At 40.0% G+C, this 72,089-nt stretch overlaps 2 protein-coding genes and 1 long non-coding RNA gene across 3 annotated transcripts; 1 reads left to right on the top strand and 2 right to left on the bottom strand.

The window, feature by feature from the left end:
• Positions 1 to 37,523: 37,523 nt before the first annotated feature.
• On the bottom strand, positions 37,524 to 38,505 carry LOC122028369. Its single transcript, XM_042587335.1, has 4 exons — positions 38,407 to 38,505; positions 38,261 to 38,328; positions 37,835 to 37,922; positions 37,524 to 37,751 (listed from the first exon to the last, which is right to left on the bottom strand). Exons 1-4 carry the CDS (start codon positions 38,503 to 38,505, stop codon positions 37,668 to 37,670), a joined length of 339 nt encoding a protein of 112 aa, XP_042443269.1. The 3' UTR covers positions 37,524 to 37,667.
• A 72-nt stretch (positions 38,506 to 38,577) lies between these two features.
• On the bottom strand, positions 38,578 to 38,969 carry LOC122041016. The gene is made up of 3 exons (XR_006128786.1): positions 38,893 to 38,969; positions 38,740 to 38,795; positions 38,578 to 38,667 (listed from the first exon to the last, which is right to left on the bottom strand). It is a non-coding gene; the product is annotated as an uncharacterized LOC122041016 (long non-coding RNA).
• Positions 38,970 to 62,986: 24,017 nt separating this feature from the next.
• Positions 62,987 to 63,577, top strand: LOC122028248 (RING-H2 finger protein ATL74-like). Its single transcript, XM_042587313.1, has one exon. The coding sequence runs from the start codon at positions 62,987 to 62,989 to the stop codon at positions 63,575 to 63,577; it is 591 nt and encodes a 196-aa protein (XP_042443247.1).
• The last annotated feature ends 8,512 nt before the right edge of the window (positions 63,578 to 72,089 follow it).

Raw genomic sequence — 72,089 nt, 5'->3', positions numbered from 1 at the left:
AGAAGGACGAAGACTGGGGATGAGTATGTTGGCGGACGAGAAGGAAACGGCAACGAGCAGCCGGAGGGAAGCCTGCTCGAGAAGGACAGGAGTTGGGTTCGGGTGAGCCCTATTCGGAATGGCCGAGATCACCCAAGCGGATGAAGCCGGAACGGAGGAGAATCCAGACAGTCAACCTGTTGTTGACTGTCCGAGCACCTGGACCAAGTCCAGGCGCCCGAACCCTCGGGCAACCCAAGGGCACCTCCTCGACGCGAATTGTTCGAAGCCGCGTCATCATGGTCCGGATGCCCGGAACCTTCCGGGCACCTGGACCAAATAAGATTTATCCTGTGCGGAAGCTTTACATCAGTTCAGAAATTGTAACAACACTTGTGTGCTTTCATTGCTTTGATTAGCTTCTTTCTTTTTGTGCCTACACTGCTGTAAACGAGGCTTCTCCGCCTGAAGGAGTTTTTAGTGCAACAATCTTCCTTGGATTAACAACCTCCCCGGTTGTAACCAAGTCAAATCCGGTGCCTCGTTTTTATGCTTTATTTTCTGCTTAATCTATTTTTTCAAGTGTTAGCTTAATTGTCCGAGAAAGGGTTGTGTTTTACTCAGGGCTATTCAACCCCCCTTCTAGCCGGCCGCATCGGTCTTACAGGTTGCACCCACAATCTCCCATCAAAATACAACTCTTTTGTTCTTGTCAAACATCAAAATACAACTCGAGTCAGGTCAACTCGAGTCGGGTCAACCAGGTCAACCTTGACCTAAGGTTGCACCAACAGCCATCTGTTATAGAGGTTCTTCAAAATTTGATTGATGATGGTGATCGTTCTTCTAAGGGTTTAAGTAGAACTTTGGTTGAAAGAATGGAGAGGTATGAATTTGTGTTTATTCTACTATTGATGAAACGTATATTGGCAATCACAAATCATTTGTCAACCGTTCTACAAGAGAAAGATCAAAATATTGTGAATGCGATGCATTTGATCAATAATGTGAAATGCAAATTGCAAAAGTTGAGAGATTCTGGATGGGATATTTTACTTGAAGATGTGAAGAAGTTTTGTAACACTCATTCCATTGAAATAATTAATATGACAGATAACATCAACAGCCGTAGTCGTTTGAAGAGAGATGGAAAAAATATTAATTTTTATCACTACTACCATGTTGAAATCTTTTGTGAGGTAATTTCATAATTCTTTTTTTTGTTTACCGTCAATTAAATTCTTTAAACAGTAGCATATTTATTAATTTTTACTTTTGTTGTTTGATTTTTAAATTGTAGGTTATCGATATTATTCTACAGGAGATGGATAGCCGTTTCTCTGAAACAACTACAGATTTGTTGATTAATATATCATGCCTTGATCCTAGGAACTCATTCTCTAGATTTTATGCACAAAAGTTAGTGTGTCTGGCTCATTTTTATGAGGATGATTTTTCTTGGAATGAGCGTATATTGGTTGAACAAGAGCTTGAAACATATATTGATGACGTCAGATCAGATGAACGGTTTGAAGGCATTTCAGATTTGGGAGCTCTTGCAAAGAAAATGATTGAAACAATGAAGAACCGTGTGTTTCCTTTGGTTTATCGGATGATTGAGCTAGCCTTACTTCTTCCAGTTGCTACTGCAACCGTTGAAAGAGTGTTTTCGGCAATGAATATTGTCAGTAGTCTATATCGAGAAAGATGTTTTTAATACTGTCGACAATGAGCTAATTTTACAGCGTTTTCAGAACATGGAGTCTCGAAAAATGTAATTATCACGTATTCGTTAGTAGACTGCTTTAATATTTTAATATTATTGTATGAATTTTTTTCATAATATTATACCTTTTTCTCCTGTATGCCAAGTTATTTAAATTGTTTTTTTTAATTACATAGAAGTTATTAATTGTTAAAAAAAATTTGCCATGCTCAGATCGCGGCCACCCCTCCATGATTAAATTTCTAGATCCGCCACTGGTTGACCCTGGGACGAATTGACGGGGACGTTGGGATGAATGTATTCACCTTTTGTCACAATAATAAACTGAAATTAGGCAGTATAGTTTCTTACATGTTCTGATCCAACATTATTGTCATAAAAACTCTCATCCATCTGGCATAAATATTTATTAATTGTTTCTGAGGCCTAATTAAGACAGCAATTTCTATAGCAATATCATTTAGTCGCTTTATACTGTTTCAGGTGCACTATTGTGTCATATTTATCAATTACTCAGACTGGATTTTTTGTTCGTATAAATTCTAAATCATGTGATCTAAAAGCTAAGTCCTTTCTGCAGATATTGCGAGACCTTGGTGTTCGATCAATGAAGTTAATGACAAATAACCCTTCCAAGTACGGTGGACTTAAAGGCTATGGACTGAGCATCACCGGCAGGATTCCGTTGCTAACTCCTATTACTACAGAGAAGATACTTGGAGACAAAAAGAGTTAAAATGGGCCATGTTTATGGATCGAAATTCAATGGTGGTCTCATCGAAAACGATGGAGCTAACAATCAGCAACAGGCATGATGTGGACTCGTTGTCAGAGTTCTATATATAAATTTCATCTCCGTATACTGATTTATGAATTTCGAGCTGCATGTCTTTCATTCAATTTTTTCTTTTGTAACTGCATTCAACGTCTATTCATTGAATTGAGGCTATTCATCTTCCACTATTCTGCTAGACAACATGAGAAATTTTTGTTGTATAATTTAATATTGTATTTGATAATCGATTGAACTAGGAAAGGTTCAAATGTCAGTTCATTTTTTGTAGTTACTGCTTGAATGGCATTTAACCATTTTTCTCTCTGGACTTGGTGACATACGTTTCGCCTTTATTTTTTGTACCATGAAATTCAATAGATAGACTAAACGAGAGTAATAAAGTTAAATTTCTTTCAAAAATGTTTTTTTTATTATCAAGTATTTATATTTTACAATCCAACTAATCTGAGAATAAACGGTTAGGTTTTATATTCCATTTACCAGGTAAATTCAGAAAGTATAGTGACTCCTAACGTGACGTTCAATCGTCAGAGCTATGTCTGAATTTGAATCCTGATTGTTAGGAAAATGCACTACGTCTCTTACTATTACATCAGCAGTGTGGTACTTAGGATTTTGATGATATAAGTTGAGCTTCAATAAAAACGGCTCACTTACAATTTCTTATTGCTATTTTAATTTAAAAAGTTATTCACACTTCTATTCTCCTTTTAATGTACTAAAAGCTTTTAGTGAGCTTACAAAATATATAGTACATAAAGTTTGAATAATATGAATATTTCAAAATATAATAAAAAATTAAATATTGTCAGTAATCATTTAATACAATATGTGTTGTTTCCGTGTTAACTATAAAAAAATATAGAGTTTTATAACATTTAATATTGCAAAATATAATCAAATAAAAAGATAAATATTACCAATAATCATTTGAATATAACATGTCTTGCTATTTTGGCTAAAAATATCAATTAAGCTTGTATAATCAAATGTTTAACTATTTTCTTTTCAATAGATAACATCGCCATTCCATTTAATTTTTCTTGTGATATTGCTGATCGAATATATGTTTTAATCAACTTAAACTTGGAAAAGCTCCTTTTTGTAGATGCCACTGTAATTGCTATGATCAATAAAATTTTATAGGCAACATGAGTATTTGGATAATAGTTATTCATATCTTCAGATAATTCAAAACATTTACAACTCTTTTTTATTCCACCGATAAAGATCATTTCAAGATTGATAGCTCTATATATAGATCATCTTCATCGATGCCTGACTTGTCATTATATCTCAATATTTTTCGAGATTTTTACAAGATTTTATTATGTTATCATCATTAGCAAAATTCAATCTCTTGAGATTGAAAAAAAACCCAAATATTTCTTCGTATATCTAAAATTGTTCAAATCAAATTTTTAGTGAAGAAATATCATGATCCATTAAGAAGATAAAATAATTAACTTAAAAAATTCTTCAATTGATTGCAATCACATCTTCACTACTACTTTAATCAAATTATTTCTTTTTTTGGATAATGTGTTTTTCTTTGGATGTAACTTCAATCTCCATGTCTTATGCCGTTTGCTTTTGGATGTAACTTCAATCTCCATGTCTTATGCCGTTTGCTTTACTTCCATCATGACCTCTTCAAATTCAAACTCTCAATACTCTTTAAAAGTAAGAATAAGTTTTTTTTTAATTATTTAATTGCATCATTAATGTCCATATTTTCACCTTGAAAAATTTTACTCATGATATTGATCGCATGAAACAACTTGTATCAAATTACCATGCCAAGCAAAAATTCAAAATTTTTAAGTTCATATGTTGCCAATGATTCAACTTCACTCTTTATTTTTAGATCTTTACTCATTTGTGCCAAATCAAGTAATGCATATCTAATTTTTTATGTTTGTTCTTTTATAGCTTTCAACCTTTCAACATGATTTTGTCAATGAGTTTGTGACAATGGCTTTACTATCATGCCTTCTATGTGATCATTAAAAACTTTCCAACGCTTGGTAAAAGAGGAAAACAATGTATAAATACGTTATATCACTCCAAATATAGACGTACCTTTAGAACAACAATTAATTATATCACATAATACCAAATTCAGACTATGACATTCACAAGGTGTATAAAAGGCTCTTTGATTTATTTCAAGTAATTTTTTGCACCCTATTATATTTTCTTTAAGTCCAAACCCAGAAGTGTCATCCACTTTCAAAAAAACTACCCAGTATTCTTCAACTATAATAGAGTTTGTTGAATTATTCACACAACATATTACAAGAGACATTTGTTCCTCATGACTTATGTCTGGAGTGCAATCTAGTATAACTGAATAAGATTTTGTTTCTTTGATTTTTCTAATAATTGTAGTTTTTACTCCATTTGCCAACATCTAAATCAATTCATTTTGAATTTTTGAACTAAGATATGTGTAATGTGTTTCATGTGCTTGAATAGGTTGTATGTGTTCTTGCATTATTGGATCAAACTCAACAATAATTTCAATCATTTGCAAAAAATTACCATTATTCTCAACATAAAAGCTTTTCATAATTTCCTTGATATGCTAGATTATTTTTTGCAAGTCTGTTAAACCTGTGTGGGTCGGCTAGAGGGGAGATGAATTATCTTGAAATAATGTTAACACTTATCTTTTTATAGAACTTAGTAAGGAACACACGTCAGTTTAACAAAATAAAAACATAAATACAATAAAGAAGAGGCACAAAGAATTTACTTGGTTACAACCGCAGAGGTTGTTAATCCAAGGTGATGAAAGTTCACTAAAATCTCCTTCGTTGATAGCAGAGTAGCCTTTTACAACAATTAAGTGCAAACAAGACAAAAACCGAATTACAAAGTGAAAGTATAGTGTGTGTTATCCTAAACTTTTAGAACCAGATCTCTATTCATAGTCCATTGGTTGCAACTAGCTGTTTGCTAACGTGGCTCATTCCAAACGCCTGCACCTTATCTGGGCTCTTGGAGATGGTCGACTTGATCCACTCTGTAATGGCTCTTTTTCAACGATTTATCAGTTCTCAAGTGCCTGGACCCGGTCCGATCGCCTAGATCCAGTCAACTCAGAAGTTGACTTTGGGTGATTCTCTGGCCATCCAGAGTTGAGCTCACCCAAATCTATCTTCGACCTTCTCCACGAGCAGTCTTCCTCCTCAGCTTCTCGTCCCTTGGAAGCGTCACACACGTCCTTCTTGTCCGCCAGTTTACTCTTCTGTAGCTCCTCGTCCCTTAGATGCATTGAACCTATCAACTACTTCTTTTTATCATCTTTCTCGCTCACTGTGTCTTCTGCTCGACTTCTTGTGCTACTAAGTCCTTGCACACTTAGACACAAGACATCAAAACCACAGAGCTTAACTTAACTTGGTTGATCACATTAATGTTAGGGTCGAAATGTAGCTAGAGGGGGGGTGTGAATAGCTCGTCGCGCGCTTGTGCTTGTCGTTGCTTGTTTCTTGGTGATGATGTGCAGCGGAAAATACAAGAAACAACACTACAACGCTAACACTAGGGATTTATTTGGTATCCACCTCAAGAAGAGGTGACTAATCTAATGATCCACACACACACACTCTCCACTATGAAAACACTCTTCTACGGTAACTACCGAAGGCGGAGAAGCCTGTACAGGACTCACACACAACAAGAGGAAAGGAAGAAGCAAATACAAGTAAATCTTACAAGATTTTACAGCATGAAACCGTAGCTTTCTTTTCCCTTATTGTTTGGAACGCCTCTTGACCTTGGAAATGCAAGAACACCTTGCTCCAAGAAGCTTCAAGAACTGGCGGTGAGCTCTAGAGAAATCACTATGTTTCTTTCGTGGAAGAATGGAAGCTCTGCCGAAGAAGAACGCACGCCAATGGCTAAATCTGTGCCAACGGTCAAATCCCAATCGATTGGATTGCTCCCAATCGATTGGGGAGGCTTTGGATCGATCGATTGATCGATCCAGAGTGCCTTTGTTCTTTCTAGAAATCGTCTAGATTGATTGCCCAATCGATCTAGGGCTTATCGCGCAAATTCCAGCCTCTCAATCGATCAGTCGATCGATTGGAGGCTCCCAATCGATCGACCGATCGATTGGAGGCTCCCAATCGATCGACCGATCGATTGGAGGCTCCCAATCGATCGACCGATCGATTGGAGGCTCCCAATCGATCGATCGATCGATTGGGAGGCCTTCTGTGTGATCGGCGATTCTCCCCAATCGATCGGGTGATCGATTGGGGAGGCTTTTTGCCGCGGGAGTCACCCAATCGATCAACCGATCAATTGGGCATGAGCCAATCAATTGGTTGATCGATTCATCCCACATTTACTTGCCCAAACAAGTCTAAAGCCCATTAAACCAACATTCCGTCAACCATGACCTGTTGGTACATCATGTCTAGCGTCTGGTCACCCTCGACCCGCTAGGACTTCCTCACCAAGTGTTCGGTCACTCCCTTTGACCCATTTGGACTTTTCTCCTCGTGCCAAGTGTCCGGTCAACCTTGACCCACCTGGACTTACCGATACCAGGTGTCCGTTCAGCCTTGACCCACCTGGATTTTCCCGTGCCTGATTTCACTCACCAGGACTTTAACTTCTGCCTAGCTTCACTCACTAGAACTTCGCATCTGCCTGGCTTCTCTCGCCAGGACTTTCACCTAGCTTCACTCACTAGGATTTTCCATCTGCTTGGCTTCACTCGCTAGGACTTTCCTTTGCCTAGCTTCACTCACTAGGTCTTTCACCTGGCTTCACCCTCCAGGATTTCTCCTCTGCCTAGCTTCACTCACTAGGTCTTTCACCTGGCTTCACTCACCAGGATTTTCCAACTGACTGGCTTCGCTCACCAGGACTTTCTATCTGCCTGACTTCACTTACCAGGACTTTCCATCTGCCTAGCTTTACTTACCAATACTTTTCAGTCAAGTATCCAGTCAGTCTTGACCTACTTGACTCTTCTTCACATCATAACTGACCAACCTTGACCAAAGGAGAATTGTACCAACAATCTCCCCAAATGAACTATTGCACTTGTAATCTTCACGTATTGTCAATGTATTGTCAAAAATCGAAACCCAACATCAAGACTCAAACTTGAACCATGTCAAGCTTAGTCAACCAGGTCAACCTTGACCTAGGGAATATTGCACCAACAATTAAAACTCACTCGGATTACTTATAATCTCCTCATTTTTGATATGCATTAACGTAAATTAAGTTAGGGTTAAATCAAAATAATAAACCAATTTAACTAAGTTAATTTGCAATTATTACAATTAAAAAGTTGCAATCAATTCAAAGAATATTAAATTATATATCTCTCCGTTAAGTTAATCCCTAATTTTCTCCTCCTTTGATCATATAAAAAAAAATATTAGGAAAAATACGAGAAAAGTTAGAAAAATATTGGAGCTTTTTTTAGGGGGTTTAGACAGAATTATCAGTGAATAATTTTTAATCAATTAATCCAAAGTTTTGGCACAAATAATTTAATAATTATTTTAAAGTGTTGAAAAATCTTAAAATTTTTTGTTACTGATAGTCATAATCATTTGAAAACATAATAAAAATTTCAAACACATAAAATTTTTATTTTAATTGTAATAAATATCTTTGAACAGATTTTTATTTTAATTGTAATAAATATCTTTGAACAGATAGAGTTATTTTCAAAACTAAATTTTTAAAAATAATTTTTGAATCATAAAAATTTGGCTGATTTTTCTACACATTCAAAAGATTACATTCTTTAGCCAAAAAACTAGATTTTTCAAAATTAAACTGACATTCAAATTTAAATTTTAAAATTTAGTTTTTTGATCAAAAATTTATAAAAACTTAATTATTGGTCAAAAATTCTAAAAGATTTTATACTAACAGATAAGTCATCTGTGTATAATAGGAAAATTTAATTAGAAAATATGGACAACAGATTTACAAAATAAATAACTTTATAAAACATGTTAATAATTGAAGTAAATTAAATCTAAGCATATGAAATTAATTTAACATACTAAACATGATTTAGGAATCCAAAATAAATTCCTATCTACTTATTTATTAGAATTTTTTTTGGAATACTATTTTTTTGGTATTTTTATAACTTGGCCCTTATGATTTCGTAAATACCAACTAAGCCTCCATAATTTCTTAACTTGGAACTTTGTGAAAATTTTGAATTTGAGCATTCAGTGTCATTTTTCAATTTTTCTAGTTAATCTTTTAATTTTTCATTTTCACTATCAAGTTTCTCAAATTTTTCTATTAGACATTCATATTGTTTCTTTGAATCTAAATACTTTGTCCTAGGTTTACAAAGTAATCTACTCAACATCTTAATACATTCATATAATTATGTACCTCACTTACCTTGTCGGACTTGTAGGTAGACACTCCCTGTTCATTGATGCTATCTTTCGAAACACTTTCATCATATTTAAATAAATATTCGGGCATTAGTGATGTTCCGGCAATCTTCTTGGTCTCAGACTCTTCTGAAGATGAATTAATATCCATCGAAGAGTTGGATTCATCTTCTTTTGGTTCTTCATGGAGTTTCAGAATCTTATCCCAGAGAGCTTTGGTGGATTTGTATGTGTCGATTCTACTGAGTTCCTCAACTCGTAGTATGATCACAAGGTGAAACTCACCCTTGCCGTTTGTTATAAACTCGTCGCGTTGCTTTTTGGTCTAGAGGTGTTCATCAAGTTCTTCTCCGTTCTTGTCCTTTGGTGTTTCAAAAATCATATTTTATTGTTAACATTATATCAAACTTAATTCAAAAGAATACCTTCATTTTTGGTTTCCAAAACATGAACTCCCCCTCAAATGTTGGTGGGTAGATGGTCGCTCTGACCATCTCCGTGTTGCTTCAGTGGGCGGTTAGTCCTTCTAAAGCGCACCTCGCTCTGATACCACTTGTTGGATTCGTGTGGACCGGCTAGAGGGGAGATAAATTACCCTAAAATAAGGTTAGCACTTCTATTTCTATAGAACTTAGCAAGGAACACGCGTTAATTAAACAAAATAAAAACATAAACACAATGAAGAAAAGGCACAAGGAATTTACTTGGTTACAACCGCGGAGGTTGTTAATCCAAGGTGATGAAAACTCACTTAAATCTCCTTCATTGAAGGCTAAGTAGCCTCTTATAGTAGTTAAACATAAACAAGATGAAAATTGAATTACAAAGTAAAAGTACAGAGTGTGTTATACTAAACTTTAAGAACCAGAGCTCTATTTATAGTCTACTGATCTCAACTAGTTGTTTACTAATGTGGCATATTCTGGGTGTCTGGATGTGGTCTATTGGTGCAAATTTCAACAACGGTCTAACTTAAATTTCGATGAATGATAAGTAAGTTAAGTTAGGTCTATTGGTACAAATTTCAACAACAGTCTAACTCAAATTTCGATGAATGACAAGTGTGTTAAGTTAGGTATTATTGTGATCTAATGTATTTATCGAGCATGCAGGGATTTTCGGGTCTAGAGGACCTAACACCAAGATGAAACCCAACTAGCTTTGAGGACCCGATAGTTGGTGCGAAGCCCAAATAGTGTCAAAGGGTTGATATGATATCTGGCAAGAAATCCAGCTAGATCCACGGGGCCTGACAGCTGGCCGAAGTCTAGTTGGGTCTATGGACATGATAATTAGCCATAAGACTTGGTGGGTCGAGAGGCTAATTGATAGACTGCAAGTTGGTAAGTGAAGGCAAGTCACTAGAGGAGAGTGACTCAATGAGGACGCATCCCAATTGAGGGGATAGTAGATGTCGATCTAATTTAGGTCTATTTTAAAAATCTAAATTGAGATCCTGACTAGATCCTAATCTGAAGGATAGGGTCAAAGTTATAAATTAATCATATTATAAATTGTACTAACTTTATTTTATAGGTTAAATATTTTTGTTGGACTAACATATTTTACAGGACAAATGAAGCACAAAAGGTCTCAAGTGAATATTACCCGAGGCGCCTTCTAGGAGACTGAAGGCGCTTTGAGTACTGTTTATGGAAAGCGCTTGTGAAGGCTTGGAAGACGCCTTTGAAGGCTTGGAATACTTGGAAAGCGCCTTCGAAGGCTTGGAAGGCGCTTTTGAAGGCTTGGAAGGCGCCTTTGATGGCTTGGAAGGCACCTTCCATCTGATAAAATTAGACTTCATTGATGATAAGGAGCGAGCTGTTCAGGATCAGATTTTACACATTGAAGGTGTCTTCAATGCTATGGAAGGCACCTTCCATGCTCAATAAAAGAGCATCTCGACCAAGGCTTCTCACACATCACTTCTACGATCTACTACACATCCGTTTGAAGTTCTGATTGCTCTGACTTTCTGCTACTGCTTCAAAGAAGTCGTTCTGCCACCAAGCTGCATTTCTGAGTCATCCAATCATCTCTGGTAGACCGACAGCAACACACTGAGTGCTCTAAATTGTTGGTAACATTTTATAGTGTTGCAATTTTTATATTACTGTTTTAAAAGGGAAGTGTAAGCTGTTACACTATCCCTATCCTTGTATTTGATTACCTCTTTCGGTGGTTTCAAAAGAGGCATTTAGTGGATTATCCATCAATAAATCTGCGGGACCTGAGTCTTGGAGTAGGAGTTATCGAAGGCTCCGAACCAAGTAAAATTCTGATTTAGTTTTTCTTGTATGTACTTCTAAGTTTAATATTTTTGCTGTAATTTTATTTTAAAGTTTAAAACTACTCTATTTAAAAAAAAAAAACACATGTTTCACCCCTCTTATGTGCTCACAATCCAACATGGTCGACTCAATCCACTCTGCAATGGCTCTTCGTCAACGATTTATCGGTTCCTAGGTGCTTGGACCTAGTCTGGGCACCTGGAGTCTATTGACGTGGACTCTCGTGTTGATCCTCTTCGACCAATGACTTGCTGACATGGTAGAATGTTCCAGGTGCTTGGACTCAGTTCGGGCGCTTGAAGTCCGGGCGCCATGTCTAGATGCCTAAATCTAGTCAACTCAGAAATTAACTTTGGGTGATTTTCCAGTCATCTAGAGTTGAGCTCACCCAAATCCAACTCTGGCCGTCTCCTCGAGTAATCTTCCTCCATAGCTTCTCGTATCTCGAAAGTGTCACATGTGCCCTTCTCATCCGCCGATCTCCTCTTTCGCAACTCCTCGTCCCTTGGGTGCACCGAGCCCGTCGACTTGCTTCCTATGTCATCCTTTCTGCATACTTAGACACAAGACATCAAAACTATAGAGCCTAACTTAATTCTGTTAATCACATCAAAACTCACCCGGGGTACTTACATACCTAATAACAATTAACCTCTTTAACACTAATCTCCAATGCTCTTTTTTTAAAAATTTTTATCTACATGCTTTCATCAATTGCCCTCTTTTTTTTCAATCATTTTTTCAATTCATTCCATGTTGTCTTACAACTAATATGTTCCTTATTTGTTGGTGTTGAAAGCACTAGACGATCGAACCTGGGTTTTAATTATGTCAAAGGGTCCAAAGTTAAGTTGTCTTGTGATCTGATAAGGTTGATTGAGTTTGCAGGAAGGTCTTAAGTGTTGGTGCGGTTAGCACTAACGGTCTAACTCAGGTTTTAATGAATGACAAAATAGGTTAAGTTAGTTTTGTTGTTGATCTAACACTCTGACTGAGTATGCAGGAAAAGTCCAGACAGGTCGACGGGCTAACTTGATGTCTAGCACGAAGCCCAGCTAGGTCAACGGGCTGACAGGATAGCTAGCACGAAATCCAAACGGGTCGATAGGTTGACCGGACGTTTGACACTAAGTCCAGCTAGGTCAACGGGCTGACCGAATAGATGGCACGAAGTCCAGACGGGTCGAAGGGCTGACTTGACGTCTGGCAGATAAGTAAAGGTAAGTCACTGGAGGGGAGTGACTGTGAGGACGCGTTCCCGGGAAGGGAACTTAGGCGCCGATCCGACTTAGAACCATTTCGGAACTCTAAGTCGAGATCTTGACTAGATTTCGATCTCGGAGAGACGGAATCTAATTAACACTATTTCTGTTCATTATAACTGTGTTATTAATATGTTTTGCAGGAGATATAAGTGCGCCTCGGACTAACATTTTCTTGTAGGAAGGAAGCTGCTGGAAATCAAGGTACGGGCGCTCGAAGGCGAAAACTTATCCCCAACGTCGGTGTGCCACGTGGAGTTCACTGGTTGGCTCGGCTACATCATGGTCGAAGCACCCTGAAGGTTCTAGGCGCCCTGAACCTCCTATATAAGGAGGGTCAAGGCTGAAGTTCCATCATCAACTCAGAATCTACTCTTTTGTGCTCTTGCGACGCTGCGAAAGTTCTCCGACAAAGTTCTTTCTTTTCATATCTTATTTTCATAATTGTCGGTATTTCCTTTCTAGCATTTTTGTACTTAATCTTTGTAATCAATATTCGAATTGCTAGTGGATTGCCCAACGAAAGCACCCTTGTGTACGGACCTCTTAGAGTAGGAGTCGAGAAAGCCTCCGAACCAAGTAAATCGACTTTGTTAGCCGTGCTCTCTCTTTTTTGTTTTTCACAGCGTACTCGTACTCAAAATTTTTTATCGATATTCACCTCCCTCCCCCCCCCTATCGAAATTCACGATCCAACATTAAGTTGTCTTAGGCAAAAGTCCTAGTGGATTCTAGGCAGGTGGAAAACCCTAGGAAGAGGTAACTTTAGATCTTAGGGGACGGTAACCCTAGGTGATGGAAAGTCCTAACTGCGATTAGGTAGGTGGAAAATCCTAGGGGGTGATAACCCTAGGTTATGAAAAACCTTAGGGGGAGGTAACCCTAGGTCCTATGGGGTAGTAACCCTAGGTTATGGGAAATCCTAGGAGGTGGTAACCCTAGTCCTAAAGGGTGGTACCCCTAGGCGGAAAGTCCAATCGGTCTGGAGGACAGGTCTGACAACAGGTAACTTCTCTTGAGAGGAATAGGTAGGACGCGTTCCCCGATAGGAGAACAGTAGACGTTGGTTCGACCTAGGATTTCTGGAGGAAATTCGAAGTCAAAACTAGATAGTCCGAAGGCTGTCGAGTTATTGATTTATATATTATTTGCTATTTTGTCTAACTCTGTTTTGCAGAAAATTAACAGTTTTGCAAGATCGGACTTAGCCTTGATCGCTCGACCGAACCTCAAAAGCAAACAGATAGATTTCCAGCCAGATGAACAGGTTCGACTGAAGGATTGGTCGATCGAACAGTGGATATACGGTGACTGAAATCAAGTCGGATTGATCTTATTAGACTAGATAAGCCAGCGAGAATAGTGGGATCGGTCGATCGAATGACGGGGTCGGTCGACAGAATGATGGGATCGGTTGACCGAATGACGGGATCGGTAGACCGAACAAGGACTCATCCGAAGTTGAATTTGGACATGAAGACGGACCAATTCAGGCAGGATCAGTCGACCGAATCAGGGGATTGGTCGACCAATCAGCGACGAGTCAAACCTGATTCCGAGATTAGTGGATCTGGATCAGACCTAGATTGGCTATTTAAGGAGGGCTCGACCAGTTGATTCAACAACACAATTTCTAAGATCAAGAATGAACAGCTGTTGCTTTCTTCAACGCTGCTCAGACAACCGACGAAAGACTTCTAATTCTATTATTGTCGGTAACTTTGTTATATTGTCCTTCAAGTTTTATAATATTTATTCGAACTATTAGTGATTGCCCACCGAAAGCGATCAACGATCGTAGACCTTGGAGTAGGAGTCGTCATAGACTTCAAACCAAGTAAAAGAAATTGTGTTAGCATTACTTTTGTCTTGTTCTTTATTCCGCTATATTACTTTGAGTTTTCTAAAATAAACGAATTAGCCACGAATGCTATTTACTCCCTCCCCCCAGCACATCATCGATCCTACATTATTTCCTTCATGTTTTGTAAGATATTAAGTCAAATTATATCAATTTTTATAGCCTTCAGTAGTTAATTGACTAATTATGTTTATGTTGTGATTTATGAACCACTTACAATAAAAGTAAAATATTTTATCTAAGGAAGATGAATAAATTAGTCATTTTCTATTTTTTTTCTCCATTTTACAGTATCCGTTCATAATACAATACATCAAAACATCTGCTAACTTTATTTTTAAGAAACAAGATGCCATCAATTCTAGTTGGACCCTTTTTCACTAAAAATTCTCTTAAATTTTGATCAAATTTTCTCCATTATCTAGGATTATCAATATTTAAATGTGAAGGAATCTCTTGATCTATAGTTTAAGGTCGATCATAAAAAATATTATCATTATCTTCTTCATCCAAGTCATTCACAATTTCTCTTTCAATAGCCATTAGGTTTTCAATCTTCTTTTCTATAACCATTTTGTTATTGATATTAAAGTATTTATTAATATTTTCTGTTTGACTTTGAATAAGTGTCTCTTTCCTTTATTTTGATAAATATTTTGGAAGAATGATTATATATATTATACCCAAAAAATATTTAAAAATAATGGGTAAGAACTAAGAAACAAGAATATATTATATGAAATAAATAAATAATAAGAAGGAAAAAGAGAAAAAGTTCAAAGGATAAAAAGCAAAACAAAAGAGAACTAAAGAAAGGCGAGAAAGAAAAAAATACGTTCAGGATAGAAAAAAAGGGAATTTTACTTGCGAGCTTTCTTCATCATGTGCAGTTTGAGAAGAACTCTGCATCTTTAGTTATGCCGGATTGATCCAATTCACTTCCTCGATAGGTTCTAGACAATATAAGGACAATAAACATTTGTAAAAGAATGCTTCTAAATCTAAAAAGATCAATTCGTAGTGAGGTAGATACAACTTTGCAAGGGATATGATCTATCATAGGCATATCTAATTAGAAGGAAAGAAACACTCATGAGTTGCAATTCAATCTATCAAAGAGGGAACAAAAGGAAGCCCTAGTTTCCGGATGAATTCGGAAGGAAGCGATATTAATGCAAAAGATCAAACAGGAATTTATCAAAATAGAAGATAAATAACAAAACTGGTAACATTGTCCGTGTAGGAGACAGACACCCTTGAAAAGGAGGAGCTCACGACCATAGGCAAAATTAGAGTGATGAGGATCAGCACTTCACCAACTGTGTTTATTAAAATTTTACTATTAAATATCATAATAAACTATTAATTTTGAGTCCCTCTAAAAATGGACCTGAGGTGAGCGCCCTGGGGCCTCACCTCAAGTCCAGGTCTGCACATCAGTCTATGACCACCCCACTAAGCTTGAGGGCAATTGCATGAGTTAATTTGAACCTTTTGGTGGAGAGCCTTCCGCATTAAATTTTGCTCACCACTAATCAACTTCTGGTTATCAAATGTTCTGATGTTTGACCAGAACAAATCTAGAGGACACAAGAATACATAAGGAATGGGGTTTCATTAATTAAATTCTAGTTTAGTGGTAACAGAGCAATAAAACATATACAAGTATTTAATTTTTAGTAAGTAGTAAAACACGAATAGATAATTAGTCTAATAGAAACCATGTTAAATTTAAAGGTTGTTTTTAGTAATATGGATTTATAGTATTGTTGGGGAAAAAAATAATTTTATCATTTTGGATTAACCAGACCTAATAGGCTCAAAAGTCAAGAGACCTCCACCTCAGCCAACTATTCAGCGATCTTAAAAATATTATAAATTAATTATATATTCAAAGATAATAACTGGAGATCTGTTTTCTTTTTCCTTTTATTTCAATTTTGATAGTTATAGTTTTTGTTGTTTAATTTTGGTAACGTGCATTTAAAAAGATAGATTCGTTCTTAACGATTCTTAATATCGGCCTCACGAATACGAAAGGAGGTATATATAAATACATAGGTCATAAATACATGGTGGAATAAATTTCAGATCATCAGTTCCTGAGAATCGACTTTACACTACATCCGAAAAGATAAATCCTTTATCTTAGTGACCCCCTAGTACCGATTCCACGAATAAGGAAGGAGGTACATAGGTCATAAACGTATAGTAGGATAAATCCTAAGTCATTAATTTCTGAGAATCAATTCCTGACTATTATGTAAAAAATATCATATGTCCATTGTTTGTGCTACGCTCGGGGCAACGTGCATTTGTTAAGTTTTGTCAAAAAAATATTTGTTGGAATATATAATAACTTTTATACCATATTTTTTAAAAAATATTTTTTATTTTAGAAATACAATTCAGTTTTATTAGGAAAGTTAATTAGTTAGGATTCGAGCGAGAATTATATTTGATTGGAGAGTTAATATAATTTTGCTTCAAGTCCCTCCGTTTCGTAATCCACGAGTACGGTTGAATCAGCCTCTTCTCCCAATCGTTAAAAGTCAAGAACTCCAGCGGCCAACCACGTACCATCTCCTGTTGAAATACATAAAACAAAAGCACGTGGGAAAGAAAAAATTTATTATTGATAATTACTATAGGTTAACTAACCTATTTATAAGTGATCCGATAATAAAAAGACTGGACACGTGGGAGGTCAAAGTCAGCGGTTAATGATCAACGATCAACGTCGTGAATATCCGGTCAAGTGGATGAAGGAGGGCCGAGTGGACCCCCGCTCAGCCGAATGGGGAATGCAACCCCGGCCCGATAGGCACGGTTTCTTCGCTTAGCGAGACGGAGCCAGGACAGTTGGATAGCAGTTGGTAGTTGACTTGCCGAGCGGCTACCCCGCTCGACCCGATAACAGACAAAAGGAGCAGATGGAAATATCTTTCTAGGGATTAGTGCCACTGACAGGCTGCGTGGCGGGCGACATAGTCAGACAGAGAATCGTACGGTGGACGTTTTCACTGTCACGTCAGGGATATGCCCGGGCTATTGAGGTATGGCGTCAGACACGCTTTTCTGACAAAGCCATTATAGGTATGCGTTGAGGAGCGTGCACACCTCGAGGAGCGTGCACACACATCTGGGGAGCCTATTTAAGGACCCCTGAACTTCGACGAAGGTATGCTCACTTCTTTACTGTAGCTATAGTTCTCGTTTCCTCGTCTTTGCTCTACTTCTTTCCACCGGAGATCTTACTTGAGCGTCGGAGGGCCATCGCCGGGGAACCCCTCCCCGGCTCGGCGTTGTGCTTGAACGTCCACGTTAGCGGTAGATCTACGCCTTCAGAGTCTTCGACCAACCAACAGGAGCGTCATATCCCCAGCATCCATCGACTCAGCTTTTGGATAGGATCAAATTTGGTGCCGTCTGTGGGAACACATCTGAATCCGAGCTAAGGAGATGGAAGGAGCTGGACGTCAGTACACTATGACGCTCTCTCAAGAGGAGCTCGATGCGCTCATACAAGCGCGAGCGGCCAAGATGATAGAGCAGCAATAGAAGACGCTAGCCGATTGGCTGGAGCAACAAACAACCGACACTCAAGTAGAGGCGTCGCCCGCCCCAATTCCATTCTATCGGGCCTTGTTCCAGACGCCATCCTAAATTGCGTGAGCGAATTGAGACAGGTCTTCATCAGACAAAGCTCCCGCTCAGGACGTAAGAAAAGGCAAAGCGCCCCAAGTCGACTCATCCCCCGAGCGGATCAACCGCCAATTCTCTAAGGCAATTTTGTAGGATCCTCTGCCAAGGCACTACGCACCCTTGGCGATCGACGAATATAATGGGTCGAATGATCCGGACGACCACCTCGGTAAGTTTGATAACGTCGTAACCCTTCATCAATACACAGATGGAGTTAAGTGCCGAGTCTTCCTCACTACGTTATCCGGCTTGGAACAACGTTGGTTTCGAAGATTGCCAGACGGGTCGATTCAAAGTTTCAAGGACTTCAGGACAGCCTTCCTTCACCACTTCACGAGCAGCAGGCACTATCAGAAGACTAGCGTCAGTCTGTTCTCCATGAAGCAAGGGCTGAGAGAGACTCTACGGGCCTACATTCAACGCTTTAACGAGGCGGCCATGGACATTCCCACGGTCTCGTCTGAAACTATGATGCATGCCTTCACACAAGGTCTCATCGACAGGGATTTCTTTCGCTCGTTCATCAGGAAGCCGCCCCGCGATTACGACCATATGCTGAAAAAGGCCAGCGAGTATATTAATGTGGAGGAAGCTCAGGCGGCCCGAAGGAAAGAAGTGCCATCAAAACTATCGGCGCACGTCGAACGAAGGTCGTTGATAAGCCACCAGCCTCTGAGAGGGCCCCAAGCCGATGTGGCATGACCACATCAAGAAGCTAGGTCACACACCATCCAACACGTGTCTGTCGAACGGCCAGGGCCCAAGGGAAAGGTATGGACTCCTATGTTCTGTACCTTCCATTAATCGGCAACCCACAATACCCGCGACTATCGCGGAGTCCCTGCGGTCGCTCAGCCGACTCCCAGGAGTTACCGCTGTCGATTGCCTTCCCCCGAACTGCGATATAGGAGACCGAGTGCCGGACGGCGAGAGGAGACCAGGCGATCACCCGAGCGGCAGCATCATCATCAAGCAAGGAGTGACGACCATGCCCAAGACTCACACGAGTGAATCAGGCACTCCGCTCAGGAGGAGGAGAACCGAAGCAACGCCGCCCGGGGTGAGATCAACATCATAGCTGGTGGACCAACCAGCGGAGACTCCAACCGAGCCGGAAGTCATATGCTCAACGATTGGAGATCCATGCTATAGGATGCAGCTAAGAGAGGGCGAGCGGGCCTGAAATCAGCTTTGGCCCCAGGGATCTTGATGGGATTGAAGTGCCGCACGATGACACCCTCATCATCCGTGCGGTAATTGTCAACTACACTATTCATCGCATATTTATTGACACAGGGAGCTCGGTCAACATCATCTTCCAGAAGGTCTTTGATCAACTCCAGATCGACCGGGCCGAGTTGTTACCGATGCCGACCCCTTTGTATGGGTTCACCGACAATGAGGTCCAACCGATCGGTCAAGCAAATTGGCCATATCACTCAGAGAGGAGCCGCTCCGGAGGACCAGGACTACCACCTTCATCGTCGCAGACTCCCCATCAGCCTATAAGGCCAGCCCGGCGCACGCCGAACTCCGTGCACTTGCCGCCCGTTGCGTGACGCGACATCACGCCCATCACTATCTGGGCTTCAGCGCCAAATAGTGGAGGCTAAGTCCGCTCGGAAAGTCCCCCGACTCGAGGTAAACGCCATAACTAAGAAACCTCCTACTTTAGTTTATGAGGAGAAAGAAGAGGTGCAGATACACCTCGACCGGTCGGAGGCAACGACCTTCATAGCATCTGACCTACAAGCTGAACAGAAGGCCAAACTGATTAGATGTCTTCAGCAAAATTATGATGTCTTCGCCTGGTCCACACATGAACTACCTGGCATTTCCTCGAGCATATCGCAACACGAGCTTCACGCCCGACCGGACGTCAGGTCGGTGAAGCAGAGGAAAAGTGACTTCAGCACCGAGCAGAATCAGATCATCCGAGTTGAGGTAGAGAAGCTACTGGAAGCCAACCACATCCGGGAGGTCCAGTTCCCGTACTGGCTCGTGAATGTGGTGTTGGTCTCGAAGCCTGACAACAAGTGGGTTTGCATCGACTTTCGAGACCTCAATAAGGCCTGCCCGAAGGACTTCTACCCATTGCCAAGGATCGACCAGATGGTGGACTCCACAGTTGGGTGCGAGCTGATATGCATGTTGGACGCGTATCAGGGGTATCATCAAGTGCTGCTCACCCGAGAGGATCTAGAGAAGGTGAGCTTCATCACGGCAGACGACACCTACTGTTACAACGTGATGCCATTCGAACTAAAGAATGCCGGGGCTACCTACCAACGGCTCATGAATAAGGTGTTTTGGAAACAGATCGGACGAAACATGGAACTATACATCGACGATATACTCATCAAGTCCCTCCGAGCTGCCAATCTCTATGCAGATATAGAAGAAACTTGCCAGACACTCCGCGCATACGGAATCAAGCTGAACTCGAGCAAGTGTCTGTTCGGCGCAAAGGGTGGAAAATTCCTCGGCTATATCGTCACCGAGCGGGGCATCGAGGCAAATCCTAGTAAGGTGAGGGCGCTACAAGATATGTCGCCGCCAAGGAATTTGAAGGAAGCTCAGTGCCTCACCGGTCGGATAACTGCCTTATCTTGGTTCATCTCCAAGTCAGCCAATCGGAGCCTTCCTTTCTTCAAGATACTGCGCCAAGCTGCCAAGTTCCAGTGGGACGAAGAATGCGACCGAGCGTTTGAAGAACTAAAGGCATATCTGAATTCCTTGCCTGTTTCGGCTAAGCCAACTGCCCGCGAGCCGCTTCGTATTTATTTGTCCTCGACCGAGCATGCTATTAGCTCGGCGTTGGTGCGGCAGAACGACCAAGAACAACTCATGTATTTCCTTAATTATATTTTAAAAGATGCTGAATTCCACTACACTGGTATCGGGAAACTCGCCTTTGCTTTGGTGCTCACCGCTCGGAGGCTTCGCCCATATTTCCTCGTGCATACAATCATAGTAATGACCAACAACCCTCTGGGAAGAGTCATCCTCAATCCAGAGGCATTCGGGCGGCTAATCAAGTGGACAACGAAGCTTAGTGAATTCGACATATAGTATCAGCCCCGAACGACCATCAAGGCACAATCCTTGACAGACTTTGTCACTGAAGTACAGAATCTCGAGCCAGAAGCCACTTGGAGGATATATGTGGACGGATCATCCACTCGGCAAGGAAGCGGAGTCGGTGTACTACTGATCTCCCCCTAGGAAGAAAGAATGCATATGTCCGTTCGGCTAGAATATCGGGCAACCAACAATGAAGCCGAATAAGAGGCACTCATAGCAGGCCTGCAAGCCGCTCGGCATGTCGGAGTGATCAAGGTCTTGATTCACTCGGATTCCCAGTTAGCCGCTCAATAACTCACTAGGACATTTGAGATAAGCAGCACTCGACTCAAGCACTACGCCGAGGCCTTTGAAAAGCTAAAGGGCCATTTCTGAGAGGTGGTTATTCAGAAGATACCCTGAATGGAAAACCAAGTCACGGACGAGCTGGCTAAGTTAGCCAGCTCCATATCACCGATTGTTATATCGCGGCCGATAGAGTAGATATCTCTGGTGGTGCACATCGACCGAATGTAAGGGCTCACCTTCCCAAACGATTGGAGGACAATGTTGATAGAGTTCCTACGATCAGGAACTATGCTGTCCGGTCGGGAGGAAGGCCACCAGTTGAGAAGGAGGGCAGGAAGATTCATGCAAATTGGGGATTAACTGTACAAGAAAACTTTCTCCCAACCCCTGCTCAAATGCGTTGGGCTAGAAGACATCGACTACATTCTACGGGAGGTTCATCAAGGAACTTACGAAGGACACCTAGGCGGTCGGTCATTGGCTAGAAAGATACTGCTGGCTGAATATTTTTGTCCAACCCTCCAAATAGATGCCGCTCGGATAGTGTCCACCTGCTTGTCCTGCCAGAAATATCACAACCTCTCGCACCGACCCGCGGAGGAGATGAAGGCGGCCGCAGTATCCTGCCCGTTCGACCAGTGGGGCATGGATATAGTGGGGCCCTTCCCCATGGCGACCGACCAACGAAAGTTCCTACTCATCGCAGTAGAGTACTTCTCCAAAGGGGTCGAGGTCGAGCCGCTCACGAGAATAACCGAGCAGATGGTTAAGAAATTCATCTGGCAACACATCATATATCGGTTCGGAATCCCGTAGACAGTCGCCGGAGCACACAAACATGAAGGCAGCAACAATGAAACAGAAGTCGGCGTAGCTGCTTTATAAAGATCGGGCTTGGCCGAGCGGAGCCGTCTGATCTAGGTCACGAGAATTGATGCATGCATCCAACCGTCGCATTTGAACCGTCACATGTCACATCACCTCTAACACACCGATCGCGTGGTGACAGCGGTGGCGCCACGCGACATTCACCTACAGGGTCGCATTTAATAAGCTCCATTACCGGGCATGGCTGCATGCTTAGTTTAATGACGCTGATTTGCATGAATTCCGAGGAGATCCGGACGACATCAGCTTTGATCGCCAGTGGACCAGGACCCGGAGTGGTGAATTTTGTGTTTTAAGTACCGACATACGCTTCGCCGAGCGACAGCGAGGAGGAAATCGGACCCTCTTCATCAGCACGACCGAGCGGCCAGCGGAGCACTAGACTAGTTTCATCCAGTCAGTCGGACTTTCAGCCTCCTCGGGCACGATTTCTTCGCTTAACGAGACGGAGCCAGGACAATTGGATGATTGGCCGAGCGGCTACCCCGCTCGACCCGACCATGATAGTAGTTGGCAGTTGATTGGCCGAGTGGCTACCCTGCTTAACCTGATAGCAGACAAAAGGAGCAGCTGGGAATATCTTTCTAGGGATTAGTGCTGCCGGCAGGCTTCCTGGCGGGCGACATGGTCTGATAGGGCCATTACAGGTATGCGTTGAGGAGCGTGCATGCCTCAGGGAGCGTGCACGTGCCTCTGGGGAGCCTATATAAGGACCCTTGGACTTCGACGAAGGTATACTCACTTCTTTACTGTAGCTACAGTCTCGTTTCCTCTTTGCTCTACTTTTTTCCACCGGAGATCTTACTTGAGTGTCAGAGGGCATCGCTGGGGAACCCCTCCCCGGCTCGACGTTGTGCTTGCAGGTCCACGTCAGCGGTAGATCTACGCCTTCAGAGTCTTCGACCAACCAACAAGAGCGTCATATCTCCAACATCCATCGACTCAGCTTTCGGACAGGATCAATAAGTATTGGTAAGATAATATACAATATATATATATATATATATATATATATATATATATATATATATATGGTAATATATTATCATATATATGAAATAATAATAAATATAATGTCCTTGACTATTATTTTTGTCGTCATCGCTATATTTGTTTTCATCACCCTCGACAAATTCAAGGAGGAGATATTTTACGTTGAATTTGGTTGTTGTTAGACTTGTGATATATTGTTAACGAGTGGCTTATTGGAGTGTATACTGAAAGCCTAGCCTTTTGTAAATATTTTATTTTGAAATAAAGAATCACATTAGTCAAATGTCTACATTTAAATGCTAAGTGTAGTTGTTCAATTAATTTATATTATAGATAACATGGTGTGTGGTGTCACACACAGAAGATCATGTTATCAATTCTTTATAAATTATAAACAATTACTCACAACTAAGATGGAAATGAACAAACCATTGGAATAGTCATAGTGTAATTTGGTATTAGTTTATCTTGACTGATATATTACACTAGTACACTATGAGTGTATTGAGTAGGACCATTTAAGGTAAGTTCTTTTTATACTGACTTAATAAAAGAATAAGACCTTTGTTATTATGAAAGTGTGTGCTCTTAATCCTGTTATAATAACAAGCACATATATCTAGTATTTATTTCTTTGACTTATCAAAGGGTGCGATTTAGTTCGATAAATCAATAGGCTCGATAAGTTGGGAAATGATATTATTTTAGTGTGTGTTGTTGATTATAGAAGGAAACTGTGTCCTAGTAATCTAGGTTGATGATGTCCCCAAGAGGAGCTCATAAGGATTATCATGTAAACCCTGCAGATGAACTTAGTCCGACATGACGATAAGGTTGAGTGGTATTACTCTTGGAGCTAGATATTAATTAAGTGAGTTATCAGTAACTCATTTAATTAGTGGACATTTTATATCTTAAACACAGAGAGACTAACACACTCATGATAAGAAGGAGCCCAAAATGTAATTTGAGATTGGTGCGGTAGTTCAATAATAATTCTTTAGTGGTATGAATTATTATTGATGAAATTAAGTTGGGTGTTCGGGGCGAACACGGGAAGCATAATTTCATCGGGAGGCCAAAACTAATTCCTCCTATTAGTCCCTATCGCAGCCTCTTATTTATAAAGTATTATACCCACTCATACCCACCTTCTTACCCATCTTATGGTGGTCGGCCAAGCCTAGCTTGGAGCCCAAGCAAGGGCCGACCACATTAAGCATTAGATGGTTCAAGTAGTGGTTGGCCCTAGCTTGGAGCCCAAGCTTAGGTGGTCGACCACATCATAATAAAAGAATTTTATTTTTTAAATCTTTCTTATGTGGAAGCCATGGTTTTAAAAGAGAGTTTAAAATTTAAATCTTTCCTTTTATAGCTTGCTACAAAAGATTAAGAGAAAAGTTTGAAATCTTTCTTTATTTGTAGTTAAAAGGAAGATTTTAATTTTTGATAAAACTTTCCTTTTTTGTAACCATGTTCATGATTTAAAAGAGAGTTTAAAAATTAAATCTTTCATATTATAATTTCTACAAAAGATTAAGAAAAGATTTGATATCTTTCCTATTATAATTTCTACAAAAGATTAAGAAAAGATTTGATATCTTTCCTTATTTGTAGATTGAGAGGAAGATTTTAATTTTAAAGATAATTTTCCTATTTGGAAATCATCCACATGTTTTAATAGAGAGATTTTAATTTATAAAATTTCCTTTTATAACCAACCATGAAGGGAAAAATTATTAGAGAAATTTTTATTTTAAAAATTTCCGGAAACAAATAAGGAAGTTTTAATTTTTTGTTTAAAACTTGTCTTATTTGAAGCACATGAGGTGGCCGACCATGATAAGGGTTAAAAGAAATTTTTAATTAAATTTTCCTTATTAGCCAATGGCAAGGAACATAAGGGAATTTTAATTTCTTTATTTGCCAAGACCAAGTATTATAAAAGAGAGGGTAGATGTGCCTCACCTCACAACATATATTCTATTGGTTCCTCTCTCTTTTCTTCCTTGGTGTGGTCGGCCCTATTCTTTTCTCTTTTCTTCTTCTTGTGACCAAACCTCAACATCTCTTGGAGCTTTTGTGGTGGTCAGATTTTTCTTGGAGAATAAGAGAAAGGAGGCTTTGCTCTTGCATCCCTTGGAGTTTGGTTGGTGGCCGAGACTTACAATTTCTTGGAGAAGTTGCTTGGCCAAAACTTGGAAGAAGGAAGAAGAAGGGCTTGGGTGGTTCTCGTCTTGGAAGATCGTCACCCACACAACGTCCGAGATAAGAAGAGGAATACGGTAGAAGATCAAGAGGTCGTTGCATACAAAGAAAGGTATAACTAGTAATTATTTTCCGCATCATATTAGTTTTCTTTGTATAGTTTTTGAAATACCAAACACAAGAGACATGTGATTCTAGGTTTCAAATTTGTTTCAAATTTGTGTTTTTTTTTTGTTTTTCGAATTTGTGATTCGATTGTTCCTTTTGGTTAAACCTAGGGTTATATAAGAAAATTAAATATTAGATTTCATTGAAAGTCTTTGTCTAGGAAGTGGTGGATGCTCCCATACCCAAGTAGGCCTAGTGCCTCGCCATGTTTAACCTGGAAGCCGATTTCTGAAATTAATATTTAATTAAATTTATAACATGGGTGGATTTGGATCAATAATGTTAAGCATCGTTTGCGATCCAAGTCTAAACCACTAAGAACAGATAAGTTAAATTTGGAATCAATAATGTTAAGTTCCGTTTGCGATTCCTAATTTAATTTCTAAAGAACACAATAGGTTGTTAGTAAATGTTCAAGACTTGTACAAAATTTTTGTACAGGGGAACCAGTATGATATTCCGCATAGCAACCAACAATGGCTCATATTTGGATAAGGTCAATGCGATGGATGTTATGGAAGAAAAATTTGCTAATATTTTTCATAATAAAATTCTATTACGATTTTATATAACAGAATTCTGTTACTATTTTTCATAACAGAATTCTGTTGTAATTTTTCATAACTAAATTCTGTTATGATTTTACCGGGTATGTGGTTTATGCATTATTTATAGGGATCATTGTAAACATATTGTATAATAACAATCATAAGAATCATGTAATGTGATTCTCATGTGTAGAGAGAATTCTAATAAAACTTTGGCCGTTTTATGGAGTAGGCACGCCGTCGAACCACGGTAACTCTTTTTTTTCTTCTTCTCCTTCCTCGTGTTTGCTCTCCTTTTGTGTATCTTTGTCTTGTTGCTTTGTGCGATCTCTTTTCTCTCTTCCTCTTCTTCCACACGTTAGAGGTTGAGAGATGTTGCCCCTTCTTTGCACAACAATTGGTATCAGAGCTACGAGTTTTGGTGAATTTCTTCAACATGTCAGGGATGACTTCTACAAGTTTGATACGGTGAAGTTTGGCGGAACCGAAAACTTCGGAGTATGGCAGAGAAAAGTCAAGGACTTGTTGGTGCAACAAGGCATGGTGAAGGTGGTAGGAGAAAGAAAATCGGAAAGTATGGAGAGATCAGATTGGGAAGAACTTCAGGCCAAGGTAGTAGCAACAATCAGCCTTTGTCTTACAGATGATGTGATGTACCATGTCATAGATGAGGAGTCATCGGTGGTAGTTTGACAAAAGCTGGAAAGCTAGTACATGTCAAAGTCATTAACAAACAAGCTGTATCTCAAGCAGAAATTATTCGGATTGAAGATGATAGAAGGAACCGATCTAAGCCAACACATCAACGTATTCAATCAGATTATGAGAGATCTGAAGCAAGTTGATGTGAAGATCGAAGACGAGGACTGTTGGAACCCCAAGGTGTTTTTGATGTGATCAAACAAGCTAAGTTAGGTCCTGCGTTTGTTTAACCCTTGTGTCTAAGTGTGTAGGAGCTTAGGAACACAGGAAGTCGAGCGGAAGACGTGGCTAGCGAGAAGGATGGCACGGGGAGAGAGCCGACGGGCTCGGTGCGTCCGAGGGACGAGGTGACCGCGGAAGAGTACACCGGTGGACGAGAAGGGGAGGAGAAGGCCGGAACATGGGTTCGGGTGAGCCCTATTCGGATGGCCGAGATCACCCAAGCTAGTGGGCCGGAACAGAAAACCTGCACCGAGATGAGCAGCCCGGATGGAAAAAGTCAACCGAGTTGACTTTTTAATCCTCCCGGACCTGAAAAGTTGACCAGATCGAGTTTGACTCGATCTGACGCTGGGGATAAGTTTTATTCCCCAGGCGCGAAACCCTTCCAGGCACCCACCAAGGCTATAAATATAGCCTTGGTCCGAGCTTTAAAACAACTAACTTGTAATCAATTCCTTCGTGCTTTTTTTCTTTTCATTTGTGCTGTCAGCGTTGTAAAGAGGCTACTCAGAGGAGAATCAAATAGTGCGCTTACATTCCTTGGATTAGCAATCCCGATTGCAAACCAAGTAAAACTCGTGTACTTTTCTTTACTTAGTCTCTTTTATTTATTTATTACAAGTGTTCATTATATAGTTGAAATCCGATAAAGGTTCGAGTTTTATTTTGTAGAAATTCACCCTCCCTCTTGCCGGCCTCCAAAGGGACCAACAAGTGGTATCGAAGCCAGGAGGCTATCACCGATCGAAGCAACAAGATGGCGGACCAAGCATCGTTCCACCAAAATTCGAGAGGAGCGTCATATGGAGGTATTCCTAAAACAGATTTTGAAATTCGGTTTATTATGAAATATGGTTTTGTAGCTCCAATAGATAAAGATGGAAAAGAAAAGAAGAGAGCGATTGGACAAAGAAGGAGCAGAATGAGTCGGTAGCAAAGCGTGTTACCGCCTCAAGAGGTCAACCGCATCGGAAACTATTTATCTGCTAAAGAACTTTGGGAGAAGTTCTTGGAACTCCACGAAGGCACGTCCGAAGCAAAGCTCGCTAGAAGGGACATCCTCCGCAATAAACTGATGAACATCCGTCTGGAGAAAGGTGAGAAAGTAGCCGGTCTACATGCAAAGGTAAAAGAACTAGTTACTGGTCTCGAAAACCTTGGTGAAACGGTAACAAACCGAGACACTATACGCTACGCGCTCAATGCGTTTCCAAGAAATCCGGAATGGACATCAATCGTCGATGCTTACTACATCTCAAAAGACCTGGAGGTAAGTACTTTAGAAGAGTTGTTCTCTACCCTTGAATTACACGAAACTAGATGTGCAGAGATATCAAAGGACACAACCAAGACTATGGCGCTGAACGCAACCAATAAGGATGAACCTAAGTCAGACTCCGAAGACGATCAAGAAGCGTACATGGTAAGAAACTTTCAAAAGTTTTTTAGATCTAATAAATTTAAAATGCAGAATAAAAAGAATCAAAAAGGTAGAAGAAAGGTACGGTACTACCAGTGTCAGAAGGAGGGACACCTAAGAGAAGACTGCCCAGAACTCAAGAAGGTCAAAATGAAGACACCCAAGAAACACAACCTAAAAGCAACTTGGGATGACACTTCTTCATCTGAATCAGAAGCTCAAGAATATGCGGGGATTGCACTGATGGCAAGCCACGAAGGACAAAGTACATCAGAACCCAGCATCGATGAACCTCAGATGGAAGTAGCGAAGCAGGGGGAGATTCAGGCTTCAAGTCTGATATGGTAAGTGAGGTATGCCTCTTACCCCCTGATGAACTTTACTTTGGTATCAAAGCTATGACTAAATCCATGTATAAATTAGAAAATAAAAATGCCAAATTAGAAAATGAAATTTAGAAACAAAGAGAATTTTGGCAAAATCATGTCTTATAGAGGATTTTGAAAAACTGAAAATTGAAAATGAAAAACTAAAAGAAGAAATAGAAAGATTGAAAAAATCTAATGGTTCAAGTCTTTCTACTTTTAGATATTATAGAGGTTTAAATTGGTATTATAGATTTCATCAAAGTCAAATTAGAAATATATCAAAAATCTATATACCTAGGAAATACTTGGTTAATCCTGTAGGTAGGAACCTCTATTGGGTTCCAAAAACCTATTTAATTTAAAATTAAAATTAGACTTAGCATTTTCAGCAAGGAAATTAAACAACTAATTTCTTTATGAGGCTTTGTCTAAGGAAGTGGTTGTTGCTCCAATAACCAAGAAGGCCTAGTGCCTCGCCACGACCTGGAAGCCAAGTTTCGAAATGAAAAGTTTAATTGACTAACTGAAAAACATTAATTCAAATTACTTAATGCTTTAAAAGAGTTATTCAATTTGTGTTAGAAAATATTTAAAATTTTTAACTTAACTTAGAAATTTTTTTTATTATCTTAGAAATTTTTATGAAAATTGACTTAGATTTTTTTATATAAAAGTTAACTTAGAGTTTTTTTTGATAATATTGCCTTATCATTTATTAAAAAAAAAAATTGACTTAGAATTGTTTCTTATGAATATTAACTTAGAATTTTTTTTTTTTTAGAAAATTTTTGTGGGGATGCTGAGATAAGTTTCAAACTTAAAATTTTTTTTAACACTTATGACTGTTTTATCTGAAAAATATTTTACTTAAATTTTTTTAGAAAGAAAAATTCTGAAGAGTGTCTTTTAATTGAATTTTACTTAGACATTATTAAATATTTTACACTTAAAGTTTTTGTTTGAATTTACCTTAAGACTTATTTATAACCCCAATTTTTATGTGATCAAAGGGGGAGAAGTATGTTAAGTCTAGGGGGAGGTACTATAATTTTTCAATTGAAAAATATTTGGACTTATTGGAATATAAATCGTTTTTATTGCATATGGTTACCCTAACTTAACTTGGGTTGCTCACATCAAAAAGGGGGAGATTGTTGGAACCCCAAGGTGTTTTTGATGTGATCAAACAAGCTAAGTTAGGTCCTGCGTTTGTTTAACCCTTGTGTATAAGTGTGCAGGAGCTTAGGAACACAGGAAGTCGAGCGGAAGACGCGGCTAGCGAGAAGGACGGCACGGGGAGAGAGCCGACGGGCTTGGTGCGTCCGAGGGACGAGGTGACCGCGGAAGAGTACACCGGTGGACGAGAAGAACGTGCGCGGCGTTCGAGGGACGAGAAACCGGGAAGGAAGGCTGCTCGGAACATGGGTTCGGGTGAGCCCTATTCGGATGGCCGAGATCACCCAAGCTAGTGGACCCAGACCGAGACGAGCTGAACCGAAGCGGAGCGACCGGACGAAAAAAGTCAACCAGAGTTGACTTTTGGGGTCCGGGGCGCCCGGAACCCTCCGGGGCGCCCTGAGCAGCAAAGTTGACCAGATCGAGTTTTGACTCGATCGAGTTTTGACTCGATCTGAACGTTGGGGGATAAGTTTTATCCCCCCCAGGGCGCCCGGAACCCTTCCAAGCGCCTCGACCAAGGCTATAAATATAGCCTTGGTCCAGAAGCTTTAGAACAACTAACTTGTAATCAATTCCTTCTGTGCTTTCAATTCTGTTCTTTTCATTTGTGCTGTCAACGTTAGTGCGCTTACATTCCTTGGATTAGCAATCCCCTGATTGCAAACCAAGTAAAACTCTGGTGTCTGCTTTTCTTTACTTAGTCTCTTTTATTTATTTATTACAAGTATTCATTATATAGTTGAAATCCGAGAAAGGTTCGAGTTTTATTTTGTAGGGCAATTCACCCCTCCCCTCTTGCCGGCCTCCAAAGGGACCAACAAGGACAAGGTGCTGTTGTTGTTGAATTCTCTACCTTCATCTCCTACATATGAGAATTTGATTACTATTTTGATATGGGGTAAGGAAACTCTTAAATTGGAGGAGATCACAGGTGCATTGTTAGGTTTTCACCAAAGGAAGAAAACAAGAAATGAAGTTTCTCATGGAGAAGGGCTTGTGGTAAATACTAACTAGGAGCGTGGTAGGAGCTAATCTTGACATGGATCGGGTAACAACAACAAGGCTCGTTCTAAATCGAGAAGGAAGAAGGTGATCACGTGCTACAAATGTGGAGGTAAAGGTCATATTAAGAGAAATTGTCTAGAGATAAAGAAATATGTTGCAGAGAACAAAGGTAGTTTGACAAACTCTACAAACATAGTTGAAGAAGAAAATTCAGAGACGGATGCACGCTATTAGTTATGGATATGCTATTAGTTATGGAACTACCATTGGCTGGGACCATGGAGGGTCAGGCAGGTGGAAGCTCACCTATGGTAGCCACGGTGTTGCTTCCCATCGCTTGGCTTGCTTCTCCGGTCTACTCCTCTGATGCATCGACCAACAAGTGTCCATGACTTTCCAGCTCAACAACCCCCTGGCGCTGATCTTGGCATCGGTCAGCTTACCCTTACTGCTCATCAATGACTTAAACATGACTTGGGCTGCAAAAGAGAAAAATAAATCAATTAGATTTAAAAATGACAGAAAGAGAATGACTTACCAAATGAGCCAGGTAGCCAGGCTCGGATGAGACTCAACCCAAACATATATAGAACACCCTCTAGCAATAACTTATGGATGTGATATTTTTGACTGGCCAAGTGTGTGGCCTCTTGGAGGTATGTTGACTCCCATCGATATTTTTCCAGCACGGGGGATTTCGGTAGCTCCATTTGCTAGCCGATCAGGAAAGCTGGCCGGTTGGGAAGTCAGATGTAGAACTAGTGATCCTTCCAGCCCTTATTAGAGGAGGACATTTTTCAAAGTAAACAGTGCCTACTCAAGCTTGAAAAAAGAAGGTGTCTGGTTCAGACAGTTTTGGGTAGTAAAAATAATAGAAAATGCAGGGTAAAAGAAGAATTCCGTACAGGCGAAATAATACAATAATCTCACACTGCAATCTAAAGGAGTTAGGTACCAATTGATGCACGAAAATGTGAAAATACCTACATACTTCAGAAAAGAAGGGATAAATAGAAAATCGTAAACTGACATAGAATTAGCATTTGAAGAAAGGAAAGAAGTCGTCTGGAAGCATATGACGGTGAGCATAAGCAGAAGGGATTGCAATTTTGTAATCGTCGGGAATGTGGTAGGTCATCTTCATTTGGTCAACCTCATCACCTTTGAAATCAGACGTGGTGGAGGTATACCACAGCTCAGGGACAGCCATGGGGAGGGGGAAGGAGAGCGTGCCATGGGATAGAAGGGGGAAATGAAAGATCGAAAAGGAGGAAGGAAAAAGAACTTACTGGAGAAAGATCCTTGGTGAGGAGCAGAGGGTGACAAGCAGTGGAGAAGGAGACGAGAACGAAGAATATGATAAGGCAAAGGAATAAATTAAGGGTTTAAAAAGCCCTGTTGACGATTGGCCCGAGCCATCAGATCAAGGGCTTTAGAAAATGAGGCTTAATCTTGGCCGTTTAATTCAAAAAGGTAGTCATCACATCAGATCCCAACAGTCACCTGTCAAATCACACATGCGGTGGCAGAGGATCACAACATGTAACACTCAACCACAGGCGGCATTAATGAGGAATGGAAGTGTTGGTTGGTCCTAGGAAGATCGTACCGGTTCCACTATACAAAAATTTTGTACAAGTGTCGAACCTTTCCTAATCAACCTATTGTGTTCTTTAGAAGTTAAATTAGGAATTGCAAACGAAACTTAACATTATTGATTCCAAATTTAACTTATCTGTTCTTAATGGTTTAGACGTGGATCGCAAGCGGAACTTAACACTATTGATCCAAATCCACCTATGTTATAAATTTAATTAAATATTAATTTCTAAAATTGACTTTCAGGTTAAACATGGCAAGACACTAGGCCTTCTTGGATATGGGAGCAACCACCACTTCCTAGACAAAGCCTTTTAAAGAAAGCTAATATTTAATTTCCTTATATAACTCTAGGTTTAACCAAAAAGAACAATCGAATCACAAATTCAAAAAATAAAACAAAAGAAACACAAATTCAAAACAAATGCGAAAACTCTATAATCATATGCCTCTTGTGTTTGGTATTTCCAAGAATAACTATACAAAGAAAACTAGTATGATGCGGAAAACAATTACTAGTTATACCTTTCTTTGAAAGCAAATAACCTCTTGATCTTCTACCGTATTCCTCTTCTAATCTTGGACGTTGTGTTAGCAACGATCTTCCGAGATGAGAACCACCCAAGCCCTTCTTCTCCAAGCAAGTTTTGGCCACCACAAAAACTCCAAGAGATGTGAGGTTCGGCCACAACCACCAAGCTCCAAGGGATGCTAGGAACAAAGCCTCCTTTCTCTCCTTCTTCTCCTAGCTAGAACCGACCACCATGGACTCCTCTTGTGTTGATGCCGCCGACTACAAAGGAGGAAGAGAAGAGAAGGAGAAGAGGCTCTAGGGACGGCCACCACCAAGGAAGAGAGGGAGGAAAAATAGAATAGAGTTGTTCAATCATGAAGGCACCTCTACCCTCTCTTTTATAATCCTTGGCCTTGGCAAATAAGGAAAGTTTAATAAAACCTTACTTATTACTTTTCCACGAAAAGGAAAATTTAATTTAATTTAAAATCAAAATCCCTTTCTTAAATTATATGGCCGACCACCTTAAGATTTCTTCCAACAAGGCAAGTTTTAATCTCAAAATTAAAACTTCCTAATTTGTTTCCAGAAATTTTTTTTAAAAAAAATTTCTCTAATAAATTATCCCTTCATGGTTGGTTATAAAAGGAATTTTTTAAATTAAAATCTTTCTTTTAAAACATGTGGATGATTTCTAAAAATGAAAGTTATCTCTAAAATTAAAATCTCCTGTCAATTTATAAATAAGGAAAGATATTTATTCTTTTCTTAATCTTTTATAGAAACTTATAAAAGGAAATATTTAATTTTTAAACTTTCTTTTAAATCATAAACATGATTAAAAATGAAAGTTTTCTTAAAATTAAAATCCACCTTTCAATCTACAAATTAGGAAAGATTTCAAATCTTTTCTTAATCTTTTGTAGAAAGCTATAAAAGGAAAGATTTAAATTTTAAACTCTCTTTTAAAACTATGTTATCCACATAAGAAAAAATTTAAATAAAATCCCTTTTATATTATATGTGGTCGGCCACACCTAGCTTGGACTCCAAGCTAGGGCCGACCACTAATCTTGGCTCAATCCTTGGGTCTTGGCCGGCCCTAGCTTGGGCTCCAAGGTAGCTTGACCCACCACCAAAGAGTGGGTAAGAAGGTGGGTATAGGTGTTGGATTTTTCGGGCCGCGAAAACCGCGTTTTCGCGTCGCGGAAACCCCGAATCACCCTAGCCATTGGATCTCGTGCGAAGAAGACTTTCCAAAAACACAAGTACGAGTTTCAAACTAAGATCTACAGTAGATCTACAAAGGAAAAATATTTTTACCTTCGAAGCATGCCCTCGCAAATCTCGCTCGTCCAACGGTACGCCGGATCTCAAAGTTGTCAATGTAGACAACTCTCTAGTGATATCCACACGAACAAGAGGTGTTCTCTAACACTCAAGGATGGAGAAGAGAGCACCCAAGTGTGCTAGCACTCTCTAGGGCTCTCGGGTAGGATTTAAAAAGGGGAGAAAGGAGAGAAAGGAAAGGGATCTCACATAATCCTCTAAGTACCCTCCTTTGTGACCTTCACTTCACCCTTTTCTTGGAACACAACTAATACACCTTCTCCCTCCATGAAAGCTCACGGCAACCACAGCAAAGGAGGAGGAAGAAGCTAAGGAAGAAGATGAAGCATTAACACACATCAATTGCCACAAAACAAAACCTCCTTTTGCATTAGTGTGGTCGGCCACACCATTGTAACCTCCCCATTTAATGTGGCCGGCCACATTAAATGGAATGGGAGGTGTAACCTCCATGAGGTGGCACACCTCATGAGGTGGAGATGATGTGGCTGCCATGTAGGATGAGTCATCCTCCATGAAGTGGCAATTCATCAAGTCAAACTTGATGTTTCAACTTCCCATTTTGGTCAAGTCAAAATTGACCAAATCTCTTCCATGTTGAGTTGAATTCATTCTTTGATCCAAGCCAATTTCAATCTAATGAATCTCAATTCATTAATATAAATTGACTTAATGAATCAAATTTAAATTAGACTCATTCAACAATTGAATCTAATTGAGTCTAACTCAATAAGTCTAATTTAAATCAATCCGAATCCAATTGGTTCATCATATGAACCTAATCCAATTGGTTCATCATATGAACCTAATCTCCATCCACTTGTTCTTTGTGTGTGACCCAATAGGTTCTTGTAACGTTGGCAATATTTCTAAACTCCTTTAAAAACATAAGCAATGAGCGGCATCTAGCAATACATCATTGCTACCCAAGTTACAAGAAATGTTGAGATCCAACATCACCTTGTGACTATTAATTGTGACTCCTCACAATATATGACAAGTGTCCTTCTATCCTAGACATCTAGATTGATCAATATGAGGCATAGACCGTGTCATCCTCTGATCAATCTAAATCCTGAACTCCAAGTAGACTCACTAAATCAATTGAGTTCAATATCCTATATTGACTCATTTGGGCATGACCATGCACTTCGTGGTCTCACTCTATCAAGAATACCGATGTCACTCCTGTCATATAGGAGGGATAGATCCCATCTACATCACTCACATCCCTCCGCATAAATTGTTACATACCCAGTAATCGCCTTTATAGTCCACCCAGTTACGGGTGACGTTTGATGAAACTAAAGTACATAACTCCTTATGTAGGGAACCATGGTGACTTCAGGTCTAAGGACTAGTAGTCATACTAATAGCCACATGAGAAAGTATATGACACTCATATAACGATTCATGATACTTTCTCATGGCAGGTCATTCAGTATGCATTCTCTAATGCATACCCATGTGTCAACTTGATATCTCTATATCCATGACTTGTGAGATCAAGTCATCGAGTTGACCTACATGCTAGTCTTATTGCATTAACATTGTCCCTGAATGTTAATACTCGACTAGGAATGATTTAGAGTAGTGTTCCCTATATCATCTCACTATCGATTCAACCAATCGATTGATATAGGTAAGAACCTTCTACTCTAGGACGTTATTATACTTAGTTTATTTGGCACCAATACAAGTAAGTATAATAACCAAAAACCAAATGTCTTTATTTATATAAAATATGATACAATAAGTCCAAAATACAATCATCAAATGATTGGCTCTAGGGCTCTAGCTAACAATAGGTAGATATAATTCTCAATATACAAGAGGCTATGATAGGGACCGAGAGGAGGAATTGGTTTTGGTCTCCCAATGAAATTAAGCTTCCCGTGTTCGCCCCAAACACCCAACTTAATTTCATCAATAATAATTCATACCACTAAAGAATTATTATTGAACTGCCGTACCAATCCCAAATTACATTCTGGGCTCCTTCTTATCATAAATGTGTTAGTCTCCCTGTGTTTAAGATGTCGGATGTCCATTAACTAATTAAGTTACTGACAACTTATTTTAATTAATGTCTTAGTCCAAGAGTAGTACAACTCAACCTTATCGTCATGTCGGACTAAATCCACCTGCAGGGTTTAACATGATAATCCTTATGAGCTCCTCTTGGGGACATTATCAACCTAGATTACTAGGACACAATATCCTTCCACTACAAGAAAAAAGCCTTACAACAACGGTTTTTCACCGTTGTCGTAGCCCCTTTCTGACTGTTGTTAAAGGCTGTGTTGTTAAAGGGGGTACTCAAAGACAACGGTTTTTAACCGTTGTCTTTGAAGACAAAGACAACAGTTTTTACAACGGTGAAAAACTGTTGTCTTTTCCTTCAAAGACAACAGTTTTTCACCGTTGTAACAGGGTCTTCAACAACAGTTTTAACCTATTTACGACAACAGTGAAAAACCGTTGTCTTTTTTTGATAAAAAATAAAAAAAAATATTAAAATTTATTATACAATTTTCTAGTATTATAAATCATTCAAAATACTAAATTTGTAAATAAAATTTAACATATAATTTTCTAACATTCGAAAATACTATTTACAACATTCCAAAGAAATTTCAAAAGCAGCCAACAAAATGACAACGACACTATTAAAACAAAGGTAGAACAACACAACCTCCTAATCCTAGAAGAGTAACACAACATCCTAATCTTGATATCCAGTTTTGAAGAGTTGGATCATTTGAACTACTTTTACCATGTACAACACTAGAAGAGTAACAAAACACTGCTTCTTAATTCTCCTAATCCTTCATCTTCTTCATCCTTGCCATGTTTGCATCGTACTTGGATCGAAGTGGACCAAATAGATAAAGAAAGAAGATAAACTAGATGCCTTCATCTTCTTCATCCTTGCTTCTTAATTCTCCTAATCCTTCATCTTCTTCATCCTTGCTTCTTAATTCTCCTAATCCTTCAAACTCCACCTGTAAGAAGAAGATAAAGAAATGTCACTTGATCTAAACTAAATGCCTATGAATAATAAAAAAATCTGAAATCTCATAAAGTAGACTTAATTCATTAATAATGCATCATATTGAATGCCTCTCCATGACTAGCTTAATAGCCTGTGCTATAGACATGTCTTCATTTGTTTCATACCTGAGTTTGTTAGCCTGTAAACGTTGAACAGTCATTTCACAAGAGAAATATTTCCAAGTTATCAGCACTGCAGATATAAGGTTAATAAAGAACTTACCTCTTCCAGAATGGTTTCAAACACCTTACCAACTTTTTCCACTAGATCTTGAGGCACTTGATGTCCATCACCATCAAAGAGTGCGTAGCTGAAAAATAGAAGTAAATTTGTCTCCATAAGATTATAGTCTCCATGATCAGTGATATCTGTTAGTTATTCAATTAACCATTACCTCTGCAAGTCATGATCATACAAGACAGAATTGTCACCAGAAGTCAGATTGATGTTAGGTTTTCTATCCCAACTGTGTAAGAAGTTACTTCCTTAGAATTACAATCCCCTATCATTTTCATTTCATAGCTTAAGTGCAACGGTAAAATTATTGTCGCATGACCTGGTAATCACTGGTTCAAATTTAAGGAAATAAGAGGAATTTTGTGCACTGGGTTGTTTCTCTAATGAACACAGAGTGCAAATTCTACTTACACATCAGGACAAGCGACCTTGTTATTGCTGCATTTCTCCCATTTCACAACTTGATCAGACCACTCTCCCTGTTGTTCAACTAAAAGCTTTAATCAAAACTAACACAAAGACATCAAAAAAAAAAAACTCACGGAAAATTATGTCACAGTGATGTTTTGTTTGAGTGCGTCGAGAAATTCCTCCACAACATTGTCGTAAAATCGATCTCCTGCTATCTCAATAATATCTTTATCCCAGACCTGCATTGCAGCATATATCCGCACATGAAAATTAGTGTGAAAAATGGTGAAAGAGATTTTCAAAAAAATAAACCAAATCCCTACTTTATGGAGCTCTGATTTCCTTCTAAACCAACGCACTGGGATCGTATTTCCTCCTCTATCAGAAGTAAATCCTACATGAAGAGGCTAAACAATTCCGAATCGACATCAGTTGGTGCAAATAACTGAAGAAAGCAATTAAGAAATATTCTCTTCTACCTGATGGATGTCACCCATTAAGTGAGAAAGGAATAGAAGTGCTTCAGTGAGATTATCTAGATTACAGGTAAAACAAAACAGAGGAAATGAATTAAGTAGAAATGATATCAATATAACATAGGACATAGAAACTATCTTTGATATATTAATTACATTGTGATTCATCGGCAGAGCTTCCATAGGTGAGAAGCTGATTAGTATAATTAGTGATGGCACCTGAGACACACCTCTCTTTCACACCATCTTCATCTTTGCAATCCCCTGATCATAACCAACAACATATCATTGCTAATACTAGAACGATATTGTATGGACTAGAATAAACACAATCAAAGCATGCATGAACACTAACTGTTGTAATTATAAGTGCAAAGATCATCAGGGGTATCAATGTAGTGAAGTTCCGACGACCAATGGTATCGAAACTTGATTGTATCTGCCCAAGAGCAAAGGGTGCTTAGGTCGTTCTCTGCGTAGGCAGGGAGTAGTTCTTTAACCGTTGCAGCTGCTGACTCACTTAAACGATCCTGGGTAATCTGGCAAATAATCTGGTGGCCGACAATTCCCCATCCATAAGCGAAGGCTGGGAATGCTAAGAGCAGGAAGAAAGAGGCCAGCGTGTGAGAATTGAAGTAGAAGCCCATTTCTGTGATCTGGTGACTGTGGCCTCAAATGAGATGAATCCGAGAGATTATATTGCAACACTTTTGAGTTCAGTCTTTGTCATATACACTGAAAGGGAAGGTGGAAGTAGACGAGCAAGAAAGTTAATGCAAAGCTGTAATTGTATTTTGAGGAAAGTTAATGCAAAGCTGTAATTGTATTTTGAGGCAAGAAACGCTTTGGCATGTAATGGAAACAAAAACACAAAAAAACACAAAAAAAAGAAGCATACCAGGCTGCTCCCAGGTTTTGGAGCAGGAGGGTCTCCTCCAACGGAAGCGAACGCTCCGCTAACGAGCTCGGAACCCCCTCAGACCAGATACACCCACCGCCATCCCCATGGAGGACCGACGTCGGCAACTCATCGGCGATGCGGAAACCGGCACCGTCGGGTCTATCGAGGACACCACGATGACGAAGATAGGGAATCTCATCCAATAGATTATTGATATCGAGCTCCTCCGCTCTCTTTCCCATTATCACGTCTCGCTCCTCCAAGAGTCTGGCAGAATCAGGAAAGAAACGGGATAAGAGGAGGATTAGGGTTCGACGACCAGGATTTGTGGCACGGGGAGCCTTCGCGGAGGCGAAGAAGAAGAGTGTGGAGCAAGAAGACGATAGAGGGGGCTTTATACAGAGGAATGCGAAGAGGGCGAGCCCAGAGTACCGCAGACGGCGAGAAGATGCAGGAGTATCTAGGGTTTTCGACGAGAAGATGCAGGAGGAAGAAGTAGAGGACACTTGCTGTTAGTGGATTTCATGTAGGAGGTCTTGCCGGTGAGGGCGTGGACTCGTGGACTGCTGCTGCTCCTACGCGGCTCCGGTGAGCGAGAGATTGTGAGAAAAGAGAAAAGAGGGACGGATTGAGAAGATAAAAGGGTGGAATGCGGCGGCAAAAAACTTTCGGGGAGAGGGAAAGAAAAAAAGCGGGGCAAAAATTGGCGAAGGGGAAAAAACGGCGAAGGAAAAAAAACACCAGTATTCAACATCACTTAAGACAACGGCTTTTAAAAACTGTTGTCGTAATCTCAAAAAAAAGCGCACATAGACAACAGTTTTCAAAAACTGTTGTTGTAGCATTTAAAAACCGTTGTCGTAGTCTTAAAAAGACATAAATAGACAACGATTTTTAAAAACCGTTGTCGTAGGCCAAAAAAATTGCTAAAAGACAACGGTTTTGGTTAAAACCGTTGTTAAAAGGCAAAAAGACAACGGTTTGGTATAAAACCGTTGTCGTTTGAGTGTTATTGAATGACGTTTTTCTTGTAGTGTTCTATAATCAACAACACACACTATAACTAATATCATTTTTCAACTTATCGGACATATTGATTTATCGAGCTAAATCTCACCCTTTGAAAAGTCAAAGAAATGAATACTAAATATATGTGCTTGTTATTATATTAGGATTAAGAGCACACACTTCCATAATAACTAAGGTGTTGTTAACTAAGGTGTTGTTCTTTTATCAAGTCAGTACAAAAAGAACTTACCTTAAATGGTCCTACTCAGTACACTCAAAGTGTACTAGTGTAATTTATCAGTCAAGATAAACTAACACTTAATTAAACTACGACTATTCCAATGGTTTGTTCCTTTCCATCTTAGTCGTGAGCTACTGTTTATAATTTATAAAGAATCGATAACATGATCTTCTGTGTATGGCACCACACACCATGTTATCTACAATATAAATTAATTGAACAACTACACTTAGCATAAATGTAGACATTTTTTATCAATGTGATTCTTTATTTCAAAATAAATGTTTACAAAAGCTAGACTTTTAGTATACACTCTAACAATCTCCCACTTATACTAAAAGACTAAGCTGCCATATCTGCTGCCATACATCTGATTCTCATCCCCTCCACATGCCGATGAAAAGCTTTCGCCGGAAGGACCTTAGTGAAAGGATCTCTCAGGTTATCATCTGATGTAATCTAGGCGGCAACAATTTCTCCTCGTTATACGATGTCTCGTATTGGGTGGTACTTGCGCTCTATTGTGTTTACTTGCCTTATGGACTTATGGTTTCTTCGAGTTTGCTATTGCACCACTATTATTACAATAAATCGTAATAATCTTTAGATAAACCATAAATCATGTCTAAGTCCATCATAAAACTTCTGAGCCATATAACTTCTATAGCTGCCTCAGAGGCTGCCACATACTTAGCTTCTATGTGGAGTCTGGAAAAGCATCTATGCTTTAACACTCCTCCATCGTTATGGCTTCACCTCTTAAAGTAAACACAAAACCCTGAGGTCAATTTACTATTGTCCCTATCTGATTGGAAGTCAAAATCCATGTAACCCACAGGGATCAAATTATCTGCCTTGTAAACTAGCATATAATCTCTAGTCCCTCTAAGGTACTTTAATATATGCTTTACGACAGCCCAGCGTCCTGGTCTTGGATTACTTTGATATCTACTAACCATGCCTACGAAAAAATAGATATCCTATCTCGTGCATAGCATACATTAGGCTTCCGATAGCCGAAGCATAAGGAACTGCCTTCATGTCTTCTATCTCCTTTGATGTCTTCGGAGACATCTCTTTAGATAAAGTTTACTCCATGTCTAAAAGGTAGAAAACCTTTCTTGGAGTCTTGCATGCTTAAACGAGCTAGGATTGTATGAGGCTCGGGATAAGCACAACATTCTTTTCTTGTGATCCCTTAATCCCTAGAATATGTGAGCATTCTCCCAAGTCCTTCATATCAAATTGCTTGGACAACCATACCCTTACTTCCGACAACACTTTGATATTGTTTCCAACTATAAAAAATGTCATCTACGTATAGTACAAGAAATACCACCACGTTTCCATCACACTTCTTGTATACACAAAAACCCATCCATACACTGAATAAATCCATAGATTTGGATTACTTCATTAAACTGGATGTTCCAAGATCGTAAAGCTTTTGCTTCAGTCCATAGACCGATTGAGCTTACATACTAGATGCTCTTAGCCCTTTGCAATAAACTCCTCTAGTTGCGTTATATGGATGTTTTCTTCAAGACTTCCATTAAGGAAAACTGTCTTGACATCCATTTGTCAAATCTCATAATCCATATGAGCAGCAATAGATAAAAGAATCTGGATAGACTTTAAGCATGGCTACCGGTGAAAAGGTTTCCTTGATACCCTTTTTCAACAAGCCTTAGTTTGAAAGTTTCCACCTTCCCGTCTGTCCTTATTTTTCTATTATGGACCCAATGACTTTTACACCATCTGGTGGCTCTACAAGCTCCCAGAATTTATTAGAATACATATATTTTAATTCTATATTCATTTCTCAAAATGCTGCATCTTTATCTTGGAGCGCTTCGTCATATCTCTGGGAATTAAGTTCATGTTCACCAGGGATCAAGTCCAAAGACTCTTCTAAAACATGAATATTTCAGGTTGCTTAACAACCCTCCCACTACAACGAGGAACTTTCTGCAATTGTGTATCATCTATGATACGTGTTGCAGTTTCTTGTGATATTTCATCTTGTACAGTTGGTACTGTTGGTGCAACCTTAGGTCAAGGTTGACCTGGTTGACCTGACTCGAGTTGTATTTTGATGTTTGACTTAGGAAGATTGTTGGTGCAACCTTAGGTCAAGGTTGACCTAGTTGAGTTGTATTTTGATGTTTGACACTCGTGGAAGAGTTGTATTCTTGATATGGGACAAGAATAGATGTTTGGGAGATTATTGGTGCAACCGTAGGTCAAGGTTGACCTGGTTGACCTGATTCAGGAAAAAGTCCAAGTATGGAGACTTGGCAACGGAAAAGTCCAAGCAGGGAGCTTGGCACTAGAAAAGTCCAAGTATGGAGACTTGGCACTGGAAAAGTCGAACCAGAGAGCTTGGTGCGATCTGGTGAATGCCTGATCGGTCTGGGGACCGATCCATGGGGTTTCTGATCGGTCTGGGGACCGATCAGGGCGTGCCGAATTTCTGATTTTTCAGCTGTTGTCTGAAATTTCAGTTATGGAAATGGTGTTTTTGGATTTCTAAAGGTTTGGAACTCACAAAGACATTGTTGGTGCAATGGTCAAGGGGGAGTTGACCTTTAGGGGGAGTTTTACCTAATTGTCAAGGGGGAGTTGACTTTTAGGGGGAGTTTTTACTCCTTAAGATTTTTGAGGATTAGTGATATGGGATTATCACTAAGTTGATTGTTGAGTTTAGTATCAAGGGGGAAATTAAGAGTTTCAATGAAAGGTATGGGACTTTCATTAGGAAGAAACTCTTGACCTTGATACCCTCCTTTTCCCTTTTTGATATGTGTCAAAAAGGGGAGAGTGTTCATTGGAGAATTATTGGAGAACCCAAGTTAGGTTATCGGTTTAACCTAAGCTAGGGGAAGAATGTCAAGGAATGTTCAAGGAAGAACATTGGAATTCTTTTTGATGTGTGTCAAAAGGGGAGAATTATTGGAGAACCCAAGTTAGGTTATCGGGTTAACCTAAGGGAATGTCCGGAGAATGTTCAAGGAAAGAACATCGACATTGGAAGATGGTTGAAAACCTAAGTTAGGGTTAACCTAACTTGATTATGGGTTTTGTCAAACATCAAAAAGAGATTGTTGGTGCAACCTTAGGTCAAGGTTGACTGGTTGACTGACTCGAGTTGACCGACTCGAGTTGTATTTGATGTTTGACTTAGGAAGATTGTTGGTGCAACCTTAGGTCAAGGTTGACCTAGTTGAGTTGTATTTTGATGTTTGACACTCGTGGAAGAGTTGTATTCTTGATATGGGACAAGAATAGATGTTTGGAGATTATTGGTGCAACCGTAGGTCAAGGTCGACTGACCTAAAAAGTCCAAGTATGGAGACTTAACGGAAAAGTCCAAGCAGGAGCTTGGCACTAGAAAAGTCCAAGTATGGAGACTTGACACGGACCAAGCAGGGAGCTTGGCACGCGAAAAGTCCAAGTATGGAGACTTGCACGGAAAAGTCCAAGTATGGAGACTTGCATGAAAAGTCCAAGTATGGAGACTTGGCACGGAAAAGTCCTAACTGGATGTTAGGCGGTGTGGAAAGTCCTGGTGAGCAGAAGGAAATCTGGTGAGTGAATCCAGTGAAAATCCTAGTGAGTGAAGCTAGGTGAAGGTGAAAGTCCCGTGAGTGAAGCCAGGCATTTGGAAAATGAAGTGAGGCTGTGAAAATCCTAGTGAGTGAAGCTAGGTGAATGAGAAAGTCCTAACTGGATGTTAGGCATTGGAAAGTCCACAGGAAGGTTGTGGAAATCCCGGTGAGTAAAGCCGGTGAAAACCCTAGTGAGTGAAGCTAGGTGAAAGTCCCGTGAGTGAAGCCGGGCAGGAAAATCCAGATGGATCAAGGGTGATCGGACATCCGGTGATGGGAAGTCCAAGTAGGTCATAGGAGTGACCGATACTTGGTACGGAGAGAAAAGTCTAAGTGGGTAAAAGGGATTGACCGGACACTTAGCGGGAGTCCTAGCAGGTCAAGGAGTGACCGGATGCTAGGCGCAATGTACCAACAGTCAAGATTGACCGGATGTTGGTTTGGACTTGGTTTGGGCGAAAACCATGAGCCGGATCGATCTGGTGATCGATCCGAGAATATTCTCGATCGGTCGGTGATCGATCGATAGCATATCATCGTGTTAACCGATCGTCCGTGACCGATCGTGAGTCGATCGGAACAGAGCGAGGCGCAGAGGGGCTGATCGGTCCGGGACCGAATCGGTCCGGACCGATCGAGGTTCGATCGGTCCATGGACCGATCGTGCGAAGGAGGAGGGGAATGGATCGGTCGTGGACCGATCCACATGGCTGATCGGTCCACGCATCGATTCAGCAGGCTAGATTTCTTCTGTGTTTCTTCGCTTTCTTCGCAGTTATAAAGGAGACGCGGAGCCTGCTTCTTCCTTCTTCCCTCTTCTTCTTGCTGTGCTCTTGAGCTTTGTTTGAGTTCAAGCTTCGTGTGAGCTTCTTCGATTGAGTTGCTGCTTCAACCAGTCGACGAGAAGGCAAGCATGTTTGTTTTTACATTCATATTGTCTCGTGCTTCTTTGTATTTTGTGTACTTCTATCTTGCTGTTGCAAGAGTTATTGTGGCGAGGTTTCTCCACCCACAAGGAGTATATATTAGCCGGTTCTCCGGGGACTCATCCACCGACGGATTGATAGGCTTCGTCCACCTTACGGACACGCCGAGGAGTAGGAGTTTCATCTCCGAACCTCGTTACATCGCTGTGTCTAAGGTTTGATTTCTCCATTTACGTTTCTGTTGTTATTTTTCCGCTGCGCTAACCTGATTTGTAGAAAGAAACGAGCGATTTGGGGCGGCTATTCACACCCCTCCTCTCTAGCCGAGTACGTAGGATCCTAACAGGTACTAGATTAGACGTGTCCTTTATTATTTCCTTAAGAACAAATTTTCTTATGGACTTATGGTTTATTACATAGTTCTCTTCTAAAAATCGGGCATTGGTGCTAACAATGACTTTATGATTTTTAGGACTATAAACCTCCTTTTGTTTCTCTAGGATAACCTACAAACAAGTGAACTCCTCTCCAACTTATCAGTGTCTCTCATGTACTAGACCACCCAAATCCAAATATACTTCAGACTAGACTTACACCCATTCTGCAATTCTATGGGAGTAGAGAGTTCTGACTTAGAAGGTACTATGTTCACTTCTGTTTCCAGTGTATATCCTCAAAATGAATTTTGGTAATTATGAATAACTCATCATTAATATAACTATTTCCATAAGAGTCCTATATTTTCGTTCTACTACACCATTCTGTTGGGGTGTTCCAGGTGCAGTTAGTTGGGATTGAATCCCGACTTCTGATAAGTGACTCCTAAACTTTCCCAAGAGGTACTTGCTGTAGGACCGTTGGGCCGGCTAGAAGGGGGAGTTGAATAGCCCTGCAAGAATCAAAACGCAAACACCCTTCTCGAACTCTTAAACTAACACTTGCATAAAATAAGAGAAATAAATAAAAGCAGAAAAGTAAAAGGCACACCGAGATTTACTTGGTTACAACCGGGAAGGTTGTTAATCCAAGAAAGCGTAGCACTAGTATCTCCTTCAGGCGAAGAAGCCTTTTACAGCAATGAAGCGCACAACAGAAGCTTAAAACAGAAAAGCGTACAAGTGTAGAAAGAATGCTTAAGTTCTCAGTTCTACTGAAGCTTCTGGACCAAGGCTATATTTATAGCCTTGGTCGGGGCGCCTTGGCCGGGGGGATAAATTTTATCCCCAACGCTCGATCAAGTTTTGACTCGATCCGTGAAAATCCCAAGGGTTCCGGCGCCTGATCTTCCGGGCGCCCCGAGCCCAAAGTCAACCAACGTTGACTTTTCATCCGGGACCATTTGTTTGGTTCGGCTCGGTCCGGTCTTTTACTCGGATCCGCTTGCTTGGGTGATTTGCTATCCGGAAAAGGGCTCACCCAACCCAACTTCGGTCTTCTCGAGCGGGCTTCCTCCCGGCTTCTCGGAATTGTCGCGTGTTTCCTTCTCGCCCACCAGCATACTCATCCACAGTCTTTGTCGCCCTAGCTGCGTCTCTTGCTCCCGAGCAATCTTCCGCCCTCGGAACCACTGCCGCTTCCTTCTCGCCTGTACTCTTCCGCAAGACTCGCCCCTGACTGTCGTCCTTCTCGCTATCCGCGTCTTCCGTGTTCCTAAGCTCCCGCACACTTAGACACAAGGTTAGAAACAAACAGGACCTAACTTAACTTGTTGATCACACCAAAACAACCTTGGGGTTCCAACAATCTCTCCCTTTTTGGTGTGATCAACCCAAGTTAAGCTAGGGTTAAAATAGACATTAAATAACATTAAGTAACTTAACTTAATTTGCAATTTAAGTACAAGATAGAAATATAAATCTATCTACCTACCTCCCCCTAGACTTATACTTTCCCTTCTCCCCCTTTGATCACAAAAAATGGGGTTCCAAGAAAAACAATCTAAGGGTTAAAGACTTAGAAAAAGTATTTCTAAAAAATTTCTAAGTTTTTAAGAAATTAAAAAAAAATTTAAGTAATTTAAGCTGAGTTTTCTAGTTTCAAGAAAAAGATCTTAACTTAGGAAAAATGATTTTTGAGAATATTTCTAAAAAAAATCCTAAGTAAAAAATATTTTAAAAAAATCCTAACTTACATTTTTAAGTATTTTTTTTTAAATGACTTAGGCAAAAAAAAAATTTCTAAGTAAGTAAATTTCTAATTTGAAATAAAATGTTTTGAATAACCTTTTTCAAGCACTAATTAATTCTTGTATTAATACTTCATTAGTAAGTTAATTAAACATTTATTTCAATATTTTGACTTCCAGGTCGTGGCGAGACACTAGGTCTTCTTGGTTATTGGAGCAACAACCACTTCCTTAGACAAAGCCTCATAAAGAACTTCTTTGTTTAATTTTCTCACTTAAAGCACTAATTTTAATTTTAAAATTAATTTAAGCAAGATTTAGGAACCCAATAAAGGTTCCAGCCTACTGGATTGATTAAAAATTTCTTAGGGACATATTTTCTAGAGATATTCTTAATTTGTCCCGGGTGATATCTATAATACCAATTTAAATTTTTAAACTTTCTAGAATTAGATGAGCATGCATGATTTTTCAAATTATCTATTTGAATTTTCAAATCATTATTTTCAAGTTTCAATTTTTCATTTTCCAATTTTGATTTATCTAATTCTTCTAGAGGGCAAGACTTAGCTAAAATTATTTTTAAATTTTTTATTTCTTTTTCTAATTTACAGCAGTCTTTAGTTAATAACTTAACAAATTTATAAAGTTTATCGGGAGGAAGAGAACGTACCTGACTTACCTTATCGAGTTCGTTTTCCGTGTCTCCCCCTGAACTGCTGCTTTCTTCTGACGAAGCTCCCCCCTTCATCGATGCTCTCGATGCTCATTTCAGAAGAGCTTGACTCGCAGTCGTCGTCTTGATGACTTGCCATTAGAGCAAGTCCGGAGAATGCCTCGACTTCCGACTCCGACGACGTATCGTCCCACGTCGCCTTTAGGGCTTTTCGCTTTTGGATAGGCTTCTTACCCTTTTCCTTGTTCTTGTTTTTCAGCTTGGGGCAATTGTCCTTGACGTGCCCTTCTTCGTCGCAGTGGTAGCAACGGATCGTCCTTTTCTTCTTCCCCTGTGGATGGTTAGTAGATCTGGATTTACAAAGTTTCTTGAATCTTCTTACCATCATTATCATTTCCTCGTCGTCGAGAGAAGATTCCGACTCAGGTTCGTCTCTCGAAGCTTTGAGGGCGACGTTGTTCTTGGGCTCCTTCATTCCTGCACATCTTGACTCATGCACTTCAAATGTTGAAAAAAATTCTTCTAATGAAATTTTTTCTAAGTCCTTCGAAATGTAAAAAGCATCTACTAGTGAATGAATTTAAGGCGTACCTGAGCGAATCTCGGTTACTTACCTTTTCTTTGAGATTCGTGAGTCCGGTGATGATTTCTTTTATTCTGGAGTGCAGATGTGCGAAGCAGATCTCGTCTAGCGAGTTTGGCTTCGGACGTACCTTCGTGCAGCTCGAGGAACTTCTCCCAAAGTTCCTTTGCGGAGTTGTATTTACCGATCCTGTTGACTTCTTGAGGCGGAAGAACGCTTAGCAGATGGTACTCTGCTTTGCCGTTTGCCACGAAGTCAGCCTGCTGAAAGAAATACCTGCATCAGTTTTTTCCACGTAGCGAAGTCCCCTTCGTATTTCGGCGGGTGGATGCTTGGTCCGACCATGACGTTGCTTCGTTCGGCGGTTAGTCCTCCTGAAGCGCCTCGACTCTGATACCACTTGTAGGACCGTTGGGCCGGCTAGAAGGGGGGTTAAATAGCCCTGCAAGAATCAAAACGCAAACACCCTTCTCGAACTCTTAAACTAACACTTGCATAAAATAAGAGAAATAAATAAAAGCATAAAAGTAAAAGGCACACCGAGATTTACTTGGTTACAACCGGGAAGGTTGTTAATCTAAGAAAGCGTAGCACTAGTATCTCCTTCAGGCGGAGAAGCCTTTTACAGCAATGAAGCGCACAACAGAAGCTTAAAACAGAAAAGCGTACAAGTGTAGAAAGAATGCTTGAGTTCTCAGTTCTACTGAAGCTTCTGGACCAAGGCTATATTTATAGCCTTGGTCGGGGCGCCTGGAAGGGTTCCGGGCGCCCTGGGGGGATAAATTTTTTCCCCCAACGTTCAGATCGAGTTTTGACTCGATCTCGTGAAAATACTGGGTCCGGGCGCCCGGAAGGGTTCCGGGCGCCCCGGGCTGCTCCAGGCGCCCCGGACTGTTCCGGGCGCCCCGGAGCCCAAAGTCAACCAACGTTGACTTTTTCATCCGGGACCACTGCTCCGGTTTGGTCCCGGAAAAGGGCTCACCCAACCCAACTTCCGGCTTTCTCGAACGGGCTTCCTCCGCTTCTCATCCCTCGGAATCGTGCGCTTCCTTCTCGTCCGCCACATCATCCGCTTATTCTCGTCGCCAACCTTCTCGCTAGTTGCATCTCTTGCCCCGAGCAATCTTCCTCTCACACCGCGCGCTTCCTTCTCGTCCGCCGGTGTACTCTTCCGCAGCACCTCGTCCCTCGGACTGCCGTCCTTCTCGCTAGCTGCGTCTTCCGCTCGACCACCTGTGTTCCTAAGCTCCTACACACTTAGACACAAGGTTAGAAACAAACATGACCTAACTTAACTTGTTGATCACACCAAAACAACCTTGGGGTTCCAACACTTGCCACTACGATCTCAGCGTAGTGTCTTGATACTTTTACCTTGACATTACTCCACATCAGCCTAATACTCTTTGAACTTATCAAAGCACTTAGACTTGCAGCGCATCAAGTAAATGTACCCATATTTTGAATAGTTGTCTATAAAATAGATGAAATATTCGAAACCACCTCTTTCCTGGATAGTCATAGATCCACACAAATCAGAATGAACCAATTCCAACACATCTTTGGCTCTATATCCCTTAGACTTAAAAGCTTCTAGGTTATTCTTCCTTCCAAGTAAGACTCATAGGTTGGAAAGGTTTCCACTACCAATGAACCCAAAAGTTCATTGACTATTATCCATTGAATCTTACTTAAGTTAATATAACCTAGCCTTAGATGTCAAAGATATGATTGGTTCATTTTCGAAGGTTGCCTTCTCTTATTAGAGTTAGAAGATATGTTATTAATTTCCATTTGTTACACCGTGAGAGTTATTGGATTTTTAAATTGCCAACCAACGTACCAGAACAGATAACTTCCCTCTTTTTCTTGATAACAACTTTATTATTAAAAGAGGCAGAATATCAAGTTCTTTGAATAGTTTAGAAACTGAAATCTAGTCCTTTCTAAACTTTGTATGTAAAGACAATTTCTCAAAATCCATGTTTTATTCCTATCGGAGGATAAACATCTCCCACTGCAACAACTGCTACTTTTGCAGTAGTGCCCATGGTGATTTTCTCTTCATATAGTTGTCGGATTTCCTAGAACCCCTGCAATGAATTGCAGACATGATCAGTGGCTCCCGTATCTACACACCAGGTACTGGTAGATAACACCATTAATCATGTTTCAACCACTAATGAATAAAATACACCTATATTTTTCTTGGTTCTGAAAAGACAGTCTATCTTAGAGTCTAAGTATTGTTTCCAATCATAACTGGGACTACTAAGTCTATTCAGCTAGGGGATTGACTAACATTTGAAATTCTAAGAATCACAAAAATATTTGGTCAAGACTAACACCTTAAAATCCCCATGAATTTTGTATGCCACAATAGTGTGGACGTATACAAAATCAAAGAGGAGATTTTATCCATTAATTTTATTATCTCGTCAACTTAATTTTATGATAAATAAAATTAATAGTTGGTTTATCTCTGATCAAATATTTGGTCAAAACTTTGAATTTAAAATAATATTGATTCCTCTAAACAATATCATTTAAATTCACCAACAACTCAAACACCGTGAATTTTGCATGCCACGATAGTGTGGACGTATACAAAATTGACCATTTGTAAGAGGAGTGTTATACTCATTAATAACCTTGTCAACCTATCTTTATGACAAATATAATTACCTCAAACACCGTGAATATTGTATGCCATGATAGTGTGGACGTATACAAATTCAAACATTTGTAAGAGGGGTTTTACCCATTAATTTTATTATCTTGTCAACCTAACAAATAAAATTTCCTCAAACGCCGTGAATTTTGTATGCCACAATAGTGTGGACGTATACAAAATCTCAACATTTGTAGGAGGAGGGATATAATTTTATTATCTTGTCATCCTATCTTTATGACAAATTAATAGTTGGTTTTCCTTCGGTCACACAAATAATAGCAGTGTCTCCGATGGGGAGGATACTATTAAATGAGCCTAAGTGTATACCATTACTTGATACTTAGTCCATTAAATAAGATTATGCCCCTTCTGATAGGGAAGATCACACGTTCTTAATTAATTTCCTATAACCATCCAAAATGGAAGTTTGATCTAATGATCCGCAAACAAACTCATCCGATATGGAGGAAGGCACTCAGAGCCAACGCGCAAGCTTGTTGCATCACTTACAAACCAGTAATGGAGACCATAGGATTCATATACTAATCCCTCTCCCACTTAGTTATTTATGGTGAGGAATTTTAACCTATGCTAGCATATATCATATGCACACACACATCACAGTAAATAAAAGCAATAAATATGGAAATTAATTTTCCAACTATTATGACTTCTTCCATCACTGTCCATCGTGTGCTGCCAGCCCTCAGGTTCATGCCGTCGGGTCCATCGAGCTTCCTTTTTCCGCTGCGCCTCTGGTCCTCTAATAGTACCACGCCTCTCAAGGATACGATCCGCGACAAAAATAGAATTTTTACATATATCGATCCTATATTCCATAAAGGAATGTACATGTAATCTAGATCGAAACAAAAATATAAATTCTAATAACTAATACAACTCCTGCTGTATTTAATTTTACAATCATGCACACACAATAAAATGCCCTTGACATGTCCAAGGGTCCAATCACACACAATATCTATATGCCATAATAGTTGGAGCTTGCAATCACAAACTTAGCACATCCTACTATTATCCTGCCTAAATTATGTATGATATGTGAATAATCTATTTGAAAACCAAAACACACAGAGGCAAACCCTAGCTCTGATACTAATTGTTGATTGGTCCTAGGAAGATCGTACCGGTTCCACTGTACAAAAATTTTGTACAAGTGTCGAACCTTTCCTAATCAACCTATTGTGTTCTTTAGAAGTTAAATTAGGAATCGCAAACGGAACTTAACATTATTGATTCCAAATTTAACTTATCTGTTCTTAATGGCTTAGACTTGGATCGCAAGCGGAACTTAACACTATTGATCCAAATCCACCTATGTTATAAATTCAATTAAATATTAATTTTCAAAATTGGCTTCAAGGTTAAACATGCCGAGGCACTAGACCTTCTTGGATATGGGAGCAACCACCACTTCCTAGACAAAGCCTTTCAAGGAAAGCTAATATTTAATTTCCTTATATAACTCTAGGTTTAACCAAAAAGAACAATCGAATCACAAATTCAAAAAATAAAATAAAAGAAACACAAATTCAAAAACAAATCCAAAAACTCTAGAATCATATGCCTCTTGTGTTTGGTATTTCCAAAAATAACTATACAAAGAAAACTAGTATAATGCGGAAAACAATTACTAGTTATACCTTTCTTTGAAAGCAAATAACCTCTTGATCTTCTACCGTATTCCTCTTCTAATCTCGGATGTTGTGTGGGAAACGATCTTCCAAGATGAGAACCACCCAAGCCCTTCTTCTCCAAGCAAGTTTCGGCCATCACAAAAACTGCAAGAGATATTAGGTTCGGCCACCACCACCAAGCTCCAAGGGATGCTAAAAACAAAGCCCCATTTCTCTCCTTCTTCTCCTAGCTAGAACCGGCCACAATGGAGTCCTCTTGTGTTGATGCCACCGGCCATAAAGGAGGAAGAGAAGAGAAGGAGAAGAGGCTCTAGGGCCGGCCACCACCAAGGAAGAGAGGGAGGAAAAATAGAATAGAGTTGTTCAATCATGAAGGCACCTCTGCCCCCTCTTTTATAATTCTTGGTCTTGGCAAATAAGGAAAGTTTAATAAAACCTTCCTTATTACTTTGCCACGAAAAGGAAAATTTAATTTGATTTAAAATCAAAATCCTTTTCTTAAATTATATGGTCGGCCACCTTAAGATTTCTTCCAACAAGGCAAGTTTTAATCTCAAAATTAAAATTTCCTAATTTGTTTTCGGAATTTTTTTAAAAATAAAATTTCTTTAATAATTTATCCCTTCATAGTTGGTTATAAAAGGAATTTTTTTTAAATTAAAATCTCTCTTTTAAAACATGTGGATGATTTCCAAAAAGGAAAGTTATCTCTAAAAATTAAAATCTCCTTTCAATCTACAAATAAGGAAAGATATTTATTCTTTTCTTAATCTTTTGTAGAAATTTATAAAAGAAAATATTTAATTTTTAAACTCTCTTTTAAATCATGAACATGGTTAAAAAAGGAAAGTTTTCTTAAAATTAAAATCCACCTTTCAATCTATAAATAAGGAAAGATTTCAAATCTTTTCTTAATCTTTTGTAGAAAGCTATAAAAGGAAAGATTTAAATTTTAAACTCTCTTTTAAAATCATGTTATCCACATAAGAAAAAATTTAAATAAAATCCCTTTTATATTATATGTGGCCGGCTACACCTAGCTTGGACTCCAAGCTAGGGCCGGCCACTAATCTTGGCTTAATCCTTGGGTCTTGGCCGACCCTAGCTTGGGCTCCAAGCTAGCTTGGCCGACCACCAAAGAGTGGATAAGAAGGTGGGTATAGGTGGGTATAATTCTAAATATACAAGAGACTATGATAGGGACCGAGAGGAGGAATTGGTTTTAGTCTCCCGATGAAATTAAGCTTCCCGTGTTCGCCCCGAACACCCAACTTAATTTCATCAATAATAATTCATACCACTAAAGAATTATTATTGAACTACCGCACCAATCCCAAATTATATTTTAGGCTCCTTCTTATCATGAGTGTGTTAGTCTCCCTGTGTTTAAGATGTCGGATGCCCACTAACTAATTAAGTTACTGATAACTCATTTTAATTAATGTTTTAGTCCAAGAGTTGTACCACTCAACCTTATCGTCATGTCGGACTAAATCCACCTACAGGGTTTAACATGACAATCCTTATGAGTTCCTTTTGGGGACATTATCAACCTAAATTACTAGGATACAGTTTCCTTCTATAATCAACAACACACACTATAAGTAATATCATTTCCCAACTTATCGGGCCTATTGATTTATCGAGCTAAATCTCACCCTTTGATAAGTCAAAGAAATGAATACTAAATATATGTGCTTGTTATTATATTAGGATTAAGAGCACACACTTCCATAATAACTAAGGTGTTGTTCTTTTATCAAGTCAGTACAAAAAGAACTTACCTTAAATGATTCTACTCAGTACACTCAAAGTGTACTAGTGTAATTTATCAGTCAAGATAAACTAACACTTAATTACACTACGACTATTCCAATGGTTTGTTCCTTTCCATCTTAGTCGCGAGCTACTGTTTATAATTTATAAAGAACCAATAACACGATCTTCTGTGTATGACACCACACACCATGTTATCTACAATATAAATTAATTGAGCAACTACACTTAGCATAAATGTAGACATTTTTTACCAATGTGATTCTTTATTTCAAAATAAATATTTACAAAACCTAGACTTTTAGTATACACTATAACAAGAAACATGTGATTAAAAGGAATGGTTAGTGTGCTCTACATTAATGGCTAGGGATTTGAACGATTTCCAAGAAATCATGATGATACCAATAGCGATTAAAAGACACTAAGTGAGGGTGGTCGCTCGAAAAAGAGATTAGAAAGAAGTTAAAAACAGCTAAGTGTTGTCCGTGTTCCATCCGAGCAGCATTAACCTCGAGGTATGAGTGGCCGTTCAGGAAAGAGGCCAAAAAGGAGTTAAAAAAATAGCTAAATATCATCCACGACAGATTTGAGTAGCTTCAACCTCGAAGTATGATTGGCCAATCAGAGTAGAATGAGCTTCCTAGAAAGTAGTAGGAATAGATCACAGCCAAGCGGTAACTTTAAACCCTAGTATGCCCAATCGGGGTGAAGTCAACCTCTTGACAAATAGCAGGAACAGTGAATGTTATAGCCGAGCAAGGACTCTAAATCCTAGAACACCCGATCGGGAAGAAGAGTTATGGAACATACTAATTGTCCAGTCAGTCGAACTTGCAGTCTCCTTCGACTAGACTTGAGGAGAAGTCTTGTGATACGGTGATGACGAGGGGCCCCACCAAAGATGGGTCAAAGCAAGGAAGAACGGCTAACATAGAGGTCAAAGTCAAAACAGTCAAAGGCCCAGGACCATAGATCGGGCGAAGTTGGCTGAACGGGCCTCCCATGCCAGTCGGACGTGACATTTCCGGATGACCATCCTCTGAAAGCTTGCAACTGGGATTAAGAGACAAACAGTTAATCTCCCGGCCCACCATCCCTGTCGAGCGGATGGCATGTTTGGTCGGACAAAAAGTAACCCTTTGACAACAGGAAAACTGAGTGAAGGAAAATAGTTCTGCTCAATATGACTGAGTTGGGACGCCCCCACCGAGTGGCTTCTGATTGGCCAAAGGGGAATCCACCTACATATCTCATTGTACTCTTTTAGAGTTTTGTGCCACCGACATCAGAGCATGTCTCACATGTAAATCGTACTTTAGAAGCTTTTATCCTATTATATCAAAGATTTATGTGTCTACTTAAGGAAATGTCTCAGAGATATTTTTTGACTTGTCTTTTCCTAAAATACTTTAGAAAATGTGCATACGCTTTGAGATACATGTACAGATGCTACAGTGACACTATAAAAGGGGATTTTCATCCACAGACGAAGGTATGTGTTACTTTACTATTCAACATGCTCACTACTACAATCTTTCTACTATTCTTCTCTACTGAGTTGAGGACTGCCTTGAGCGTTGAAGGACTAATGCCGAGAACCCCTTCTAGGCCCGACATTGACTCTCCTTGTGTTGCAGGACCACGCAGAGTCTTCATCCAGTCAACCACAAAGCCACGTACCCAACCAACCATCTTCTCGGCTTTCGGACAAGATCAATTACCATTTCTTTGAGGTTCGTTAATCTGGTGATAAGTGTTGGGGATCGGTGGCCGGCTTGAAGGGGGGTTGGATAGACGGCGCCCCCAAATCACTTGCTTCCTACACTAGTTAGCTTGCGCAGTGGAAATACAAACTAATTCAAACAAGCTAAACTAAATACAAGACAAGAAATGAAATGCAAACCGCTGACACGTTGTTTAACGTGGTTCAGAGATAAAGCTCCTACTCCACGGCTGTCCGTAAGGTGGACGATCCCGATCTGTCGGTGGATGATTCCCCGGCAAACTCCGGCTAGCTCAAAACTCCTTGTGGGTGGAGAAAGCTCACCACAACCCTCACAAGAGCTCCTTTGACGCTAGGGCACAGGTAGACTACTAATAGAGATTAACCACCTCTATTTCGTCAACCTCAACCAAGCTCTCAAGGCTTGGTTATATAGGCCACGGGTTGGAAAACCCCGCCTACCAGTCGACTGCAAAACATGCAGTCGACTGCCCTCTGTGAAAATTCGACCGTTACATCCCAACGGCTCGATTCCACACTAACCGAGCGAACAGAGATATTTTGTTCGCTGCCAGTCGACTGCCCAAGTTGACTGCACCAGTCGACTACTAAAACATGCAGTCGACTGCTACAGTACTACTACAGTAGCTCTACAGTACTGCTACAGTAAAACCCTAAAACTAGAATTTTACTCCGAGTACAATCTCTCATGCACTCGTACCCTCACCCTTATGACTCATTTGATGCTTCATTTGCAGCTTTGACCTCTTGCCTTCAAGCCTACTTCCTTTAGCTCTCGTCCCTCGGATGCATTCAAGCCCGCGGCTCGTCTCCAATGTCATCCTTCGCGTATGCCTCGAAGTCGCTTCCTTCGGCCCTTGTCCTCGCTGCCTTGTCCACGGTCCCTCGGATGCTCCATCCTTCACCGGACCCGAAGCCATCAACCCGAGTCACATGTGTATCCTGTAAAACTACACAACTCAAATACACATATCAAATACAAGGGTGAACCTAACTTAAACCCTTTGCTCAAACACCAAAACACATGGTCGCACGGACCATTGAGATTGCTCCAACAATAAGCTCTTTGATCTTTCCGTGCAGTTAGGCTACCGTTTCTCCTTTTTCCATCCAAAGGCTTGTCAGTTGATTTCTAAGTAAGTCTCATCTCGCTAGCTTAGCCTCCGAGGTCTCTTCGTGAAGTTACAAGAATTTCTCAAGGAGTTCTTTGGTGGAGTTGTAAGCACTGATTCGGTTAACTTCTTGTGGCGGTAGAACGTTGAGCACATGAAATTCTTCTTTATCGTTTGCCATGAAGTCAGTTTGCTCTTTTTTGCTCCATAAGTGCTCTTCCTTTTTAGCTCCATGTTAATCTATGAGTGCTAAAAATCTAAATTTAATTGTAAGCAGGATATCAAAATTTGTTTTAAAAAATAACTCTATTTTCTTTTTCCAAATCACGAAATCTCCCTTGAACTTCGGTGGATGAATGCTCGCTCCGGCCATCTCCTTGTTACTTCAGTTGGTGATTAGTTCTTGTAAAATGCATCTTGCTCTAATACCACTTGTAAGTCCCGGTAAGACTTGCTAAGGGGGGGGGGGGGGGGGGGGGGGAGAGAGATAGCAAAAGAATTTTATTACTTCTTATTGGTGTAGGAAGCACCAGACAATCGAACATGCATTTTGATTATGACAAAGAGATTCAACGTTAAGCTATCTTGTGATCTAACAAGTGTGACTGAGTTTTCAGGAAAGTCCTAAGTAATCTTAGGTAAAGGAAAAGTCCTAGTTGAGGCTAGGCAGGTGAAAAGTCCTAGCTACGATTAGACAATGAAATTCTGATCCAGAGAATTGGGCAAAGTCTTGGCCAGTCGAGGACTTTGGGCCCAACGTATGGGGACTATCCACCATAATGTTCATCCATCATTAGCAGCCCATCAATGTTAATGAACCGAGTTAATAGATCTACATATTAAATCCATATTCATTTAATTCAAACCCTTTTTATATGTAATAAAATATTAGATCACTTAATTGGGATTTAATTATTTTAATGACAATTAATTTTATGTGCGTTAATTAAATGTGTAACGACCCGACCACTTGGCTACCAGGATTCATAAACTATACTACTTAAACCTGGAGGTCTAGAGTTCGAATCTGGGGAAGGCAAAAAAATCCACTGTAAGGGGTGGAAAGTCCTAGTGAGTAACGGCACGGTCAAAGGTCGTCGGTTGACGACATGAGAGGTCGCCAAATAGGCCGACGATATAAGTGCCGCCAATTGGACCGCTACAAGGGCCGCCCAAGAGGCCAAATGGTCGGGTCGTTACAATAAAAAGACGCCTTTTTATTGTAACGACCCAACCCTTTGGCGGCCCATTTAGCGACCCTCGGGTCGTGTACCGACCCGGCCCTTTGGCCTCTTGGGTGGCCCTTGTGGCGGCCCAACTGGCAGCCCTTATATCGTCGGCCCATTTGGTGACCTCTCATGTCGTCGACCGACGACCCTTGACCGTGCCGTTACTCACTAGGACTTTCCACCTCTAACAGTGAATTTTTGCTTTCCCCAGGATTCAAATTCTATACCTCCAGGCGCCGCCCACTTGGCTACCAGAATTCATAAACTCTAGTACTTAAGCCTGGAGATCTAGAATTCGAATCCTGAGGAAGGCAAAAATCCATTGCCATGGGTGGGAAGTCCTAGTGAGTAACGGCACGGTCAAGGGTCGTCGGTCGATGACATGAGAGGTCGCCAAATGGACCGATGACATAAGGGCCATCAAAGGGCCAGGTCGTTACAAAATGTAACTCCATTTTATGAAGATTAAACTCATCTAGTTAGATTATTCTATCCATATAAACTTACTCATACAACATTTTATCTGACTAAACAATCAATCAAATCTTCCAAAATAATAGCCATCTCTAATCAATAGAGAAAGAGCAAGAGAAAGTTATATATTTACTGCTACTGAATTTCTAGAAGAGAGCAGCGAACTTGGAGACATTGGAAAAAGGAAAGAGTCACGATTGCAGAGTCACGGTTGCAATTCCAGCAGCCGGAATATGCTAGAGTAGCCATTCTTGAAAATCTGTTGTTTTGTGCTAAGCAAAACTTAAAAAAAAAACTTACCATTTGGTCTGTTAAGAAGATGGCTAAAAAGAGACAACATCTGAGGAAGGAGAGACAGCTATAACGCGGTTGTAGTTGTAAAGGAGGAGAGGAGGAAGAGAAGGAGAAGGTTTGCTAGCTCTAACATTCTGCAAGATGCTGCAAAGGTTGGAACCGCCAACCCAGCGGCCCCCTCAACCCGGCCCCACAAGTATGAGAGAGAGTAAATCACGGTGAATACGGGCTCAGCTATGACATGGTGGTCGAAGGTGTTTAATACGGACAGATATTGATGTTATCGCATTTGCTGCCGCAGACCCTCGACCTCTCGACTCATGCTGCAAGAATCCATGTCATAACCAGTTGATCCCGCCCGTGGGGGCTTGCTAGCTCTAACATTCTGCAAAAGGTTGGAACCGCCAACCCAGCGGCCCCCTCAATCCGGCCCCACAAGTATGAGAGGGAGATTGCTAGCTCTAACATTGCTAGAAGAATAGGAAGAGGGAGAAAGAGAAAAAAAGGGAGACGAAGATAAAGTGAGGGAAGAAGCTTGTTGTCTATGAAATTAAGGAGAAGCCAAGAGATGTTGCTTTTGCTAGGAAAAAAATGGGAAGAAGAAGAAAAAGAAGAGGTGGAATGTGCTACTGCTTTTGAGAAGAGAAGTTATTTGAATTGATTTTGAAAGAATGGGGAGGGAGTGACAAAGGTAACAATTGCTGCTGTGAGGGAGTGAAGCTTGCGACTACAGATGAAGGAGCAAATTTCAACGGTGCTTATTTGGTTTAGATGTAGTGGTTTCACAATTGATTTGAAGGAAGACAAACGATGCCAAAGGTGTTGAGGATCTTAGAAAGAAAGGAAGAGTGGCGAGGCGAAGGATTTGAGAAGCTCAATTAAATAGGTGAAAGAAATAGTAGTAGAGAATAATTAAAAGTAAAAAAAGAAAGAAAAAAAATGAGAATTAAACCAAAATTAGAAAAGCATAGGACAATCCAAAACAAAGCAGAGGAAAGAAACAGAGAATAGAGGTTTATTTTTTTGGGTGGCTTCGGTGGCTCAAAGGAGAGAAACAGCAACAAGCTTTGCTGCATGCTCGAAGAAAAAAAGGGAGAAAAGAAGAGGAAGAAAATGAGGTTGGGAAGAGATTCAAATTGAGGAAGAAGGAAGTTGGTGGCCAGATGTTGTTGCTGGAAAACTTAAGGGAGAAAAAGATGAGCAAGACATAAGGAAGTTGGAAGTTGGTGGGTAAATGTTGTTGCTGAAAAAAAAAAGGCAAATAAATAGATCAGGCTGCCGTGAAGAAGAGAAGAATGAGACGGGGAACTGTTGTTCCCATTACTGGCCGGAGAATTGCGTTTCTGCTGCTTGATGGAAATGGAGAAAGGAGAAGGGCTTTCTGCTCATATTGCTAGAAAATCGGAAGAGGAGAGGAGAGAGTTGTAGGCAAGAGTGGCAAAAAGGCGATATCGCTCGTCCTCAGCGCTCCCGCCGCACCACGCCCAAGGTCTTCGTGAGGGAGGTAAATCACGGTAGCTAGAGAAGTTAGTGCGCAGTGGGAAGAGGTGCACAGGGACCAGGGAATTACGTCCTGACTACCCCGCGGTTCGAACCCACGCTCTCAAGTGGCAAGCTTCTACGCACTAACCGCTCCAGATAACCCCATGGGACAAGAGTTGTAGGCAAGAGGAACAGGTAGTACATGGAGAAAGAAGAGAGAACATGATTGTGAATATTGCGACTGATATTGGTGGATAGACTTTGGTGACAATGGGGCTAGGGCACTATGACCTTTATGAGCTAGGATTATGATGAGAGAAATGGCTACAACGAGGAATGCACAAGCAAACATCTTCGGGCCAACCATGATGAAGGACTCATGGTGACCCCGCAGGTCATCCGAGTTGGTATGTGACGGGTGTTGTCACAATGAGGTCGCAGGGTCGATCCTCGGGGCAGCTGGGGAATAAATCTTCTATCCCCGTATTACATTCTGTCTGTCACATGCTCGCTCGGATGCTGCGATTTACCTCCCTCGTGATGGCCTTGGGTCGGGTACGACGGAGGCGCTGGGGGCAAGCGTTTCGCCTTTTGCCATAATGATGAAGGACTCATGGCAATGAAAGAAGAAATTAAGAAGAGGAAGGAGGGGAAGACAATTGTTTTTTTTTTTAATCTTTAGAAGGGCGACAAAACGATAGTGTTTTTAAAAAAATATAGAATGGTCACATCAATAATCTTCTAAGTTAGTCCTATAAATACAAAGAGAGATAAATATAGATAAAAAATTATAGTGTTATAAGGCACGATGGAAAGGAGGATGACATCCATCATTTGTTTTCTTAAATGCATAATTTCTCTTTAATTTTATATTTTTTATAAAAAATTATATATAAAATATATTATAGAAAAATTGATATGGAGATCGGAAAGTAAAATAAAAAAAAAATTATATAGTGGAAAAGTTTCCATTGTTTACTTTATTAAAATTTTCAGATGGAAGAAAAATATAATTCATCGTCAAATAATTTTAGAGTTAAAATCGATCAAATAGCGGATAGAAAAAGTGATGTATGTATCTCTTTTCATTCATAAAATTACATCATATATTCTAAAAAAATGACGCATGTATCATTTTTAATTCACAAAATTACATCATGTATCGAAAAAATAACATATGCATTTTTTTTATTTATAAAATTACGTCGCATAGATACATCTTCTTCTATCAAGATAAATAAATATACAAACTAAGAGATTTCTTCATCCTTTTTCTTTTTTTTCCTATAAAGATATTTTTCTTTTTATTTTTTTATCAATGTTTTAGGGTAAACATAACATTAGGGAGAAGTGGAAGTATCTTATTGTTGAAAAGAGACTGAAAGTTATAAGGGAGGATGTTTAACTTAGTATTATGGCAATGGACCTTCTACTGCATGGGTAGGTGAGAAAAGGGGATAAAAAACAAAAAAGGGAAAGAAAGCGTAAAAGGAAAAAAAAAAAAGATAATTACTCATGATTGATAATTAATAAGTACATATTATTAAAATAATATATAAAATATAATAATAAATATGGTAATATTACTATAAGTATGATAATATATTTTCATATAATATTAAATATAGAAATAATTTGCAATCCTGTAAGACAATTGCTTAGTATTAATATCTTCTACCGGTCATCAATCATCATCACCACCCTCCCTTCCGCCGCCTCCGCCGCCGCCGTCCACGATGGGCCCCCCCGGCTTCGAGAAGTGCTCATCCCCCACCGGCTGCTCCGCCGCCAACGGAGCTGTCTCCTCTCGCGTAGATAGCATCTTCCTCATAATGCTCTTCGCCTTCTCCGCCGCCGTCGTTGCCCTGTACCTTGCCTACCTCGTCAGCAGTCTCGTCCTACGCGTCCTCCGCCTCTACCTTGCTAAGGCCGCCGTCGGTGCGATCTCCGCCACGGAATTCAAAGCCAGCGATGGCTCATTCCTCGACGGCGCCGACGCCGCCGTCGATTGCGTGGTCTGCCTCTCCGAGATCCGAGACGGAGAGCTCGTCCGGGTGCTCCCCAAGTGCCGACATGTCTTCCACGTCCCCTGCATCGATCCATGGCTCAAGTTCCACGCCAACTGCCCCATTTGCCGGGCTAATTTAGCCGGCGACGCCGTCAATGACAATGACGTCGACGTGGAGAGTGGCGCCCCGACCGTCTCCCCTGCTCCCGCAGGAGATGGAGAAATGGAGAATGGCGTAGGAACTGGAATGAACTCGACGCAAGCAATTGATCCTCCATCGATCGAGACATCTGCATTCATCGAGATCGACGTGAGATGATTTGGAAGGAACAATGTGCAGTGCAGACAGATCATTGAATGCTTGATCGATTTTGGGTGTTTATTTCTGTTTCTAATTATCATAGACTACCACAGGGTTTAAGAGCATACTTGCACATAATATCACATTAATTCAAACTTATCAAGCACCAATTGATTGGAATTTGTAGATATTTTTGAATCGTATTATCTTTGTTATGTATATTCGTAATTCATATAGTTTGTTTAAGTTAATATATTGCCATTTTTCCCATCTTAATTTTTTTTTTCATTGAAATATTTGGTGACGCCAAGGACGCCGTCCCCCTTAATTGAACACGTAGCCAACTAAATCTCCCTTAATTGAACACGTAGCCAAGTAGTTTATCCTTTCCCATTTTGCTTCTCTTTCGTGCATCAGAAGTATTACTAGAAAATAATGTTTTAAAACAGAATTAAAATCTATTTCAGATTTAAATAAATCTGAGACTGACTTAAATAAATTAATTTCTATAAAAAAAATTTATTTAAATTTACTGGAAAATTTAAGACAGATAAAAATCTATTTCAAATTTATATAAATAATAGACGGATTTGATTTAAAATTATTAATCTATTTTTATTAAGATTAAATTAATAGGTAAAAATAAAATTAGAACTTTGATAAAAATTTCTATTAAAATAAATTCATCAATCCAAATTAATTAACAATTCATCCAACACAATTTAATTAGTCAATAAAAGCCTGTATTTTTTACCTTTAATTAAATCTAAGTTTTGTTTTTCTTTTTGTCCGTGCCTACCTCCTAAATCAACTCTTACCACTCCTTTCCCTCTCCCCTGCCTCACCGCTGAAACCCCCTTCCGAGCCTTCTTCCTGCAGAACCCTACGTTGCTCGAACCCACACCGCATGCTTCCAGCCCACCCCTTACCACCAAGGTCTTCCCTTTCTTCCTCCCCACCTCAACTGTGCTGCTGCTATAAGCTTATCACTAATTGGGACGGTAGGATCGAAAAGAATTTAAATATTTTCATAATAATATGATATTGTTTACTTTGGACCTAAGTCCTCATAATTTTATTTTTGGGTTTTGCCCAAAAGACCTCATGTCAATGCAGATATCTTTTCTCTTATAAACTCATGATCTTTCCCATGTGTTTTCAATGTGGGAATATATTTATAACCTTGTAACCCCAACAATCCCCCCTCAAATAAAGGACCACAGGCTTTCCACGTCCAATCCTCGACCCACCAGGTCTTCCTGTCCCTCGATCCACCCGACCTACTAGGACTTCCTTGCCTAATCACAACTAGGACTTCCTGCCTGATGTCTGGTCCTCTTGATCCGAACATAGGATCCCTCAATTTTTTTGTTCGAGGTCAATATTGTACCCACATAACTTAATCAGACCATAGTTCTTGTGCACAGTCGGTGGTTAAACCTTTTGACAGTCCGGGCTCTGAAACCAATTGTAAGATCGAAAAAATTTAGATATCTCCACAATGGTATGATATTGTCCACTTTGAGCTTAAGTCCTCATGATTTTACTCTTGGGCTCTATCCAAAAGCCCCCATGCTAATAGAGATATCTTTTCTCTTATAAACATATGATCTTTCCCATGTGTTTTCAATGTGGGACTGTGTTTACAACCTTACAATCTCAACAGAGACCTCTTCCCTTGGTCGTTTAAATTCAAGGTTTGGGGAGAGCTCTCACGCCCCAAAGTTCCTTTTTTTTGACTATTGTTTAGGATGTTGGGGTTGTTGAATGGCGATAGAGGATGCAACAAAGAGCTGAGGCAGTTGAGATGCGGCAGATTTAGCTCACATGCATACTTGGCAGAAACTACAGAAGCTATGTATAACTAGTTCCGTAGCTACCACCATCTTTACTCCATTACCTACGCCAACTTTACATTGTGTTGCTATTGTGCCACGAAGTTACCACCTGCACCGTAGTTTCCTATGCTATTGCTTCTTATAGTCACTTAACTTTAGTATATGGAAGATTCCTATGAGTAATTTTTCTATAGAACTTTCTAAAGATAAAATTGCTCCATGAGGTAACTAATCCAAGGGTTCATAAATTTTAAACACTCCACTATAAAAAAACATTTATTCTTGGAAACTATTCGGAGGTGAAGAAATCTCATACAAGGTCAAATACAAGAAATATAAACAAGAACCACAACCAGGTTATAAAGAAATCGAAAATGATTTACAACATGAACTTTTGCTTAAGCTTGTTTTCTTCTTGCTTGGAATAACATTTTGTTGGTAGAAAATGCAACAACACTTGTTCTCCCAAACATCCAAGAATCGGTGATGAATAGCGGAGAAGAAGAAGTTCATTTGAATCCTTGTGAACACCTTTATATCCACAAATTAGGGCTTCCAATCGATTGACCTTATCTGAATCGATTGTCACGTTAGATCCGAGCAAATCTAGACACTCAAACCTTGTAATGACTCTTTTATGCTTCTCCTAATTGATCACCTAATCGATTACAATGCTTTAATCAATCACTTGTTCGATTCAAAAATCCACTATTCGCTTGTGAACTTTTCTCAATCAATCAGCCAATCGATTCATTGTTTATCACGAATTTCTTCTCCCAGTCAATTACCTAATCGATTGAGTAGCTTCTCTAAACAAGATTTGTTTTGCATCTAAGATTATCTCATTTTGATATCCGAGTCAAAAGTTATAACCTTCAAAAGTTTACTATGTCAGAACTTCCTCGTTTCATGCCAACTCCTTGTTGGATTTATGACCGCTAAGTGTCTGATCAACCTTTGACCCACTTGGACGTTCTCTTTGCCAACTTTTCGTTAGACTTTCTATCACCAAGTATGAGCATCTATGATTCACTTGGATTTTCTTCTTGCCTAACCCTCAATTAGGGTTTTCCCTTTGCTAATGTGTGGTGCTCCTTGATCCACTTGGACTTTCCTTTGTCTAACCACAGTTAGGACTTTTCTTTGCCAATGTATGGTCCTCCTTGACCCACTTAAACTTTTCTTTTCCTAACCATAGTTAGAACTTTTTCCTTACATAACCCTTGAGTTAGGACATTCCTAGTCAAGTATCTGATCCTCCATGACCCACTTGACTTCTCTCTCATATATTGTTAAGTATCTGGTCAACCTTGACCTATTTGACCTCTTCTCACATAGTGTCCAAACATCAAAACTCAAACTCGAATCCACTCGAGCTTAGTTAACTTTGACCTAAGGATGATTGCACCAACAATCTCCCCTTTTTTTTTGTTTGACAATATAGACTAATCCATTAGCCCAACTTCATCCTATGTCAAATCATGAATGAGAGTTTCTAACTTAAACTCTATATCTCCCCCCCCCCCCCCCCTTTGACACATATCAAAACTCTCCCTAAGAGTTTATTTACTCAAAAGGACTCAATAAAAGTCTCATACCTTTCATTATACCCTTTTCTCAAATTTGACAATACATCCATCACAATGAAGATTCTCAATCAGTCAATCTTCCATTGTCTTTAATGCTCAACCTAGAGCATTCATTACAATGAAGATTCCTACTCTCCATTGTCTTCAATGCTAACAAAGCCAACTTTTAAATAACTTATTCAATATTAAAATGTTTCCCGAAGAGATGACTTTGTAACTCCACGCTCGACTGAAGGACATCCTAAACGGTCTCCATCCGATCGGACATAATCTTGGAAACCGTGACACAATAAGGTACACGTTAAACGCTTTTCCGAGGAATGCTTTGTGGACATCAATTGTAGATGCATACAAAGTTTCTAAGGATCTTTCAATTCCTAAGTTAGATGAGTTATTCTGTGAATTGGAGTTACACGAACAATCTAACGTAAGCCATGTCGAGAAAGGAGTAGCGTTGTATGCAGGTCCAAGCAAGGAAACTAAAACAAGAACAAAGATTGAGTCTGAAAGTGAGTCAGACTCTAATTCAACAAACGAAGAAGAATTAGTCAACATGGTCCGGAGATTGCTGACGAAGAAGAAATTCAGAAGAAGTGCCAAGAAGACATCCCTCAACCAGACCCAAAACAAATCAGAAATGATTTGTTACAGATGCAACAAAAAGGGACATTTCAAAAATGAATGCCCAAATCGAAAGGAAGAAAGGCGTAAATCGACAAGACGAAAGAAAGCCCTTCAAGCGACATGGGACGAGACCTCTTCCGACGAATCTGATACGGAACATGTTAGGATCTCTTCGTACGGCTAGAGAGGGGGGTGTGAATAGCCGACCCCAATTGCTCGCATTTCTTTCTACAAACTAGGGTTAGCGCAGCGGAAACTAAATGCAGAAAGAAAACAGGAGAAGAAATCAAACCTCTACGCAAGGATGTAACGAGGTTCGGAGATGAAACTCCTACTCCTCGGCGTGTCCGTAAGGTGGACGAAGCCTATCAATCCGTCGGTGGATGAGTCCCCGGAAAACCGGCTAAATCAAACTCCTTGTGGGTGGAGAAACCTCGCCACAATCACTTGCAACAGCAAGCTAAGAGTACAAGGAATACAAGAAGTAAATACAATGAATGTAACAATACAAGCTTGCCTTCTTGTCGTCGACTGAAGTCCTGGAAGCAACAACTTCACGGACAAATGCCAACAAGCAGCTCAGCCGAAAGAAGCTCACGCGGGGCTTCGGAAGTGAGCTCAACAAAGCTCAGTCGAAGCTGAAACTTCAGCAGCAGAACAGAAGTTCTAAGGAGGAAAAAGAAAGAGTCTTTTGCACAGAAGATGCCCTCGTCTCCTTATACCTGTGAAGAAGAAACAGCGAATAAAACTAACTAGAACCTGATCGATCGTGGACCGATCAGTATCCCGATCGGTGCCGCATCGATCGTGGAAGAACGATCGGTCCATGGACCGATCAGAAACCTCCGATCGGTTCACGCACCGATCAGGAACCTTCGATCGGTCCGGTGACTAGTTTACCATCTCTCGATCGGTCTCGGACCGATCGAGATAACCATCGAGCATCGACGGTCACCGATCGATCACCGGACCGATCGGATGAGCCATGTATCATTGGATCGGTCTGCAGCCAACTCTAAACCTAAGGCTTCCACACCAACATCCGGTCAACCTTGACTGTTGGTACATCACGCCTAGCATCCGGTCACTCCCTTGACCTGCTAGGACTCCCGCTAAGTGTCCGGTCAATCCTTTTGACCCACTTAGACTTCTCCACACGGATGTCCGATCACCCTTGATCCATCCGGATTTTTCCTGCCCGGCTTCACTCACGGGACTTTCCACACCGCCTAACATCCCGGTTAGGACTTTCTCGGCTTCACTCACCAGGGACTTTCCAACCGCCTAACATCCCGCTTAGGACTTTCCCATTGCCTAACATCCCGCTAGGACTTTTCCACCGTCGCTTCACTCACGGGACTTTCCACACCGCCTAACATCCCAGTTAGGACTTTCCTCTGCCTGGCTTCACTGGGACTTTCCTCGTGCCAAGCTCCTTCTTGGACTTCTCCGTGCAAGTCTCCATACTTGGACTTTTCCAGCCAAGTCTCCATACTTGGACTTTTCGCGCCAAGCTCCCTGCTTGGACTTTTCCATCCAAGTCTCCATACTTGACTTTTCCAGTAAGCTCCCCGCTTGGACTTTTCCGCTGCCAAGTCTCCATACTTGGACTTTTTCCCGAATCAGGTTAACCAGGTCAACCTTGACCTAGGGTTGCACCAATAATCTCCCAACCATCTATTCTTGTCCCATATCAAGAATACAACTCTTCCACGAGTGTCAAACATCAAAATACAACTCAACTAGGTCAACCTTGACCTAAGGTTGCACCAACAATCTTCCTAAGTCAAACATCAAAATACAACTCGAGTCAGGTCAACTCGAGTCAGGTCAACCAGGTCAACCTTGACCTAAGGTTGCACCAACAATCTCCCCCTTTTTGATGTTTGACAAAACCCATAATCAAGTTAGGTTAACCCGATAACCTAACTTAGGTTTTCCAACCATCTTCCAATGTCCAATGTTCTTTCCTTGAACATTCTCTGGACATTCTCCCCTTAGGTTAACCCGATAACCTAACTTGGGTTCTCCAATAATTCTCCCCCTTTTTGACACACATCAAAAAGAATTCCAATGTTCTTTTCTTGAACATTCCTTGACATTCTTTCCCTAGCTTAGGTTAACCCGATAACCTAACTTGGGTTCTCCAATAATTCTCCAATGAACACTCTCCCCTTTTTGACACACATCAAAAAGAGAGAATCAAGGTCAAGAGTTTCCTCCTAATGAAAGTCCCATACCTTTCATTGAAACTCTTAATTTCCCCCTTGATACTAAACTCAACAATCAACTTAGTGACAATCCTATGTCACTAATCCTCAAAAATATTTAAGGAGTAAACAAAACTCCCTCTCAAAGTCAACTCCCCATTGACAATTAGTTAAAAACTCCCCCTAAAGGTCAACTCCCCCTTGACCATTGCACCAACAATGTCTTGGAGAGTTTCAAACCTTTAGAAACCCGAAACTCAACTCCCAGCTGAAATTTCAGACCAACAGCTGAAAATCAGAAACTGGCATGCTCTGATCGGTCCCCAGACCGATCAGAAACCCCATGGATTGGTCCCCAGACTGATCAGGCCTTCACCAGTTCACTGGATCGGTCCACAGACCGATCAGGACTTCCCTGGATCGGTCCCCAGACCGATCCAGACTCTGACAGGAAATTTCAGAAATTTCTGAAATTTCCTTCCCGAAATTCAGAAACTCCTAGAAAATTTCAGAAAATTCGAAAAATTGTGAAATTTTGAGGATACATTCCTCATAACATATACTATCATGGAAAAATAGTTTTCTATGAAAATAACTTCCATTTTTCAATCTTGATACAAAGTTCAAAACCTTTGAAATAGTTCAAGTTTAACTCAACTTTGTATCACAATGTTCAATGATGAATGCTATCACTAGGAAAGCTTCATCAAGGTTTTTCAAATCAATTTTAAAATGCTTTTAAAACCATTTGAATTTAGGACCATAATCTTAGGGCTAGATGTACATGACTTGTACACAAGCTTTCCCTATGATCCTTAATTTCTTGAATTAGGGTCATCTAGGTACAAGGACAATGCACCTTGATCCTAACTCATGATCCTAATATCTCACACACATCTAAGGTGTATCAAATCACATTCAAGTCAATTTGATGTGAGATATGGGTTTAGGTATCTTAGACTAAGTTCTCATGCATTTTCTAAACACAAATTTGATCTCAATATCAAAATGTGTTTTTCATCCTTAAATCAATTCAATTGATTATTAATGCAAGAGATGATGACATGGCATAAAATGGTATCATAAATGAAAACATGTGCCAATGTCATGATGTCATGGCATAAAGTTTGAATTTTAACTAAAGCATGACATATAAATAACCTAAGCATTATCATGACATTTCAAATGATCATAAATTAAATATGATGTCATGACATGGCATATGGCAAACAATCATGGTAAGTTAGCACAAATGAAATACCTAGATTACCTATCTAAGTATCCTTAATCACTTAGCTAATTTAACATCTAATCCTAGATTGCCCTTATATCCCTAAGAGAAACCAAAATCCCAATTATGGTATTTCCCTAGGTTTTCCTCAAATTGTGCCACTTAAGATTAAAAATGATATTTCCACCATTAGGCACATTTAGCTCTTCAAGGAGTAACTAGTAATTCTATTTCATTTTCAAAGGTTAACAAAACCTTGAAAATGCTCCTTGAGTGTCAATTTCCTCAAAGTTGGGCTAACTACCCTTCTAATCGGAGTTGACACTCTCTAACCCATCTATGGGGTAGAGAAGATGCTCCTAGGAACCCAATACCTATTCGAGCTCATTGGGTTCACTAAATATTCACTAGGGATAACTTCCCTAGCAACCCTTCTAATGACCCTCTTAGGCTTTGAAGCCTTGGTCATTTGGGACTCATCAAGATCAACTCTAGGGGTGACTCCCCTTGTGACCTTGGTGGTGGTCTTCCTAGCCCTAGGTTTTGTTCCATAATCGAATGGAACATTATGATAAGTGGGCTTGACCATTTGGGACTTAGGTTTGTAACTCAAACCTTTCTTGTCCTTGGACTTGGGTTTTTGACCCCTAGACCCTAGAGTCAAATCCTCAAGAGCCTTTTCTAGAGAGTCAAGTCTTGACCTCAAGACTTGATTTTCTTTCTCTAATACCTCAAGTTATTTATCATTTTTCTTTGAGGTATTCCTAGGCATATGTCTAGATGATTTTGGATTCCTACCTAGGTTTTCCTTAGCCTTAGATGGGTTAATTCTAGGGTTGGCTTTCCTAGTGTTATCCTTATCTAGGCTCACATGTTTGGCACCTAAGCATGTGCATCGATTTCTATAATTAACATGCTTATCATTCTTGACAATAGCAATAAGGCTACTAGCATGCATCCTACTAGAATTGCAAGAATGTGCCTTAGAGATTACCTTAGGGTTTGCCCTAGCTCCCCCTATACATGTGCTCGATCTCT

This window comes from Zingiber officinale, chromosome 1B (assembly GCF_018446385.1).
Source record: "Zingiber officinale cultivar Zhangliang chromosome 1B, Zo_v1.1, whole genome shotgun sequence".
NCBI classification, from domain to species: Eukaryota; Viridiplantae; Streptophyta; class Magnoliopsida; order Zingiberales; family Zingiberaceae; genus Zingiber; species Zingiber officinale.
Note: the sequence above shows the minus strand (reverse complement) of the source record. Positions and strands in the feature narration are given on the sequence as shown.

Excerpts from the sequence above, each read along its gene's own strand:
- LOC122028369 (XM_042587335.1), bottom strand. The coding sequence starts at position 38,505 with ATGCAGGTCTGGGATAAAGATATTATTGAGATAGCAGGAGATCGATTT. Across the intron at positions 38,329-38,406 it reads CACTCAAACAAAACATCACT|GGAGAGTGGTCTGATCAAGT; the intron begins GTGACATAATTT and ends GTTGAACAACAG. Across the intron at positions 37,752-37,834 it reads TTGAAACCATTCTGGAAGAG|GCTAACAAACTCAGGTATGA; the intron begins GTAAGTTCTTTA and ends CAACGTTTACAG.
- LOC122028248 (XM_042587313.1), top strand. The coding sequence starts at position 62,987 with ATGGGCCCCCCCGGCTTCGAGAAGTGCTCATCCCCCACCGGCTGCTCC.